This window comes from Clinocottus analis, unplaced genomic scaffold (assembly GCF_023055335.1).
Source record: "Clinocottus analis isolate CAN_PGR_092001 unplaced genomic scaffold, fCliAna1.0.p SCAF_4, whole genome shotgun sequence".
NCBI lineage: Eukaryota > Metazoa > Chordata > Actinopteri > Perciformes > Cottidae > Clinocottus > Clinocottus analis.
Window position 1 is genome coordinate 941975 of NW_027176153.1, and position 72089 is coordinate 1014063.

At 44.5% G+C, this 72089-nt stretch overlaps 2 protein-coding genes across 2 annotated transcripts; both read right to left on the reverse strand.

Annotated features, from left to right (window-relative positions):
- Positions 1-5301: 5301 nt before the first annotated feature.
- On the reverse strand, positions 5302-10170 carry LOC137800488 (putative C-type lectin domain family 20 member A). Its single transcript, XM_068597715.1, has 6 exons — positions 10050-10170; positions 9001-9042; positions 8692-8876; positions 7782-7995; positions 5369-5605; positions 5302-5306 (listed from the first exon to the last, which is right to left on the reverse strand). Exons 1-6 carry the CDS (start codon positions 10168-10170, stop codon positions 5302-5304), a joined length of 804 nt encoding a protein of 267 aa, XP_068453816.1.
- Positions 10171-23701: 13531 nt separating this feature from the next.
- Positions 23702-48502, reverse strand: LOC137799923 (myosin-7B-like). Its single transcript, XM_068596809.1, has 46 exons — positions 48491-48502; positions 46199-46298; positions 46007-46110; positions 45172-45315; positions 44921-45077; positions 44728-44755; positions 44455-44548; positions 43973-44065; positions 43832-43895; positions 43573-43671; positions 42548-42651; positions 42207-42345; positions 40516-40634; positions 40280-40429; positions 39348-39518; positions 39016-39195; positions 38502-38634; positions 38323-38399; positions 38137-38224; positions 36307-36424; positions 36093-36216; positions 34611-34747; positions 34330-34500; positions 33380-33464; positions 32864-33106; positions 32554-32730; positions 31705-31850; positions 31504-31594; positions 31255-31412; positions 30917-31148; positions 30497-30623; positions 30128-30246; positions 29490-29686; positions 28789-28972; positions 28540-28705; positions 27705-27829; positions 27510-27625; positions 27138-27324; positions 26611-26820; positions 26370-26495; positions 25863-25953; positions 25321-25400; positions 24491-24595; positions 24318-24413; positions 23906-24049; positions 23702-23822 (listed from the first exon to the last, which is right to left on the reverse strand). Exons 2-46 carry the CDS (start codon positions 46296-46298, stop codon positions 23811-23813), a joined length of 5811 nt encoding a protein of 1936 aa, XP_068452910.1. The 5' UTR covers positions 48491-48502; the 3' UTR covers positions 23702-23810.
- Between the last annotated feature and the right edge of the window lie 23587 nt (positions 48503-72089).

Here is a 72089-nt window from a genome sequence, read left to right on the forward strand (position 1 = left end):
ACAGCGGCATTCCTATCATGTTTTCCGTCTCCTTTGCTTCCCTGCAGATGTGGTGTCGGACCGGGGCCCCCAGTTCACCTCTAAGTTCTGGAAGGAATTCTGCAGTCTCCTGGGGGCCACGGTCAGTCTGTCTTCTGGATACCATCCCCAATCTAATGGTCAGAAGGAGTGACTAAACCAGGATCTAGAGACTGCCCTTCTTTGTTTTGTGTCCCAGAACCCCACTTCCTGGAGCAGACACCTCATTTGGGTTGAGTATGCGCACAACACTCTTCCCTCCTCATCGATTGGTCTCTCCCCTTTCCAGTGCACCTATGGCTACCAGCCACCCCTGTTTCCTGCTCTGGAGTAGTCAAGAGTACCCTCTGCCCTGGCTGTGGTCCGTCGTTGCCGACGCACCTGGGACCGAGCCCGCCAGACCCTCATCAAGAACTCTGCCCGGTACAAGAGGACGGCGGTCCCAGGCCCCCAACTATCAGGTTGACGAGAAGGTCTGGCTGTCTACACAGGACATCCCCCTTCACGTGAAGTGCCACAAACTAGCTCCTCGGTTTGTGGGTCTCTTCCCAATTTCAAAGGTGATTAACCCTGTGGCCATGAAACTCAAACTCCCGAGACCCATGAGGGTCCACCCCACGTTCCATGTGGCCCGGCTAAAGCCAGCCAAGTAGAGCTCTTTCGTCCCTACCACCAGACCTCCACCACCACCCCAGATCATTGATGGCGGGCCGACTTACGCGTCAAGCGTCTTTTGGCAGTTTGGGTCCGCGGCCGACAGTACCTCGTGAATTGGGAGGGGTACGGCCCCAAGGAGAGGTCTTGGGAGAAAGCCAGCAACATTCTGGGACCAGACCTCATCAGAGACTTCCACCGGAGGTTCCCTGAGGAACCTGGGCCGTCAGGTGCCGGCCTTAGAGGGTGAGGAGGGGAGGGGGGGATTCACTCAACTGTAGCTTCTGTTATCTGAACAAGCACACTGTCCCCTTCAAACTTAAATCTATAGTAGTTTGACACCTATTGATTTTCGGGACACCAACACGTTAAAAGGTGTTTCTATAGAAACACACACAATGTACGTTAAGGTCTTCTTAAAGACAGCTTTACAGAATATGCACCAAACAATGTGCTATTTGCAGCTCTGGCCAGCAGAGGGTGCTCAGCTCTTTTCTTAGGAAGGGCTCAGGCCTTTCTACAGAGCCAACCTATTGTGGCGACCTCTAACCTTCAACTTGTGACCACTTTCTCCCCATCTCCAGTGCAGCTCGTCAGAGTGATTAGAAACAAGTTCAGAAAGCACATCACAGGTTCTTCCCTGCTGCAGCGTCACAGCATCATTGATGCTGTTAGTTCAAACGAACAGACGTGAAAAAAGATGTGAAGCAAAGCCAAAGCCGGACGGGTATGGGGGATGTTTTCATCTTAAACCCATCCATCCATCCATTATCTGAACCACTTATCCTCATTAGGGGTCGGGGGGCGCTGGAGCCAATCCCAGCCGTCAAGGGGCAAATGCAGGGTACACCCCGGACAAGTCTCCAGTCCATCACAGGGCAGATAGACATACAGACAGACAACAATTCACACTCACACCAACTGGCAATTTAGAGTCCAATTCATCTGAGCTGCATGTCTTTGGAATGTGGGAGGAAGCCGGAGAACCCGGAGACAACCTACGCTGACACGGGGAGAACATGCAAACTCCGCACAGAGGGACCTGTCGGACCAGTATCCAAACCTCGCCCTGCCTGGGATCTGAACCACAGACCCTCTTGTTGTGACGCATCAGTGTTAGCCGCTACACCACCGTGCAGCCCCATCTTGAACCCATTTTACTTTATTCATCACTACTTGATTCATCCGTTGTTTGAGCCTCTGAACTGGGATATGACAAGTAATATTGGCGAAAAAAAAGAACACATTACGATGTGTTTCTTGACCGCTTTGCAAATGTGAACTGCCATCGGAGGGTCCCCTCCAGACCGGGGTTCGCCTCTACCACTGGGAGGGCTAATGGCGCAGAGGGTCCCCCAATGCACCTGCGTCCTTCCTGGTCAACCTATGAATCTAAATGTAATTTAAATATGTTTCTGTATCTAAAATTGCGCCATCACACACACACATACACCTAACACATATGTGCATCCAGCCATCTATCTATCCATCCATCCCCCTTTCTCTCTCTCTCTCTCTCTCTCTCTCTCTCTCTCTCTCTCTCTCTGTTGATTGCTGACTTTATTATTGACTATAAACTAGACATTATATGCTTCAATGTGACCTGGCAACAGCCAAATGACTTCTCCCAGCTGAATGAGGCTGTCCCACCAGGTTTTTCTTTCATTAGTTGATAAAATCAAAGTCACTGCTGTCACAATCCCTCCTCGGCAATTTCAACATCCACATTGACAACCCATCTAGTATTTTTGCTAAAGACTTCACATCACTCCTGGCCCGTCTAGGTAAAACCTAAAACCCTCCCTCCAGACATCTCCACTGGACAGTTCACTGCCTTCCTGGACTTCCTCAGCTCTAAAATCAACACCATTCACCAACAACTGGCCTTATCTTGCACCTCCTCACACAATCCACCCTGGATGATCACCACTCGCCAACCTCTCATCAGCTCCCTCTCCGACTTCACCCCAGTATCAGAACACACCATCTCGAAACTCATCCATAAAGCCAAAACCACCACCTGTCAGCTCGATCCTCTTCACACCTCCCTTGTCAAAGCCTGTCTGTCATCAATTTCCCCCATGATCACCAACACACTTACCTCCTCCCTCACCACTGGTACCGTACCCCCCACTCTCAAACTGGTTGCCATCACACCTATCCTGAAAAAACCTGGTGCTGACCCAGCTGTCCTGAACCATTACCGGCCCATCTCCAACCTCCCCTGGCTGGCATTGGACTCACTGGTGCCGCACTCTCCTGGTTCACATCATACCTCACTGACCGCCAACAATCTGTGTAACTAAAGAACCACAAGTCTGGGTGTTTGGGTGTTTCACTGGGAGTGCCACAGGAGTAAGTCTTGGGTCTCCTTCTTTCCACCATTTACCTCCTCCCCCTGGGCACACTCCTCCGTCACCATGGCATACATTTGTATTGCTACGCCGATGACACACAGGTCTACATCTCCTCAAAACCAACTGCTGCCATCCCTCCTACCTCCCTCATCAACTGCCTTGATGACATCCGGAGCTGGATCAGCAGGAACTTCCTAAAGCTAAACGGCAATAAAACTGAGGCCCTGCTCATCGGCTGCAAATTCATCATCATCAAATCCCAACACACCCGAGCTCCACCCATCATCGTCGACGGCTTCCCTGTACCCTTCTCCCCCCCAAGTCAAGAGCCACATGTCATTCTAGAGAGCACTCTTTCATTTGCGCCCCATATTCAAAACATCCCCCGGACTGCATTCTTCCATCCCTGCAACATCTCCAGACTCCGTCCATCACCAACCCAGTCCAACACCGAAATCCTGGTCCACTCATTTGTTAAATCCCACATCGACTACTGCAATGCCCTCCTCACCGGACTCCTCACCAAACTCATCAACAGACTGCAAATCATTCAGAACTCAGCCGCCCGGATCATCACCTGTACCAAATCATCGGACCACATCACTCCTGTACTCATCCAACTTCACTGGCTCCCTGTACAATACCGCATCAACTACCAAAACCTCCTCCTCACCGATACAGCTCTCCACAACCTAGCCCCCACTTACCTTTACGGCCTCCTTCAGGAATACACTCCTTCCCGCAGTCCCTGCTTATCGTCTTCCGGACTGCTAGCTATATATATATATATATATATATATATATATATATATATATATATATATATATATATATATATATATATATATATATATATATATATATATAAATGTTGTTGTCTTGTTGTTGTTGACCCTTTATGTTCAGACATCACTCTGAGCTGAAGTACATGAAGAACTGTGACACAGAAAGCTCATTCAAAGGTTTTATTGAAGCAAAAGAAGCATCATCACAATGAAAACACACATCACCAATAAAACACCTACATTCAGAATTATGATGTAAAAACTACAGAAGAATGTTCCTCATGATCAAAAGTAAAAGCACTCGTTCTGCAGAATGAACTCTTTAGAGAGCTTTAATGTAATAAACATGTTATTGCATCATTATTATTAACATTCTTCTACAAAACAATGCGCCACAATTAATAAGATTAGCACACACTTTATAATAAACATCTTACCCTGCAAAGTAACTACACTCTTAGAAATAAATGTGCTCACTAGAACCCTGGAGGGTCTTTGGTTCGTCCCCAGAGGAGAACCCTCTTTGGTTCCAGGGAGAACCTTTCCTCAAGGTTCCTTTACACAGAGTTCTACCTAGAACTAAGCATCAAGAGTTTTACCCAGAACCACATATGAAGGTTTCTACCTTTAAGGGTGCAAACAAGATCCCACACAGGTTTCCAACAGGAACTAAAGGTCCTCTCTAGAACTCACTACGGGGTCCTCATGAGGTCCATACAGGACTTTGGTTCTTTCTACCACTGATTGAGAGCAAGAGGAGGAAGAAAGGGAGGAAGAGGAGGAGAAAGGAAGCCTGTGAGCAGAGTGGACTGAAGGAACATTACAGCTCATCTCTTCCCTTCTTCCTGCTCTTCTTCTCTTCCTTGTGGAAGACTTTTCCATCCGCCTGCTTCTTCCAGCTCAGCTTGATGTCGTCGTCGTGCCCCTGGTCCTTCAGCTTCTGTTTGAGCTGAGAGACAAACACATTGAGAGAAGAAGTCTTCAGTAAAGCTGTTTCTCTGCATCCTGTCTCACACTGTCCTCATGTGGAAGCTCTGCTGGAGAAGAACTCTGGTTTCCACTAGAGCAGCTCTGTTGTTTCATGTTGTCTGGACACAAGTCTACCTTCAGTCATGACGTGTCCACGTCTGCACAGAGCACCTTTACATTGTTCTTAGTAGTGCACTACCTCACATGTATCACCTGCTGGTTCTGTTGTTACTGAGAGGAAGATGTACCTGCTTCAAGAGGCCCTCCATCACCACAGGGTCATTCAGATCCACAGAGGAGCTGCTTTTCTGCAGCCTCACTTTCACCACTCGCATCGCAACAGGCTCAACGTCTGAAACACAAACAACCTTCATCAGTCACGACATGTCTGCTGATGATCATCAACGTCCTGGAATGTTTATCACTTTGAGTCATGAAAGAGAACACCTGTTAAGTCCTCATGTCAGTCCTGAGTGAATGATAGCTTACCTCTGTAGCAGATGAACGCTGACATGACGTCACACTTCAGGGTCCCCCATCGTCCATCGGCACTAAAATCTGCTGACACACAATCCTCAGAGGCACCATAAGGCCCATTAGACTTCCAGTTCCTAAATGAGGAGTCACTTCCATCAGACCACTTCCATCCGTCTCTGAAGAGGCCGATCCAGGAAGGTTCACTGGTGGGCACCAGCTTCAGTACCTTCAGGTTCTCCTCCAGGTTCCTCACTATGGCCAGGTCTGTGTGGTGTTCTCTGCAGTAGCTCTGGGCATCAGTCCACGACATGGAGGTGTTAATGAAGATAAATGTCTCATTGGGCCCTGAAAGCAGAGCAGAGTGAAGTGCTGAGTAGAGGAACCATAACAGACTACATGATGCAGACCAGTTTATTGTTCTGCATGAATCTCAGCATGAAGGTGGATCAACACGGAGCTGTGTGAACATGAACATGCAGCGTCCATTGAGTCCACATTCATAAAGCCATCAGAGATATTTGACTTCCAGAGTCACGTGCTCTGAGCAGGGTCCGCACCTCGCCGTTGAGCCACTTTGATGGCTTTTGTCTCAGCCACACCGTCAGCACAAAAGTTCATGTAGGAGAGGACGGCCGTCGTGTGTCCCTCCAGATCTGTCTCCTCAACAAATATGTCCCAGTCTGTGACATCGAAACAGTCCTGTAGGGCTGAGGTGGCTTCCTCAGTCCACACCTGGATCGTTTTAGTGGAAGGTTTCTGTCTACAGATCAGGGGTCTGTATGCTGGGGTCAGAGACAGGGACAGATGGTCTGATGGTCCGAGATGTGGGAGTGGAGTGGCTCTATAGGCATCTGGAATGCTGGTATAGACCTGGGCCAGTATGTTTTTCTATCTTGTAGGGACGTTAACATTTTTGAAGAACTTCGGCATGACAGATTTTAAGTTAGCATGGTTGAAGTCTCCTGCTGCAATCACAAGGCTGTCTGCTTGTGCTGACATGTCGTTGTTAATGGCTCTCTGTAGCTGCTTCAAGGCAAGCTTAGCGTTAGCACTTGGTGGTATATAGACAGCCGTTATCATTACAGATGTAAACTCCCTGGGCAAGTAAAAAGGTCTACAGCTCAGCATCAGGTATTCTATCTCCGGGGAACAGTGTGTCTCAATAACCCTGGCGTCAGAACAACAGCTGTGGTTGAGGTAGATTCAAAGTCCTCCACCCCTGCTTTTCCTGGAGTTGATGGTACGGTCCGCTCTTTAAACAACACGGTCTGCTAGCTCGATTTCAGCGTCCGGGGTGTGTGAGTCCACCGAAGTCTCTGTTATTAACATCACACAGTACTCCAGGCAGCGCGATGTAATCCACAGTCTTATCTTAGTCTAGTCCTGCTCCTCTATAGTCTCAGTGTAGTCCTGGTCCTCTATAGTCTCAGTGTAGTTCTGGTCTTCTATAGTCTCAGTCTAGTCCTGATCCTCTATAGTCTCAGTCTAGTCCTGGTCCTCTATAGTCTCAGTGAAGTCCTGGTCCTCTATAGTCTCAGTGTAGTCCTGGTCCTCTATAGTCTCATTGTAGGCCTGGTCCTCTATAGTCTCAGTGTAGTCCTGGTCCTCTATAGTCTCAGTGTAGTCCTGGTCCTATATAGTCTCAATGTTATCCTGGTCTTCTATAGTCTCAGTCTAGTCCTGGTCCTCTATAGTCTCAGTGTAGTCCTGGTCCTCTATAGTCTCATTGTAGTCCTGGTCCTCTATAGTCTCAGTCTAGTCCTGGTCCTCTATAGTCTCAGTCAGTCCTGATCCTCTAGAGCAGCGGTCCCCAAACGTTTTTGAGCTACAGACCAGTTTTGTGTTGGACAATATTTTCTTGGACCGGCCTTCACGGTGTGGGCGATAAATATGATGTAATAAACTGATACAACCGGTATTAAGCTATTATAAAGTGCATAAAGATACAACTCACCATTACGCCAAATTAGTGGGAGTCCTGAGCTTATTTCTCCAACTCGGTGTGATGGGAGAAAACGTCACTCGACGTGTGTTCATGTTCTGTTAACTCTGTAAATTAGATGTCTTACTGCTTAATTTAAACCCGCTTCACAAAGACAGGATGTTGAAAATGGAGGCAAGGTTTTCAGAACTTTTTACTCTGCCTTGTTTTTAATCCATAACACCAAGTTAAAACAGACTTTTAAGTTTCATTTTTGGGGTAACTATCGTGTAACATATGTCAAGAGGTTACATCTGAGGTTAAGCACAGACGGATGTATCCGGTCTTTTTTCAAAATAAAACTTTTTTCTGACCTTAATTATTTATTTATTTATTTTTTTTCATTCTTTCTCTGCAGCCCAGTAGCAAGGGACGACACAACTCGGTACCGGGCTGCGGCCCGGCGGTTGGGGACCACTGCTCTATAGACCTCAGTGTAGTCCTGGTCCTATAATCCACACTACCACTTTAGTCCACAGGGGGCAAAAGAAAAAAAAAATACAACATGAAAGTTTGTCATAGTAACTTTAATATTCTCACCTTTGACATCAAAGCAGACTGGTTTGAAGGGCTCATAACATCTATCGTCGTACCATGCTCCATTAGAATATATATTCACACAGTGTTGTTCTCTGCCGTAGTTGTTTGGTTCTCCAGACCTCCACCATCTGAACTCCATCTCTCCAGGTTTGTAGAAGCTTGAGTTTGTCAGTGACCACTTCCAGCTGTCCATGTGCAGTCCTATCCAGACTCTCTGAAACAATATTTCATTGTGATATAAAGAAACAGACTTTCAGACATTTGTACTTCTCATTTATATTCTTGATCCTGACAATCAGTCTGATTTATTATTTCAAGAAAACAATATTCAGGTGCTAATATGAACATAGAAAAGGTTTTATTTCTGTCATCACTCCTGCTGTTCATAATGGACTAAGAGTCTCACAGTGTGGTGATGGCTAAGCTAATGGCTAGCAGCTTATGGTGCTAAAAGCTAGCAATGCTAACAGTGCTAACAGTGCTAACACAGGCTTTATGACTCCACTATATATTTACATGGATGATGTTTGTTTGGTGGGATTTTTTCACTTACTTGTTCTTATCCAAATGTTTATACTTTGACTTCTATGGTTCAATGTTCTTTGTTGTTGTTGTTGTCATTGTTATGATGCACCTTCCGCCAGCAAAAATTTCTCATTTGTACAGACTTACTTGGCAATTAATCGTTTCTGATTCTGATTTTGATTCTGATGTTTGAATGTAAAATCTGAACCTGTAAAGTAACTCAGTCAAATAAATGTTCCTCTGACATGTAACATCAAAAATCATTGAACTAAAATACTCACGTAAAGTACAAGTACACACTTCTGTCCAGGTCATTTGCATACTTTCCACCACTGTGTGGATGTAAAACTTTCAGACCACCTGTCACTGACGTAATAACACTCACGGAGACGGAGGCGGCCATTTTGCTTGAACTCAGCGTTGCCTTCAGGGTCTCCAGGTCCTGCGGGTCTCGTATGGTGGCCAGGTCCATGTAGTTCTCTCTGCAGTGACGCTGTGCTTCAGTCATGTTCTTCAGCTCATTAACAACATGGTATTGACGTACAGCAGCTGATGAGACGGCACACAGCCCTGATGACACACAGCACGCTGATGACATCACAGCACGCTGATGACATCACCTCGTTATGGATGTTACACACATGCATTATGTGACATATCCCATAACACCACACAGCCCAGAGTCCCTGAACACCACACAGCTCAGAGTCCCTGAACACCACACAGCCCAGAGTCCCTGAACACCACACAGCCCAGAGTCCTTGAACACCACACAGCTCAGCCCAGAGTCCCTGAACACCACACAGCCCAGAGTCCCTGAACACCACACAGCTCAGCCCAGAGTCCCTGAACACCACACAGCTCAGCCCAGAGTCCCTGAACACCACACAGCCCAGAGTCCCTGAACACCACACAGCCCAGAGTCCCTGAACACCACACAGCCCAGAGTCCCTGAACACCACACAGCTCAGAGTCCCTGAACACCACACAGCTCAGAGTCCCTGAACACCACACAGCTCAGCCCAGAGTCCCTGAACACCACACAGCTCAGCCCAGAGTCCCTGAACACCACACAGCTCAGAGTACCTGAACACCACACAGCCCAGAGTCCCTGAACACCACACAGCCCAGAGTCCCTGAACACCACACAGCCCAGAGTACCTGAACACCACACAGCTCAGAGTACCTGAACACCACACAGCTCAGAGTCCCTGAACACCACACAGCTCAGAGTCCCTGAACACCACACAGTTACATCAGATAATAACTATCTTTTTTTCAACTTGAACTTAATTGTCTCTGCAACCACAACGTTCATTAACTTCATTTAAAGTTCTACAGTAGTGTAACCCCTGAGAGGAGACGCCTTCAGTTAAAAAGAAATACAGTGAGTTAGATTTAAGTACGTAACTCGTCAACCTGCTGCAGCGACCGCAACGTTTCACTAAACTCCTGCTAAGTTCCCTTCACAAAGATTTCACTAACAAACTGGTCCAGGTGGCCGTGAGGCTGCTGGGAGTAAAACATATCCATCCCTGTCCTCATGGACACAGACTTCTACCTGGAACCTCATTCATCACATTAATATTAATAACTTAACTCACTAATGCAAATGATCATTTTACATTAAAGTAAACTGATGAAGGAAGAAGGAAAGTTAGAGGAAAGTCACAGGAACAAATTATACACAATATTATTATAATGCTGAAGATGGTAAAGAATAAAAATATATTAAAGTCTTACCTGATACAACGAGGACGCTCAGGAGAAGTTTGTCCATCCTCGTCTCCTCTCTGTCCTCTCGTCCCCTCTCTGTCCTCTCCTCTCGTCTCCTCTCTGTCAGACTGTGACTGTTGAGCATCATCTCATGGAATGTTATAAAGGACTCATTTGCTTGAACACACCTATTTTTAGGCCTTTCCTCTAAACGTCAGACCAAACTAAAGAGTGTGTCTCTGCAGCCACGAGGGCCGTTTGAATAATGTTATAATTAAAGGAACACATGTGAGATGTAGTTCAGATGTGTAAATATCAGTCTACAAGTTTCTGGTGAAGAGAAGATGAAGAGGACACACAGAAAGACATGAAAAGGTTTCAAGTCCATATAAATATAATTAATACATTCATAAGGATTGACTTTCAGGATGATGATGTGTCTGACATGATGCAGACTGCTTCCTCAGAGCTCAGGGAGCATCGGGCCTGTAGTCCCTCAACACAGAGAAGACTGTTCCACACAAACAATACGCAGTAGACCTGACGGCCACTCTGACACCAAAATACTGCAAAAGGAGTGAAATGCAGTTATTTTGGGGAGCGATGCTGCTCGGCGCAGCATGAAGATGGTTACTGCTTTGACGATGGCGCTTGGAGAACAATGGCGAGGGCCCGCGAGCTGAACCAAGAACTATTTGAAGTAGAAATGCCGGATCTTAGATCTTTAGTGGGAGAGGGTCTCCAGTGGAAAGAGTGAGGGCTTAAGAGGCATGAGACGACCTTTCCTCTGAAGCATCACCTGAAGCAACGTCTGATGACGGAGGATCAGCTGATCAAGAAAATATCAATGTTCTACAAATATGATGATGGAAATGTATGCAACACTTTTGTTGTGTGCAAACACAAGAGTTCTTCTGTTTGCTCTCAGTTTATTTGAATGTGTGCTGTTGAATCTCTTTCTGTGGAACACAGACAGTAACTCTTCCTCAGGACTTCATGCTGATTGGTCGGAGGCAAATTTAAACACACAGGAGTGAAATAGAAAATATGGAAATCAAAATATTCATTTGAATATGTTTGTGTGTCTAAAGTTTCACCATCACACACATACAAGTACTTGTCCAAGTCTCTAGTAGGGAAATGAAGGGCGTCCATGTCTCCAACAGGTAGATGAAGGGCGTCCATGTCTCCAGCAGAGAGATGAAGGGCGTCCATGTCTCCAGCAGAGAGATGAAGGGTGTCCATGTCTCCAACAGGTAGATGAAGGGCGTCCATGTCTCCAACAGGTAGATGAAGGGCCTCCATGTCTCCAACAGGTAGATGAAGGGCGTCCATGTCTCCAACAGAGAGATGAAGGGCGTCCATGTCTCCAACAGGTAGATGAAGGGCGTCCATGTCTCCAACAGAGAGATGAAGGGTGTCCATGTCTCCAACAGGTAGATGAAGGGCGTCCATGTCTCCAACAGAGAGATGAAGGGTGTCCATGTCTCCAACAGGTAGATGAAGGGCGTCCATGTCTCCAACAGGTAGATGAAGGGCGTCCATGTCTCCAACAGGTAGATGAAGGGCGGCCATGTCTCCAACAGGTAGATGAAGGGCGGCCATGTCTCCAACAGGTAGATGAAGGGCGGCCATGTCTCCAACAGGTATATGAAGGGCGTCCATGTCTATGCCAAACCTTTTGGCTCAATGACTTTAAAACATGACAGACGGGCCGGGCCAGTATCAGATGGATGGAGAGTGTTTGTGTGAACGAATATAAATTAAAAGTAAAGCCATTAACGTAAATGGAAAGATTTCATTTCAGTGGGAACAGGGTCTCTGAATGAATACACTGGCCCGATTCTGCCGTCCGACACTGCCGTCACCGGGCCACAATCAAACACAGCCAAGGCCGGCATCGGTCCGCCAGAAGAAAGGTGTCGGCCCGAGTCCGGTTGCCGACTCGGCTGAGACTTGGCTGAAGGAATAATTTGTATAATGCCAGATTGGTTCCCAGAACCATCCTGGTCCTGGTCTGGACATCAGTCCGACCCGGCAGGCTCTGGTGTCGGCTGGAGTCTGAACCAGCATCTCAGCTGGTGTTCCAGTCGGTTTCTCTGTAGTCTGCTCCATGGGCTCCGGCTCTGGTACACTTGTAACCGTCTCAACACAGGAGGCTTTCACAGGGCATCCATCAACTTCAACTCTCTCCTATAATAACTATCGGGCAGAAAAGTCATCAGGTGCTTCCAACGCAAGCTCGTCTGGCAGTCTGCAGGAAAGTCTTCATCTGCCAAGTGCCAGCGATGAAATCACCCAACTGGATGCTCCTCGAGGGTCTCATGACGCCTTTCTCCTTCTCTACAGGAGTCAGAATTATTACGTCTGTTTTGTGACAGGACACACCTGTCAATCACATGACGTGAGTCCTGAATATCCTCCTCTGCAGCAGCTGCATGCAGGGTAAGGGTGATCTTTTCTGATGAAATGAATCATTAGTCCCTCCCCTGCAAAGCATGCGCCACACATGGTGACTCTGCAGCCACCTGGGCCTTCTTTGGCCCCGTAAGCTTCTCACAGGCAGGTTTTCTCTTTCTGATCTAACCCTCTGCCATCGTGGGGTTGCTCTCTCTGTCCCACAGACAGGGTTCGGGTCACTGTCCTGGTACTCGGTCCAGGTGAGGTAGTCCGTGGGGTTTTCAGGGTCATGACCTCTCCCTATCGTAACCAATCAATGTTACCTTTCTGGAGTGTCAGCTCTTCTGCTCCCCCACAGGTAGTTCTACATGCAGGTCTGGTTGTTTAGTCTGTCCACACACCTGGTCCCTGAGGACAGCCTGAGGACAGGAAAGGGCTGCAGAGGCTGCTGGGAATGACAAGATATTTGGCCCAGTACATTCCAAATGAAGCCACAATAACTGCTCCACTCCGACAGCTGCTGAGAAAAGAAGCTGCATGGCAATGGGGTCATGAGCACAGTGCTGCACTGAACAGGCTGAAATCCACCCTGACACAAGCCCCTGTGCTCAAGTTTTATGATCAGTCCAAGCCTCTCACCATACAATGTGACGCCTCAAAAGATGGACTGGGTGCTTGTCTTCTTCAAGACGGTAGTCCTCTGTCCTATGCTTCACGTGCACTCACCGAACCTGAGAAAAATTATGCTCAGATTGAAAAGGAGCTGTTGGCGATAGCTTTTGCAACAAAACGCTTTCACCAATATGTTTACGGCAACACAGTGACAGTCCAATCAGATCACAAACCACTGGAAATAATTTTCAGGAAACATCTAAGCAAAGCGCCAGCACGCCTACAGCGCATGTTATTGCAGCTCCAACGCTATGATCTGAATATAGTAGACACTGCTGGCAAGGACATGCATGTCGTGCCTTTCTTGAGGGCAACAATGACGAGGTAAAGGAGGATCTGTTTGAAGAGAGAGTAGTTCACGCAATGGAGCCCACAGCTACAATGGACGCTGACACGCTCAAGACACTGAAGGATGCCACAGCCGCAGATAACGTGTTGCAGCAGGTAGTCGCAATGCACCACAATGGTTGGCCCAAAAAGCGAAGCAGCATTGCCACTAACCTCCACCAGTACTGGCCTATGCGAACTGCCATCAACATTGGGGACAGAATACTGATGACAGGTGATAAGATTGTGATTCCACAGAGTGCAAGGCAGATGATGCTTGACAGACTGCACCTTGCACATCAAGGTATACAGAGGATGAAAGCACAGGCCAGGAAGGTGATGTACTGGCCAGGTATGTCACATGACATTGAGCACATGGTGGAAAGCTGTGCTCCATGTCAACAGCTTCAGCCACAAAATCAAAAAGAGCCTCTTTTCCCACATGAGGTCCCTGAGCTGCCGTGGCTGAAGATTGGGGCAGACATTTTCGAGCTCCTCCGTGAATCGCCACCTTAACGTGGTGGAGGAGTTTGAGTGGCTCAGTGAACCTGGGAGCTATGTTGTCCGGGGCGTCAGCCCCTGGTAGGGTCTCCCAAGGCAAACAGGTTTCGGGGGAGAGCCCAGACTAAGAGCGGTTCAAAAAACCCTTATGGAAAGCAGCACTAACAGCTTAGTCACCTCGCCCGGACAAGGGAAACCGGGGCACCCTCCTGGAGCCAGACCTGGGAGGCGAGCTCGTCGGCGAGCGTCTGGTGGCCGGGCTTTCGCCCATGGGGCCCGGTCGGGCTTAGCCCGAAAAAACAACATGGTGCCGCAGCCACTCCGTGGACCCACCACCCGCGGAGAGGATCATCGGGGTCGGGTGCAATGCAGACCGGGCGGCAGACCAGGCAGAAGACCTGGGCGAGCCGATCGCCGGCAGCATGGACTAGCTCTAGGGACGTGGAACGTCACCTCGCTAGCGGGGAAAGAGCCGGAGCTGGTGCAGGAGGTGGAACGGTACCAGCTAGATATAGTTGGGGTCACCTCCACGCACAGCAAGGGCTCTGGAACCAAGCTCCTGGAGAAGGGTTGGACTTTGTCCTTTTCTGGAGTTGCCCAGGGTGAGAGGCGCCGGGCGGGTGTGGGGATACTCACGAGTCCCCGGCTGAGCGCCGCTATGTTGGAGTTTTTTCCGGTGAACGAGAGGGTCGCCTCCCTGCGCCTTCGGGTTGCGGGGAGTAAGGCTCTGACTGTTGTTTGTGCTTATGCACCGAACAGCAGCTCGGAGTATCCGGCCTTCTTGGAGTCGGTTGGAGGGGTCCTGGAGAGGGCGCCTCCTGCCGACTCTATTGTTCTCCTGGGAGACTTCAACGGTCACGTGGGTAATGACAGTGAAACTTGGCGGGGGGTGATTGGGAGGAACGGCTTGCCCGATCAGAACCCGAACGGTGTTCTGTTGTTGGACTTCTGTGCTAGCCACGGTTTGGCCATCACAAACACCATGTTTGAGCATAAGGTGGTTCATAAGTGTACTTGGTACCAGAACACCTTAGGCCAAAGATCAATGATCGACTTTGTAATCGTATCATCTGACCTGCGGCCGTATGTCTTGGACACTCGGGTAAAGAGAGGAGCAGAGCTGTCAACTGATCACCACCTGGTGGTGAGTTGGATCAGATGGCGAGGGAGGCGGCTGGAAAGACCTGGCAAGCCCAAACGTGTTGTGAGGGTGAACTGGGAACGTCTAGCTGAGGATCCTGTCCGGAAGGTCTTCAACTCCCACCTCCGGAAGAACTTTTCACGCATCCTGAGGGAGGTTGGGGACATGGAATCCGAGTGGACCTTGTTCAAAGCCTCTATTGTGGAAGCTGCTGTCAAGAGTTGTGGTCGGAAGGTCGTCGGTGCCTGTCGCGGCGGTAACCCGAGAACCCGGTGGTGGACACCGGGGGTGAGGGAAGCCGTCAAGTTGAAGAAGGAGGCCTTTCGGGCCTGGTTGGCCCAGGGGACTCCTGAAGCAGCTGATGGGTACCGGCAGGCCAAGAGGGCTGCAGCTGCGGCGGTAGCGGATGCTAAAACTCGGTCATGGGAAGAGTTCGGGGAGGCCATGGAGAAGGACTTTCGGTTGGCCTCAAAGAGGTTCTGGCAAACCATCCGGCGGATCAGAAAGGGAAAGCAGGGCCTACCCCAGGCTGTTCTCAGCGGGGGAGGGGAACTGCTGACTCGGACTGGGGACATCGTCGGACGGTGGAAAGAGCACTTTGAGGAACTCCTAAACCCGGCCAACATGTCCCCTGGGGAGGGGGCAGTGCCTGAAGACCTTGGGGTGGGTGCACCCATATCCCTGGCAGAGGTCACTAAGGTAGTTAAAGAGCTTCTTGGTGGCAAGGCGCCGGGGGTGGATGAAATCCGCCCTGAGATGCTGAAAGCGCTGGACATTGCTGGGCTGTCTTGGCTGACACGCCTTTTCAGTGTCGCATGGGGGTCGGGAACAGTGCCCATGGACTGGCAGACCGGGGTGGTGGTTCCCATTTTCAAGAAGGGGGACCGGAGAGTGTGCTCGAACTATCGTGGTATCACACTACTCAGCCTCCCGGGAAAAGCTTATGCCAGGGTGCTGGAAAGGAGACTCCGACCGCTTGTCGAACCTCGGATTCAAGAGGAGCAGTGCGGATTCCGTCCCGGTCGTGGAACAGTGGACCAGCTCTTTACCCTTGCGGGACTACTGGAGGGGTCTTGGGAGTTTGCCCAACCAGTCTACATGTGCTTTGTGGACTTGGAGAAGGCTTTCGACCGGGTCCCTCGGGGAGTTCTGTGGGGGGTGCTGCAGGAGTACGGGGTGCCGGATCCGTTGGCACGGGCTATTCGGTCTCTATACGCCTGCAGTAGGAGTTGTGTCCGTATCCTCGGTATTAAGTCAGACACGTTCCCGGTGGGTGTTGGCCTCCGCCAGGGCTGCCCTTTATCACCGGTCCTGTTTGTGACCTTCATGGACAGGATTTCTAGGCGCAGCCGGGGGGCGGAGGAAATCCGGTTCGGGGGCCTCGGGATCGCCTCTCTGCTGTTTGCAGATGATGTGGTCCTGTTTGCTTCCTCGGAACGTGACCTCCAGCATTCGCTGGGGCGTTTTGCAGCCGAGTGTGAAGCGGCAGGGATGAGGGTTAGCGCCTCCAAATCCGAGGCCATGGTTCTCTGCCGGAAACCGGTGGATTGCTCCCTTCAGGTGGGGACAACATGCCTGCCCCAAGCGAAGGAGTTCAAGTACCTCGGGGTCTTGTTCACGAGTGAGGGTAAGGTGGAGCGAGAGATCGACAGGCGGATCGGTGCGGCTGCAGCAGTAAAACAGGCGCTGTACCGGTCCGTCTTGGTGAAGAGGGAGCTAAGTCGGAAGGCGAAGCTCTCTATTTACTGGTCGGTCTACGTTCCAACCCTCACCTATGGTCACGAACTCTGGGTCGTGACCGAAAGAACGAGGTCGCGGATACAAGCGGCCGAAATGAGCTTCCTCCGTAGGGTGGCCGGGCTCAGCCTTAGAGATAGGGTAAGGAGCTCGGACATCAGGGGGGAGCTTGGAGTCGAGCCGCTGCTTCTTCGTATCGAAAGGAGTCAGCTGAGGTGGTTCGGGCATCTAATTCGGATGCCTCCTGGACGCCTCCCATTAGAGGTTTTCCAGGCACGTCCAACTGGGAAGAGGCCCCGGGGAAGACCCAGGACACGCTGGAGGGATTATATCTCCCGGCTGGCCTGGGAACGTCTCGGGGTCCCCCAGAACGAGCTGGAAAATGTTGCGGGTGAGAGGGAAGCCTGGGTCGGTCTGCTGGGTGTGCTGCCACCGCAACCCGACCCCGGATAAGCGGCGGAAAATGGATGGATGGATTTTCGAGCTCCATGGACAGTCATACCTTATAATTGTGGATTATCTGTCAAAATATCCAGAAGTGCTTCATCTCCCAGACAAGACTGCCCATACGGTCATACGCAAGATGAAAGCGGTCTTTGCTAGGCATGGAATTCCTAAAGAGCTGGTGAGTGACCATGTTCCTTTTGCAAGTTGTGAAATGAGACAGTTTGCAGCGTCATGGGGTATAAAGCTCATCCACTCCAGTCCAGGATATCCGCAATCAAATGGTCTTGCGGGGAGGATGGTAAAGACAGTAAAGCATGCACTCAAAAAGGCAACACAAACAGGTACAGATCCACACTTAGCTCTCCTGTCACTCAGAAACACACCAGTGACTGGTACAGAGTTTTCACCAGCACAAGTACTGATGGGAAGAGTGTTGCGAAGTACCTTGCCAATCGCTACAGCTGTGCTACAACCCGCCATTCCAGAAGGATTTCATTCAAAGCTTAAACATTTGCAAGCAAGACAGGAACACTATTATAACTCCAACTCAAAACCTCTGCCTGAGTTCACGCCTGGTACTACAGTTCATATGACAACACGGCGTGGATGGGAACCAGCAACAGTCATAAGCAAAAGAGGGGAGTCGCGAGCATATGATGTGCAGACCCCCAGTGGTGTCACTTTCAGGAGAAACCGGCGGCATCTAAGGAGAATCCACCCAAGTCTGCAGAGAGATGGTGAGTCTGAGCTATTTGAACAGCCAGAAGCCTTACAAACGGAGGACTCGGAACCACCTCTCAGCTCACAGCAAGACCAGACTGCACCTGCCTGTGAAGAGAGCAACTCCTATCCGAAGCACCAGAAGTGGGAGACAAATAAAGCATCCGTCAAAGTACAATGACTTTGAGATGAGCTAATGCTGATGACTGTGACCTGCTGATGGGTTAAGTTCAAGTTAATGTTAGTTAACCGAATAAGAGTGGTTAAATCATATGTGTTTTACGCAAATCAGTTTGTGTTTCTCAGGTCATATTGTATGCATAAAAAAGTATGGTTGTTAGTGACCAATGTCATTTGCTGAAATTGTTTTGAGGTCCAGTTAGTCACTCAAAGGGGACTATCTTACTTGGAAAAGGAGGATGTAGTATATTGTAGAAGTGGTCTGTTATTCAGGGATTACGTTTGTACCTGGCAACCTTATGAGTGATGTGTGATCGCGAGATCTGTGTCTTGGCGTTGTGGTTGTTAAACGTTACATGCAAGGTGATCAACACGAATCAGCCTACGAGTACTTTTATTCCTGACAAAAAAGTACAATGTCCTTCAGGCTGCAGCTTTACGTACCTCAGCTGTTCCTTTATTTCTTTACATGTATTCCCTCCTTTTTCTTTCTCTTCCTCTTCCCCCAAAGCGCTCTATAAGGGGTTCAACGCGGTCTTCCTCCGAGCCTTCCCTGCCAACGCGGTAAAACCCTTTTGCTCTCATATTATACTCACATGCAGTACACATATATGAATGTACTTGTATTGATACTCCTGTACTTCCTGGTAGCAAACAGCAGCCTCTGTAACGGCTGATCCCTTTCTTCCTCCTGCAGGCCTGTTTTTTGGGGTTTGAGGTGGCATTGAAGGGACTGAACACGCTCGCACCCAGCTGGTGAAACCACTTCCACACATACCAGTGTTATGACCCGCCTGGACCAGTCTGGACCCAACTGGACCCAACTGGACCAGTCTGGACCCAACTGGACCCAACTGGACCAGTCTGGACCCGTCTGGACCAGTCTGGACCCATCTGGACCCAACTGGACCCGTTATGACCCGTCTGGACCCGTCTGGACCCAACTGGACCAGTCTGGACCCGTCTGGACCCGTCCGGACCAGTTCGGACCAGACTTTTTTCTCCAAAGGAAGGAATAAAGAATATGATGAACAATGAAGCACAAATAAAAGTAGAATCAGTGACTCACTTCATTGATTGATGTCAATGTATTAAATCACAGATTTAATTAAATCACATTTTCTCTTTCCATTCAATAATAATAATAATAATAATAATAATAATAATACATTAGATTTCTATAGCGCTTTTCTTCAAACTGAGAGAGACTTTACAGACGTTTGAAGTCGTCATGAAGGAGCCAGACAACAAACACTCAGGGGACGCATCACACAGTAAAGCCGTCCTGAAGAGGTGGCTCGTGGGTTGTGATTTGAATATGGAAAGTCAGTCTCAGAGGAGTTTGGGAGAGAATTCCAGAGGGAGGGGCGCTACAGAGGAGGATCAATTCAACTCCAGGCAAAGAGGAGGAGCCATTGAATGCCCATCTCATGTATTCATAACAACAGCATCACATATCCAGAAGGAGGAAGAATCATAAACATCACACAACAGCCCAACTATTGCATCATCTACAGAGCAAATCATGACCACTCGTCCTTTTTCCACACTGTTCCTGCCTCTCTCTCCATCTGTCTGCCTCTGCAATGCATTCATAAACCATCATCAGACACATGAACTCATTCAGACCACAGGAACCAGTAAACACCTCACTGGTTTTGGTCTTGTTGATGGTCGGCCGTTCAAACACCCGACCCTGAGACAAAGTTCCTTCTTCTCACCGGTTCAGCGCTCCTTCTCCCGTACGGACGTCTTATTAATCAGAAACTCATGAATCTCTGCAACATACCAAACATCCCATAACCATGAGCGGCCATGCTCTCCCTCACCTGGACTATCCAGCTCCCTCCCACAGCTCCCAGTAGAGGCAACACATCCTCACTGGGGGACCTGACCCCGACCCTCATGGAGAGAGAGAGGGCGTCCTGCCTCGACATACATGACTCAACAGAAACATCACGACTTTGAAGAGTAAACATTTCATATTCCACCAACAAGAAAAAGAAAGACAACAGGAAACATATGAGACAAAAGATCAAAGAACGAGAGAACGTCAACACTAATAATCCCACCGCACAAATGACTTATGGAAATACTCATTTAAATTGAGTCAACACACAAACAAAACCACTCAAACAGACTGTGACAAACATTTTGAATACAGCAATAAACCTGGAAAACAGCGGCCAACCACAGGCTGCCACATGTGCATCTGATGTAAAGTTCTGCTGACATCGTTTTCCTAATGACTTCATCATCATTTCACTAACTAAGAGCAGCTGGTGCGTGTGACCTTCAGGTGCTTTGTTGGACACGGGACAAAGGAAGAGACTCAGGAAAGGCCAGTTTATTTGGAGCCCATTTCAACAACAAGGCGCTTCAAAGTGCTTCACATAAAACCATCAAAAGCATCAAGACATAATGCAGAGAAGACAGGATGTAAAAACAGTCAAGAAAACATTCAAACAGTCAGAAAGCTAAATACAAATTCAATAACAGTTGCAGAGCAGTGAAAGAGATGTGTCACACCGTGGTGAGCCTTGTCTTGGGTTTGTCTTGTCATTTCCTGTTTTATTTTGAAAGCCTACCTCCCTCTCGTTTCAGGTCACTTGCCCTTCCTCATGTCTGATTGTTTCCAGCTGTTCCTCATCACCCTCATGTGCTTAAAGTCTTCTCTTTGTCTCCTGCAGAAGTGTCGTGTCTAAGCACAGCTTTGTGCCGCAGCGGGTTTCCTGTCAGTGTTTTTCCTCACAAGATGCTTCGACTGTTTCCATGACAGTCAGACAATGTGAAGCGGCACCAGTTCAAGGTGTGCAGCTCGTGATCTGCAGGAATAATTTACATACTTAAATATCATAAAAATCTGAACATAACAGACTGACCTTTGATATTTGGTTTGATGATTCAAACTTGACCAGAGCAAAGAAGAAAACATTACTCAGTGGGGTAATATTAATTATGATATTACAAATAATTCTGACTTCTGCTACAAAACAGAGTCCTGCCACATGCAGAAGTTCTCGGATGACACTGCAATTGTGGGCGTATCAGGAATGGCCAGCAGGGGGAGTACATGAGCCTGGTGGAGGACGTTGTGCAACGGTGCAAACACAACCACTTAAACTCAACACCGCTAAGACAAGGACATGGTGGTCATGCACTCTACGGTACCATCACTCAACAGCAGAGTGTGATCAGCTGCAGACTGCGCTGCTGCCATGACAGGCTGAGTACATCATTCATCCCTCATCGATCTGTCAACTGCACAGGCTCCTCCCCCTCAAACATGCACGGCCCCCAACCCACTCACTGTTTAACCTTTACACAATGTGCACTGTCTACTGGCTATGTTAGCACTCTGCACAACAATACATGTCTATCTATCTTTCTATGTCGTAAATATACTGATAACAGTTAAAATAATAAGTATTACAATCATTACTTAAAAAAAGTATTAATAATAATAATTGTGTACTTAAACAAAACCAAACAATAACAAAAGTGATAATAATAATAATAATAATAGTATTAATAATTATCACATGATTGTATAACGTTATTATTACCTTTATTGTGAATAATAAACTCATAAATGGGTGTAAAAAGAATGATGGTAATAATATTTGGCCTTGAACCATGAAACTCATTCACAACTGTAATTTCCCCCTGAAGGTTGTGATGAGCAGCACCTCTGGTTGTATAGAAGTCTATGCTTCATGTGTTAAAGCTGCATTCCCTCTCCTGACCACCAGGGGGCGACTCCTCTGGTTGTATAGAAGTCTATGCTTCATGTGTTAAAGCTGCATTCTCTCTCCTGACCACCAGGGGGCGACTCCTCTGGTTGTATAGAAGTCTATGCTTCATGTGTTAAAGCTGCATTCTCTCTCCTGACCACCAGGGGGCGACTCCTCTGGTTGTATAGAAGTCTATGCTTCATGTGCTAAAGCTGCATTCTCTCTCCTGACCACCAGGGGGTAACTAATCTGGTTGTATAGAAGTCTATGCTTCATGTGTTAAAGCTGCATTCTCTCTCCTGACCACCAGGGGGCGACTCCTCTGGTTGTATAGAAGTCTATGCTTCATGTGTTAAAGCTGCATTCTCTCTCCTGACCACCAGGGGGCGACTCCTCTGGTTGTATAGAAGTCTATGCTTCATGTGCTAAAGCTGCATTCTCTCTCCTGACCACCAGGGGTTAACTAATCTGGTTGTATAGAAGTCTATGCTTCATGTGTTAAAGCTGCATTCTCTCTCCTGACCACATGGGGGCGACTCCTCTGGTTGTATAGAAGTCTATGCTTCATGTGTTAAAGCTGCATTCTCTCTCCTGACCACCAGAGGGCGACTCCTCTGGTTGTATAGAAGTCTATGCTTCATGTGTTAAAGCTGCATTCTCTCTCCTGACCACCAGAGGGCGACTCCTCTGGTTGTATAGAAGTATATGCTTCATGTGTTAAAGCTGCATTCTCTCTCCTGACCACCAGGGGGAGACTCCTCTGGTTGTATAGAAGTCTATGCTTAGAAAAGCAATTTAAAGAAGTCCACAATTTTTATGTCAGGTATTTATTTTTCTTTTGTTTTTACAACACTGAAGATTCAGTAAAACACACATACATAGTCAAACATGCAGTCTGAATACATGTGTCATGTATTACAGTATTGTTTTTTTTTTTTTTGTGATTTTTTAAAGCTGTGAGCCAAATTCCTCTGAAGTGGTGAAGAGTTTCTGACCACTAGGGGGCAGAAACCCTCATCAGCTCAGTCTACTCTCAGTGTGTACAAGAGACACTTTGGTGGGACAGGCTTTCATAATACATTTTAAAAGCAGGTTAAATGAAATGTATATATGTAACAAACGGTATATAAATGTAGTCAAACCACTGATTGACACATATTTATATCCTATTTTATTTTGTACTCAGCTTTATGGCTACAAAATCATGCACATTTCTCTAAAAATGTCAGCAACAATCAGTAAAGCAAAAACACTTTTTTACGTTTGGTGCATACTGGGTCTGCAACGTCACTTACTGACTCCAGGAAATAGTCAGAGCCTCACACTCGACGTATGACTCAAATCTCTCTTACCATCTCCATCAAATCAACTCTTAGTGATATAGAAGTATTACAACCTTAAATCATACAAACTAATCATTCCTCTACGCACAACCTGCTGAGACCATTCAGTACTACAACATGTACCGTTTAGTACTACAACATGTATCGTTTAGTACTAAAACATGTATCGTTTAGTACTACAACATGTATCGTTTAGTACTACACAGATGTATTGTTTAGTACTACAACATGTATCGATTAGTGCTACAAACATGAATCATTTAGTACTGAAACATGTATTGTTTAGTACTAAAACTCGTATTGTTTAGTACATGAAACATGTATTGTTTAGTACTAAAACTCGTATTGTTTAGTACTGAAACATGTATTGTTTAGTACTAAAACTCGTATTGTTTAGTACATGAAACATGTTCCAGTACTACTGTACTGCTCTGCTATGAAGCAGCTCTCGTACATCTTCTCGACACTTCCTGTCCCAGCCAGCTCTCGCTGCTCCACAGTGCAGACGTACAGGAACACACAAACGGACTGAACACAGCAACCAGACAGCAACACAACAGAAACACTCTGGGATGTGTGAGGAGCTTCACTCCATGATCTGCAGGAACACAAACGGCAGATTAGAAACATTAAACTTAATTAAGGGTCCAAATCGAGGGCGGGCGCGTGAGCCGGCCTCACCACGGCGACCTTGCTGGACTGTTCGCGGGTTCGAATCCGCAGCTTGTTGACGTTGGTCTCGGCGACGTCGGCTCTCTCCTCGGCGTCGTCCAGCTCGTGTTGGACTTTCCTGAAACGCACCGTGCTGCAGCTCACCTGCTCCTCCTGGTGGACGCAAAGAGGAACAACGGCTTTAACTTGAGACCTTTCAATGACCTCAGCTGCTTATCGAGTCCGTTCTGTCTCTCTAGCTGCTAAATGCTCCTCCATGTGCAACAGCCTCTGACCGAGTCCCTGAGCGGCGAGTGAGCAGAGGACATGGAAGGTGAAGTTGAAGCAATGAGCTTAAACTCACTATCTGGAGTTGACCTTTCACCTCCAGAGAGACATTTCACACATTGTGATGAAATATATTCCAGCTAGTTTAACTCACAGCGTTCTCTGCCTGTCTCTTGTAGCTCTTGACTTTGGACTGAAGCTTATCGATGAGCTCCTGCATCCTCAGCAGAGTCTTCCGGTCCTCCTCCGACTGCAAAGAAAACCAATGAGGTGAGCAGAACCCGTGGAACCCACAGCGGGCCGTGTGCAGCGAGCAGCAGACCAGACCTGGTACGTCAGCTCCTTCACTCTCTTCTCGTAGCGACGCACTCCTTTCAGAGACTCCTCGCTCCTCTTCTGCTCCAGCGTCAGCTCCGTCTGCAGCTCCCTCACCTGAACGCACAGCACGGGATCAATACTCTCTGATCAACACTCCCTTATTAATACTCTCTCATTAATACTCTCTCTTATTAATACTCTCTCATCAACACTCTCTCTTATCAATACTCTTGTTGATCATACTGTGAGAAAAAAAGATAATGAATCAATACATCCACATTATTTTTAGCAAATATATAGCTGCCAGTAAAAACATGTCTCTCTGCCTCTCTGTTTCTTTGTCTTTCTGTCTCTTTGTCTCTTGTCTCTTTATATCTGTCTTTTATCTCTTTGTCTCATCATTTGTGCCTCTCGTCTTTTTGTCTCTCTGTCTCTTTGTCTCTTTGTCTCTCTGTCTCTTGTCTCTTATCTCTTTGTCTCTCCGTCTCTCCGTCTCTTGTCTCTCGTCTTTTTGTCTCTCTGTCTCTCTGTCTCTTTGTCTCTTGTCTCTTATCTCTTTGTCTCTCCATCTCTTGTCTCTCTTGCCTCTCTGTCTCTCTGTCTCTTTGTCTCTCCATCTCTTGTCTCTCTTGCCTCTCTGTCTCTCTGTCTCTTTGTCTCTCCGTCTCTCCGTCTCTCCGTCTCTTGTCTCTCTTGTCTCTCGTCTTTTTGTCTCTCTGTCTCTTTGTCTCTCTGTCTCTTTGTCTCAGTCCAGCGTGAGACTCACTCGATGGCAGAGAGGAGACAAAGATGCAAAGTGTTTCTCTGAGTGTTTCCAGTAAATTCCCTCCATCACTCACTCTGGTCTCCAGCTTGTGAAGCTGCTTCTTTCCTCCCTTCAGCGCCGCCTGCTCCGTCTCGTCCAGCTTCACCTGCAGCTCTGTGGGAGGAGCCACCACGGCGTTACCCTTCCTCTTGTGTTAGCTTTATGTTAGCATCTCTGATGACACCCTTCCTCTTGTGTTGGCTTTATGTTAGCATCTCTTATGATTACATTCCTCTTGTGTTAGCTTTCTGTTAGCATCTCTGATGACACCCTTCCTCTTGTGTTGGCTTTCTGTTAGCATCTCTGATGACACCCTTCCTCTTGTGTTGGCTTTCTGTTAGCATCTCTTATGATTACCTTCCTCTTGAGTTAGCTTTCTGTTAGCATCTCTTATGATTACCTTCCTCTTGAGTTAGCTTTCTGTTAGCATCTCTTATGATTACCTTCCTCTTGAATTAGCTTTCTGTTAGCATCTCTTTTGATTACCTTCCTCTTGTGTTAGCTTTCTGTTAGCTTTCTGTTAGCATGTGAACCCGGCTTGTCGACCGCCGTCACGCAGTCTGTGTGGTCGTGTACCTTTCACTGTGGACGCCATGTTGTTCTTCATCCTCTCCATCACGCTGCTGCTGTCCTGCTCCTTCTTCAGCTCCTCTGCCATCAGCGCCGCCTGGTGGAGCAAATGTTCACACGGAGCGTCAGGGAAAGAAATGCCACGCCTGTCTACGGTAAGAAGGGTTCAATGATGCACAAAACATGCATTTTTATTTTAATATATCACATGCTGCGAATCCTTTTCCAGAGCGAATTCCTCACACAAAAAACTGTCCAAATTGGAGCGGTCACTGGGAGACTCACTGGGAGACTCACTGGGAGACTCACTGGGAGACTCTGAACATCTTGAAGTTCTTTGACACGATTCAGCACCATCAAATCAACATCAGTACCGAACCTCTGTCTCTCTCTCTCTCTCCCACCATCTCCAGGTGTATTAGCTTCTATAAGAACCTCTCTCTCTCTCTCTCTCTCTCTCTTTCTCTCTCTCTCTCTCTCCCGCCCTCTCTCTTGTCAGGGGTCAGGACTCACATCAGTGATGGCCTTCTTGGCTTTCTCCTCAGCGCTGCGACTCTCCTCCATGAACTCGTCCACCTCCCCCGTCAGCTGAACCACGTCGGCCTCCAGCTTCTTCTTCTGGCTCATCAGGCCCGAGTTCTACAACACAACCAGGACCGATCCATCGGGTCATCGACAATTAGTCTGTCCAGAACGTCTGTTGATTCGTTGATCGATCAATTAGTTGATCGTGGGTGTGTGTGTGTGTGTGTACCTGTGTGGCGAGCATGTTCTGTCTCTCCGTGACCTCCACCAGCTCGTGTTCGGCCATCTTGCGCCCGCGGTCCGTTTGTTCCAGGATCCCACGCAGCTCCTCTTCCTCGGCCAACATCAGTGAGCAGCGTCGGTCCAGTAGGACCAGCTGCTCTTTGAGCTGATTGGTCAACTGGACCCTGTCCTCCAGATCCACCTGCTGCTCTTTAACCTGAGAGAGGGCGGAGCACACAGCGATAGCACACCGCGTTAGAGGAGCAACTACTCCTTCAGCGGGGATCCAGCAGGGACCAGTCCACCGTGGACTAGACTCAGATCCACCAGGGACCAGTCCACCATGGACAGACCCAGATCCAGCAGAGACCAGTCCACCGTGGACTAGACCCAGATCCAGCAGAGACCAGTCCACCGTAGACTAGACCCAGATCCAGGAGGGACCAGTCCACCGTGGACTAGACCCAGATCCAGCAGGGATCAGTCCACCGTGTACAGGCCCGTCTTCCATGCATTCTGATGAGATGGGGCTACCTGTGTCTGCAGGTGTCTGATGGCCCTCTGGCTCTCGGCTGCCTGTCTGGTGGCGTGTCCCAGATGAACCTCCATCTCGTTCAGGTCGGACTCCATCTTCTTCTTCAGACGCACCGCCTCACTGCGACTACGAACCTCCGCCTCCAAACTGGCCTGCATGGTCTCCAGGGAGCGCTGGTGGCCCCGCCTGGTGGACAGCACTGGTATTACTACGTCGATGCATGCTGCATGCTGCATGCGTAGTTTGTAGGTCTCTATGTCTACTGCATATTTTAGACAGTTTTAAATGGTTTTATGTACATGGTTAGTTAGGTTTAAAGTTGTGATTTCTACCACACCGGCTCCTGGTTGACTAGCTAGTATATCTGGTACCTGAGGTTGTCGATCTCTTCATCCTTCTCTGCAATCTTGCGCTCGATCTCGGTCCTTATCTGCTGCAGCTCCATCTGAAACCTCAAGGTCTTACTCTCCTCGTGCTCCAGAGTTCCCTGGTGGGTACAGAGTTGTTTGGTGAACAGGTGAGTCGGTGGACAGCTGGCAGGTGTCTCCAGCAGGTGAGTTAGTTACCTCGGCTTCCTCCAGAGCTGCTCTGATATCACTCTTCTCCACATCCAGGATCTTCTTCATCCTCTCCAGCTCATAGATCGTCTTCCCTCCCTGACCGATCTGGTCCGTGAGGTCCAGTACCTCCTCTGGAGTCAAACACAGTCGCGATATACATTTTTCATTCACAATATGAATTCAGGTCCATAACAGTCACTTATTGCAAAGCATTTGACACTCTGAGAAAATAGGGTTCCTACATATTCCTGCTAAAAGCCTGAGGTTCTAAACAGACGCATATTGCTTCTGAATATCCGTTTTGTCACTTAAGAGTTCTTTAAGGGTTACTTGTGACACTAAGGGTCCCAATAAGAACGTTTTTCAACCACAAACTAAACATTTTGGAAGAAAGACTGTGATTGTGAACCATGATCGTTCTGGGTTGCGCCGTAAGTTCTAGATAAAACTCTGGCTACAGAATGTTTTTTGGAACAGTGTTATTGTGAGCACCTTTAGAAAGATAAAAGGTGTGTAGACCTCCAGAGAGGGAACCATACAAAAGATATCTCTGAAACTTTATAGAGGTTCTGAAAGGTACATTTAACACATGGTTTTAGGTAAAAACCCTTTCCACGGGGTTATGTGAAGAACCCTCAGCGAGACGGTGGCAGGTTCTTAGCTCTGGTTTTGAGTCCTGAAAGATGAAAAGTGTCACGGCGTTCCTTGGTTACTACTGTGGGTATAAACATGCTTGACTTTGCCTTCATTCATCAGGGTATCTTCCACATCCTGTGGCTCGGAGCCCAACAAACAGAAAGAGACATGCGGTGCAGAAGACGGACGACGGGGTACAAGGTACCTTGCAGGTTCTTGTTTTCTCGCTTCACCGTCTCCAGGTGGTCCAGAGCTTCTTCATAGCAGTTCTTCAGTTTGAAGAGCTCGGTGCTCAGACTGCGGGACTCTCTCTGCGACGCCTCCAGGTCCGTCTGGCTCTCCTCGAACTTCAGCTTCCAGTCGCTCAACAACTGGATCAAACAAACAGAAATCACGTTTATTTTACATTAAATGGTTGTTGAATGAGTGGAGAGTGGCGGCTGGTGGCGCCGACCTTGTCGAAGTTGCGTTGCCTCTTCTCCAGAGCCAGAGCGGCGGCGTTAGTCCGTTCCAGTTCAACCAGCAGCTCTTCGATCTCCGTCTGCAGACACAGTTTGGTTTTCTCCAGCGAGGAGCACTTGGCCTGAGACGTCTCCATGGTTTCCTCCACCGTCTGCAGTTTGACCACCAACTTTTTCCTGCAAACAAACAGAACGAAACAAATACTGAGCTGCACAAGTGGAAAGAGAAGGATTCTTGTGGTCCTGGTCGAGTCAGGGTCCAACCCGTAATGCAGCCGATGAAGACAACGTCATGACCTGATGGATGTGCTCAGTGAATTGAATGGTGAAAGTTTGGAACGCCTGGTGTTGGTGCTGGAGGACTGGTCAGGAGGTCAGCAAGATCATAAGGGTGCATCCTCTGGGGATCATGCATATTCATAGCAACATTTGTGTGAATCCAGTCCTTCCAAAGCCGTAATAGTCACCAGATGGGAAGCAAAGTCTGGAGTCTTGTGCACTCTTGTTTATTTGACAAAGAAAAAGCTGCTGTCTTTCATAACCTTCTTTATGCATATGCACCTGTCTCAAGATACATGCTTTCCAATATGGTGAGATGTGTGCAGTTCTTAGATCAACTAAATGTTTAGAGGATGTCTGCGGGTGAGATGCGTGGATACGACATGCGTCAGTACCCTCATCAGAGTGTCCTTACTTGGCGTCCTCCAGCTCCTCTATCCTCAGCACGGCGTCCGTCTCGTACTTGGCTCTCCACTGGAACACCTGGCTGTTGGCTTTGGAGAGCTCCCTCTGCAGCTCGGCCTTGGACTCCTGCTCCTCCTCCAGCTGCTCCCGGAGAAGGCTGCTGTCGTGGTGCGACGCCTGAACCGCGTGAGCCAGCGCCACGCGAGCCTGAAGCCCACACGAGAACATTGGCTTCAGGACGACCGTACGGCTGGGCGTTTGAATGATGGGTCAGAGAGATGAAGGTTCAAAGCGATGAAGGTTTAGAGTTATGAAGGTTCAGAGCGATGAAGGTTCAAAGTGATGAAGGTTCAGAGCGATGAAGGTTCAGAGCGATGAAGGTTCAAAGTGATGAAGGTTCAGAGCGATGAAGGTTCAGAGCGATGAAGGTTCAAAGTGATGAAGGTTCAGAGCGATGAAGGTTCAGAGCGATGAAGGTTCAGAGCGATGAAGGTTCAGAGCGATGAAGGTTCAAAGCGATGAAGGTTCAGAGCGATGAAGGTTCAGAGCGATGAAGGTTCAGAGTGATGAAGGTTCAGAGCGATGAAGGTTCAGAGCGATGAAGGTTCAGAGTTATGAAGGTTCAGAGTTATGAAGGTTTATATTCACCTTGCTCTCCTCCTCCAGCTGCCTCTTCAGGTCGTCAGAGTTCTGGCAAACTCCGGCTTTGGAGCGCTGGAGTTGACCTATCATAGCGTCCCGCTCCTCCAGACGGCGGCTGTACTCGGCTGCAAGAACGACACAGAGAGGGAGGAGTTTAACGTGGGTTAGTCCCGCCTCCTTCATTACACATGCACTGAGAATGACATGCAAGACACTTACAGTGAAAACAAATGTATCCAGGGGATGATCAAGAAATCCTCCTGTTTATTATTATTATGATGATCATATCTGGATGTGTGTGTGTGTGTGTGTGTGTGTGTGTGTGTGTGTGTGTGTGTGTGTGTGTGTGTGTGTGTGTGTGTGTGTGTGTTGTACCGGTTTCTGTGAGCGCTCGTGCTTTCTGAGCAGAAGCCTCTGTCAGCTGTCTCTGCAGCTCCTCCGCCCTGCTCCTGGTTTCATTCAGCTGGTCCTCATAAACCCTGCACATCTTCTCCACCGCTCCCTACAAACACACACACACACACACACACACACACACACACACACACACACACACACACACACACACACACACACACACAAGCAGCCATATCAATCTAACTGGAGAAAGCTGCATTACAAACTAGAGGTTTTGGGGTTTGAAAGACAAAGGAGTCACCCCTGGTGGTCAGGAGAGGGAATGCAGCTCTTACACATGAAGCATAGACTTCTATACAACCAGAGGAGTCGCCCCCTGGTGGTCAGGAGAGGGAACAACATGGCGATACAATGTTTCCTGCTCTCCGGTGTACGTACTTTGTTCTTGCACAGCTGCTCTACGTTAGCCGCCAGGTCGTCGGCCTCCAGCCGGAACTCGACCTTCTCTTTCTCCAGCTTCTGTTTGGTTCGCTGCAGAGCGTCGATCTGCTCGCTGAGCTCCGTCACCATGTCCGAGTGTTTTTTCCTCAGAGTGACGGCCGTCGCCTCGTGGTGAAGCCCCGCCTCCTCCAGCTCCCGCCGCATCTTCAGGAAATCCGCCTCCCTCTTCCTGTTTGACGTCAAGTTAGTCACAGTTTGTACGCCGCTCTCTTCAAGTAAACACACCTTCAGATCAACCAAAGTTAGAACAGGTTGAACAGCCGGACATCGCTGACCTGTTGAGAGCGATCTGAGCAGCCGAGGCTCCTCCGGCCTCCTCCAGCTTCTCCCCCAGGTCCTCCAGCTCTTTAGTGATGTCGTTCCTCTGACGCTCTGCTTTGGAGCGCCACGCCCGCTCCGCGTCCAGCACCTCCTCCAGCTCCTCGATGCGAGTCTGAGGGAAGCGATGACAGCGCACACGGTGACGAAGAGGCAGACCAGGAAGCTGCAGTCACAAAGTTCTACTCTGGATCGGCCGGACCAACCTGGAGCTCTTTGATCTTCTTCTGGAGAGCAGCGAGCACGCTGTGCTCGTCCTCCAGCTTGGACTGAAGCTGACCCGACTCAAAGTCTTTTCTGTGGAGAGAGACGGAAAGTTCTTGACGATCCTAAATATTCATTCAGTTTCACACGTTAAACCGGAATCATGTTTTCAGTTGAGCTGCATCCTTCTTGTGTTTTCTTACTTCTTCAGCCTCTCCTCTAGCTCGTCCTTCTGGTTCTCCAGGTCCTTCACGGAGTCCAAGGACAGCTTCAGATCCCCCTCCAGCTTGCGTTTGATTCGCTCCACATCCAAACGCAGCTTCTTCTCCAGCTCCAAGGAGTTTTCTATCTGTAGAGAAGAGAGAGGGCGGGGACTTTGAGCCCATGGACCAGAACCCTCAGAGAGGGTCCCGGCGTCTTTCAGTGTTGGGGTCTTTCAAGAGTTTCAGACTCCAGAGATCCACTGGGTGGCAGTGGGGAGGCTCCTGAGCTTACCATTGGTTGTATGTCTTTTAAGTGGTTCTTCTGTCACTAAATAGGCTCTAAGTTCTTCTTAGATGGTCATTGGGCCACTTAGAAAATCCCTTTAGGTTGTTTGTGTTGGCCTTAAAGAGATTTTAGGGATTCTCATGCAACTAAACAACTATCAGGATTGTGGAGGAACATTTTTGGAAGCATGATTTACTTCCTTCATTAAAACACTAAATGGAGGAATTTCCTGTGGAAGATGTTGTCAAACTGAGATAACCTATGAGTTGGATCACTGAATTACAAGCTCATCACTTTTTTTTTTCTTTTATGAATTACGTTTCCCAAAAGTTGAATGCCAAAGTACAAAGACGGACAGACATGTAAGTGGATCCAGTTTGTCCTGTGCAGTGAGGAAACAAACACGTTGCTTATCCTAATATTCATACATGTTGACACTTCACAGAGATTGTTCTATATTTGTAAGGAGCTTATATTCAAAACTGGAAGGTTCAGAGTTATGAAGGTTCAGAGTTATAAAGGTTCGCAGTGATTTTTCAATAAAAAAAGAGGTATGTTCTTACATCGTCCACCTGCTGCTCCAGCCGCACTTTGCCCTTGACCAGCATGTTGACCTTGTCCTCCTGTGCCTGAAGGTCAGTGAGGGCCTGCTGGTGAGCGTCCTGCAGGGCAGCTTTCTCTCTGGTCAGAGAAGCAATGGACTCATCCAGGACACTCATCTCGTGGGACAGGTTCTTCACCTGGACGGCAGGACAAAGGACACTCCACTCATGAGTCAAGAGAACCAAGAGAACCAAGAGAACAAAGAGAACCAAGAGAACCAAGAGAACCAAGAGAACAAGAGAGAGAACCCAGCAGTGGCGCCAGACACACCTTGTTCTCCACTCCGTGTCTCTCTTTCTCCACTTTGGCCAGAGTTATCTCCAGGTCGTCCACGTCTCTCTTCAGGGAGAGCACCTCCTCCTCCAGCTGACGCTTCTTGGAGGTCATGGAGGCCGTCACCTCCTCCTCGTCCTCCAGTCGCTCCTGCGTCTCCTTCAGCTTGGACTCCATGGAGATTTTGGACTGAATGAGCTGGTTGCAGCGCTCCTCAGCGTCCGTCAGGTTGTCCTGCTCCTGGAGGATCCAAGTGGAACAAAGAGACACCTCAGAGACAACTTAGAAGCTCTTTTTTCCTCTTCTTCCAAAATTGAGGATTTTGTTTTTTCAAAACTAAAATTGTGCTGTTCCCTCATCCACAGTTCACTTTTAATTCATTTAAATTGCGACGCGAGACCGGACGTGTTTTTCTGCATTGTTTCGGCCTCTCAGAGGTCCTGCAACCTCATTGGTCCTCAGACTCTTCAGGTTCAAGATGCGGACTCTTTCCCTGAAGCTGCGGTGACTCACGGCTTGAAGCTGCAGCGCCAAGTCCTTCTTCTCCTGAACCAAGACCACCTGCCGCTCCTCGGCCTCCCCACGCTTCGCCTCTGACCTGACGGAGAAGAACACGGCAACGTATACATTATATATATATATATATATATATATATATATATATATATATATATATATATATAAAAACCTTCCTCTTGTGTTCGGGTCGGCACCGACATGTAAGTTTTAAATGAACAGAACCACATAAATGTGTTTATTACATCTTTTTGTCAGGAACTCTATTCCGCTAAATAAAACATACGAAATGTTTCACTAAATGATAAGTGATGACCTTTGTGTTGTTAGTTATAAACATGTGTTTGATTGGGTTTTGTTTGTTTACCTTGTAAATCTACATGTTGAGTTACGACTTGTTCTGCTTTTCATCTTGTGTTTGTACTAAAGTTTTATTTCTGAAAATACTATTTATCCATTTTTTTCTTGAAGTTAATATACATGAGTTCAAACTGGCCCGTAACACCATAAATGTTACTATAGTTAATAATATCAAAATGAAAACATGAATCAAACCCATGTATTGGAGAGATGTGTTGTAAAAGCCCTCAGTAACACTCAGGTAACACATTTATTTATTTATTTATAGGATTCTCTTGAGGTTCATTTTAACATGTTTTAATAGAAATGGAGGCGTAACCTGACAAAGAAAAGGTCCAAAAATATAAAAACATACAACAATATATTCATGAATAAGGAAGCCTGACAAGGTCACCAAGAGATGGTAACAGAAAGCTAACACAAGAGATGCTAACAGAAAGCTAACACAAGAGATGCTAACAGAAAGCTAACACAAGAGATGCTAACAGAAAGCTAACACAAGAGGAAGGATAAAATAAAAGCAGAGCAGCGGGCGTTTAATGTGGATTCACGTCTCTGTGAATAATGATGTAAATGTGTAAACAGACCTGTCAAAGGCCTCTTTCAACTTCTTGAACTCTTCTTTGAGAGCGGCCAGTTCCTTCTCCACCTGGGCGCTGCGGAGCAGTGGGCGGAGCTTATAGAACAGCATCATCCAGGGCCACGTCCTCACAGAGAAGAAGGCCTTGATGTTGACCTGGACCACCAGCGCAGCGTCCCTGAGAGGAAGAATCACAGACAAAGCTCAAACAGGTGTCCTGATCCACACGCGGCGTCGGCAGCACTGTGGCCGCTCTCGATCGTTCAAGTGGCCGTCGTAAACATCAACCTTTCCAGCGCCATCTTTTCCCGTTGCACCCTCATCAGCTTCCCTCGGGCCATGGCCTGAACGACGGTGAAGATCTCAGACAGACGGCTGTCCCTCATGTCCTCCAACAGACCCAACAGCCCCGCCTTGAAAAACACCTGAGAGGTGAGAGGAGACCAGAGAGCCCAGCGTTGCTACACCTTCTGACCAATGGGTTTACAGGACTTTAAACCAAATGTTCATGACTTTAAACCAAATGTTCATGACTTTAAATCAAATGTACATGACTTTAAACCAAATGTTCATGACTTTAAACCAAATGTTCATGACTTTAAACCAAATGTAGATGACTTTAAACCAAATGTTCATGACTTTAAACCAAATGCACATGACTTTAAACCAAATGTAGATGACTTTAAACCAAATGTTCATGACTTTAAACCAAATGTACATGACTTTAAACCAAATGTTCATGACTTTAAACCAAATGTTCATGACTTTAAACCAAATGTTCATGACTTTAAACCAAATGTAGATGACTTTAAACCAAATGTTCATGACTTTAAACCAAATGTACATGACTTTAAACCAAATGTTCATGACTTTAAACCAAATGTTCATGACTTTAAACCAAATGTTCATGACTTTAAACCAAATGTTCATGACTTTAAACCAAATGTAGATGACTTTAAACCAAATGTTCATGAGTTTAAACCAAATGTAGATGACTTTAAACCAAATGTTCATGACTTTAAACCAAATGTAGATGACTCTAAACCAAATGTTCATGATTTTAAACCAAATGCACATGACTTTAAACCAAATGTTCATGACTTTAAACCAAATGTTTATGACTTTAAACCAAATGTTCATGACTTTAAACCAAATGTAGATGACTTTAAACCAAATGTTCATGACTTTAAACCAAATGTTCATGACTTTAAACCAAATGTTCATGACTTTAAATCAAATGTACATGACTTTAAACCAAATGTTCATGAGTTTAAACCAAATGTTCATGACTTTAAACCAAATGTTCATGACTTTAAACCAAATGTTCATGACTTTAAACCAAATGTAGATGACTTTAAACCAAATGTTCATGACTTTAAACCAAATGTAGATGACTTTAAACCAAATGTTCATGATTTTAAACCAAATGCACATGACTTTAAACCAAATGTTCATGACTTTAAACCAAATGTTCATGACTTTAAACCAAATGTTCATGATTTTAAACCAAATGCACATGACTTTAAACCAAATGTTCATGACTTTAAACCAAATGTACATGACTTCAAATCAAATGTACATGACTTTAAACCAAATGTTCATGACTTTAAACCAAATGTTCATGACTTTAAACCAAATGTCCATGAGCAAACATTGTGTGAAATCTGTGTGTAATTAAAGCAGGATTTAAAGCATACGTTACAATCTGCAGCTTATGACACCCGGTGTCTTGAGACCCTGCCGGTGGGGTTCACCGTATCCGTGCCGTACCTTGCTGTGTCCAAACTTGTACTGGCTGTGGTCGATTTCCAGAGAGCTGAGCAGCTTCTCCACGGCCTTCCTGCTGTCCATGTACGAGTCCTCTGGGATTGCGGAGGGATTCAAGATGCGATAACTGAGAAAGAGAAGCGCACACGGAGGGGTGAGCGATGACGCCGGATCGGTAGCGCCGGTGAAATATGAGCTGGCGTGGCTCCAGACGGACCGTTGTTTGAACTCGGCGTACAGGATGCGGTTGGGAAAGCCCTTCCTGCAAATCCTGATCCCCTCCAGGACTCCGTTACACCTCAACTGGTGGATGACCAGGAAGGCGTCCATCACACCTGCAGGACGGACACAGGAAGCACACCTGAGCCTTCGTGTCCTTTTTACTTTACTCAAAGTAAAGACTTAACTTTATGGTTATTTATTTGGTGCAAGTTAGTTATTATTAGCAAATCAACTCAATGTTGTTCAGCTTGTGGCTATCCACGGAGATTGCGAGTTGTTTTTTTGGGTGTCAGTGTTTTGGTGTAACGCTCAATGATCATTGTCTGGTTTCTTTGCATATTTTCTCAGTTTCATGGGATTTTAAAGCGAAAAACGTTTTTAATCAAACAGTTAGTTACATGCATTTAATGGTTTGGGTTAAAATAAGTATATTTCTTTCATAGTAGCTGATTGTATGCTAACATATTAACTTCTCCCTTGAGGAGGAGAAGCCCGTCTGGATGCTTTAGTGAGGTCTGTTCAACCCCTAATGAGTTCTAATACTTGTGTCATTTTATATGAATTCATATAATAACAATTCAGAATTTTCTTGGCAATAAAAAGTGTGAAAGGAAATGAGAACACTGTTTTGATCATAGCTATGAACATCTAGCATGATCTGAGCATGATTTGGGCACGATTCTCCAAAAATATCTCCTCAAGCGGCCGCCGAGTTTTTCCAGATGCTTTAAGGCCTAAACAGCAACCTACAGGGTGACTGTGGCTGCGTGGTTAGCACGCCCGTCTGTAAATCAGAGGACCGGTGGTTCGAGCCCTGGCTCTGCTAGTCCATGTTGATGTCTCCTTGAGCAAGACTCTTAACCCTTTGTTGCTGTGTATACACTGCAAAAATTTTAATCTAAGTAAGATGAAATATCTTAAATCAAGGCATTATACGCTTGTTTTTTGATTGACAAGATATTTCTTCTTATCAGGTAGTTTTTATTTGAGAGCATTTCACTTGTGTCAAGAAGTCAAATTTTTCTGTTCTGTTGGCAGATAATTTGTCTTATTTCAAGTAATATTTACTTCATTTTATTACTTTTTTTTCTTGTTTTTGGAAGCTGAATTTTTGCAGTGTAGAGCAAAGATGTAAGTTGCTTTGGATAAAATATCAAATGTAATGTACAAAGTTGTAAGACTCCTCTTTGATTATAACCTAATGAATCAGAATCTCAAAAAAAAATCATAATTTGGCATGTTAGCAAGGATTTTCAGTCAAAGAAACGGTGTCATTCGGTTAAAAGATTGAAAAGTTAAACCTGTATACCAAAACATGGTTGTATTGGGCATGCTGGGTAACCATTGGGGCATGCTGGGTAACCATCTGTTCAGATGCTTCCACTTAAGGCATGTGACGCGTTCTATGAAACCTTCCCCAATCACGGTCTTACCAGGTAAAAGCTTTGTGTTTTTTTGACCCTTTCCTACCTGGACTCCCAGTCATGCCCACGACTGCCACTAGAGGTCGCCACTTAACCACAAGTCTAAATATTGGTTGCAATGATCTTCTTGCTCAAACAACTTATGGGCAGCTTTTGTTCTTCGTGATGATAGTTCTTTAGGGTTTTTGACCGCCGGTCAGACAAAAGGAGGTTTCAAGACCAATAAACAGCATTTTATTGAACAACAAAACTAATCGCTAGTTGCATCCCACTGACAACTTTTATACCAATTCCAACAGTTTCTTACGAATGCAGGTTAGTATGCTAATAACATTGTTAGCATTTAGCTCCCTGACGTGTGATGCTAGCGAGGCTGCAGCTGTTAGCTGTTGCCAGGTTACCTGGACTCTTGGTGTGATTGGGGATGATGCAGCGGACAAAGTGAGGCTGAGTGCTGCGGAGGTTAGCCATCAGCTTCTTCAGATTCTCCTGGATTCAATCAAACGAACAGACAGTGAGAATCGTCAGGAGTCTTTCACGCCTGTCGGAGTCAAAGAGGAGAACTCACTGCCAACCTGCCAACTCACTTTGTGTAACTGAGAAACCGTCTGAAAGGAAGCCGCTTTCCTCTTCCTGTGTTTCCCTTCGGTCTTCGGGTCCATCGCTGAAACAACAGCACAAACGATAGTTGTTCACGACACAATGTTTCTTTGAGGTGTGTGGCTCGGCTCCTGTGTGGAGGCTAAAGAGCGTTTTGTCTAGGGACCTGTGTCAGAGCAGATGTAGTCCTCAAACAGTCCAGCCATCAGTTTGTGGGAGGACTTCTGGAACAGAGCCACCACCGTCTCATTCAGAGGATCTCTGTTCTTGTCCAGCCATCCTGTGATGTTGTACGGCACCTGCAAAGAAGACAGAAAACAGCAGTGACTGTGGATTGATTTAAAAACCAATAACTCAACAAAGCAACTTCAATTTCAATCCTATTCCCACAGCGTCCTTTGAGTCGAGCGTCTTTGAAAATAAAATAAAGGTGTGGAGTTCCCCAAGGCTCCGTCCTCAGGCCTCTTCTCTTCAGGATCGCCTTCATTACTCTCTATACTTTCTTCTTGCGATTTAGATAACAGCTGTCTATTCATATCATCTATGATCGTCGAAGTTTCTACTGGTTAAAAGAAGATAAATCGAAAATAATTGTATTTGTTGGCAACAACTTCCTGTGAAGACCCGTCAGACCACAACAGCGTTAGTGAAGCAGCAGCAGGGTGAATGTGAGCACTCACCACTCCGGCGTAGTGGACTAACTCAAAGTGCGTCTCGTGTTTGCGCTTCTTGTCCAGCCGCGGCCGCAGGAAGTTGGGCGACTTTCCAAAATGGTTGTCGTAGAGTTTGGTCTTGAAGCTGTTGTCGGTGGCCTTGGGGAACATGCACTCCTCTTCCATGATGGACAGAATACCCAGCGGCTGGAAAATATTCACATTGATCTCTGATTACGTCCTGCAGAATCCTTCACGTCATCATATTTCAACACGTCTACCTGTAATAATACATGTCAAAGGCAATTACCCTTCACAAAGGATATGAGTAACACAAGCACTAACGCACAAACACGTACCCTCTCTATGAGGTCTATGCAGGCCTGTAGGTCCAGACCGAAGTCTATGAAGGTCCACTCTATCCCCTCGGACTTGTACTCCTCCTGCTCCAGGATGAACATCTGGTGGTTGAAAAACTGCTGCAGCTTCTCGTTGGTGAAGTTGATGCACAGCTGCTCAAAGTTGTTAAACTGTATGAAGATATAAACAACAGAAGTGTAGTTGTTCATCACAGAAGCACAGGTTGTATCCCGGGTTTCTGTCTGAGAAGATTTTTCATGAACTCATAAAGAAATAGAACCATTTCTTCATTCAAACAACACTGCTCTCATTAGTGTTGAGCGTCAGATAGGATTCACGAATGTACCCACAGTAGCCCCGCCCCCTGGTGGTCAGGAGAGAGAATGCAGCTTCAACACATGAAGCATAGACTTCTATACAACCAGAGGAGTCGCCCCCTGGTGGTCAGGAGAGAGAATGCAGCTTTAACACATGAAGCATAGACTTCTATACAACCAGAGGAATCGCCCCCTGGTGGTCAGGAGCGAGAATGCAGCTTTAACACATGAAGCATAGACTTCTATACAACCAGAGGAGTCGCCCCCTGGTGGTCAGGAGAGAGAATGCAGCTTTAATGCATGAAGCATAGACTTCTATACAACCAGAGGAGTCGCCCCCTGGTGGTCAGGAGAGAGAATGCAGCTTTAACACATGAAGCATAGACTTCCAGAACGTGGAAAGAAACCAAATCTTTAACATATTGGTGTCGTAAATTTAATTGATAAGGGGTAAAGCCCATAAAGTTATTGAACAACGATATTTCTTCAAAGGGAAAAGGTCAACATGTCTGGAGACTGACTCTAACTACCATCCATGGATTGTGTATCTGGTGCACACTGACATGTTTATTTCACATCTTAACACAAAGACTGAGTCTTTGCTCCTCTTTTACCTCAAAGACCTCGAAGCCGGCGATGTCGAGCACTCCGATGAAGTACTGGCGAGGCAGAGCGGTGTACAAGGACGAGTTGATGCGACTCACCAACCACTTGAACATGCGGTCATACGTGGCTTTGGCCAGAGCGGCCGCCGCGAACACGACCTGCACACACGCATCAAACAGCCGGTCGGGTTTGACAGCACTTTCTTTTCTTCATTGATTGATCGAGTGATTGACTGAACGGTTACCTGTTCTACAGTCTGTCCTTTGATGATGAACTCGTTCCCGACCTTGACGCGGGGGTTCAGCAGGCCCTTCAGCAGGTCGGCTGAGCTGATGCCCATCAGATAGGCGGCTTTATCCACACCTCAACACACACAACACAGACATCTTATCTCGTCGGCCATTTATACCATTGATGCCCATCAATACCAACTAATACCCATCAATATCAATTAATACCCATCAATGCCAATTAATGCACATCAATACAATTAATACCTATCAATACCTAATAATACAAATTAATACAGATCAATACCAATTAATATCCATTGATATCAATTAATACCCTTCAATACCAATTAATATCCATCAATACCAATCAATTAATACCTATCAATACCTAATAATACCAATGAATACAGATCAATACCAATTAATATACATTGATACCAAATAATACCCATCAATACCAATTAATGCCCATCAACACCAATTAATACCGATCAATACCTAATAATACCAACTAATACTGATCAATACCAATTAATACCCATTGATACCCATTAATACCCTTCAATACTAATTAATACCTATCAATAAATACTAATATTAATTAATACCGATCAATACCAATCAATGCTCATCAATAGCATTAATACAGATTAATAGCCATTATTACTTATTAATACCCATTCATTTCCTTCAATACCATCAATAACCGTTAATGCCATTAATACCTCTGAGATGTTGTCGAGTAAAAAGTACAATATGTACCTCTAAGATGTTCAACAAGTTAAAATAATTTGTGTTTGTAACAGCAGTACAAGTACACACTACCAGTACTCACAGCTGTACCTGATGACCTCATAATGTGACGTTTCCTGTATTTCTGCTGACGTGACGTTGAGCTGCTCGTCAGTGCAATTCATTGTTCTCATTGTTCATTGTTCTGAATCTCATTGTGTTGCTTCTCTCCTGAAAGTCCACGTGTGACGAGAACCAGGTTGTGTTGTTGTGAACCAGGTTGTGTTGTTGTGAACCAGGTTGTGTTGTTGTGAACCAGGTTGTGTTGTTGTGAACGAGTTTGTGTCGTTGTGAACGAGGTTGTGTCGTTGTGAACGAGGTTGTGTCGTTGTGTTGTTGTGCCGTTGTGAACGAGTTTGTGTCGTTGTGAACGAGGTTGTGTCGTTGTGTTGTTGTGTCTTTGTAAACTAAGTGGTGTTGTTGTGAACGAGGTTGTGTCGTTGTGTTGTTGTGTCGTTGTGAACGAGTTTGTGTCGTTGTGAACGAGGTTGTGTCATTGTAAACGAGGTTCTGTCGTTGTGTTGTTGTGTCTTTGTAAACAAGGTGGTGTTGTTGTGAACGAGGTTGTGTCGTTGTGTTGTTGTGAACGAGGTTGTGTCGTTGTGTTGTTGTGTTGTTATGAACGAGTTTGTGTCGTTGTGGACGAGTTTGTGTCGTTGTAAACGAGGTTGTGTCGTTGTGTTGTGTCTTTGTAAACAAGGTGGTGTTGTTGTGAACGAGGTTGTGTCGTTGTGTTGTTGTGTTGTTGTGTCGTTGTGAACGAGTTTGTGTCGTTGTGAATGAGGTTGTGTCATTGTAAACGAGGTTGTGTCGTTGTGTTGTTGTGTCTTTGTAAACAAGGTGGTGTTGTTGTGAACGAGGTTGTGTTGTTGTGACGTTGTAAACGAGGTTGTGTGGTTGTGCGTCTCACTCTCGGTGCCGTCGGCGTCGGCCTGCTCCTCCCGCGGTCGCTTCTTGAAGCGCATGTTGCCGAAGTGCATGATGGCTCCAACCGTCTTATAGCAGCCGTACTTCTCCTCTGGAGTGAAGCCCAGCGTGTCCATGGCGTTCTACACACACACAAACACACACACACACACACAGACACATGGAAACACGCAAATAAAGGGCACAGACACACACAAACAAAAATTACACAAACATACATACACATTATAGTTGACATGCCATGAGTCTGTGTGTGTATGTGTGTACGTGTGTCTGTGTGTGTCTGTGTGTGTGTGTGTGTGTGTGTGTGTGTGAGCGTCCTACATCCGTGAGCCTCAGCTCCTCTCCATCGTCCAGGCCCAGCACGGTGGTCGCCCCCTGGGAGCAGAAGTGGTAGTCGTGTGCGTTGGTGGACACCAGCAGCATGTCTGCAGCAGGAGAGTCCAGCTCACAGCTCACAGCAGTGTCAGCGAGCTAGTCATGCTATTCACTTGCTCATATTTCTAGAAATGATATCTGTTATTAGAGGAAGTCTCTTTGTTTCATTCCTTAAATCAGAAAATACTGTAAACAGACACACAATACTCTATTTTATTCCCGTTTAATCGGGCTCTGAAAGCATCACGAACAAACACTCAGGATAAGAGTATGATGAAAGAGTCAAGTTTTAGTGCATGTAAGAGCTGCTGAGATGAAAAGTAGTGGGTGTGGTCACCTTGTAGTTCTGGCTTGTAATTGGACAGGATCTAGGAGTGGGTGTGGTCACCTTGTAGTTCTGGCTTGTAATTGGACAGGATCTAGTGGTGGGTGTGGTCACCTTGTAGTTCTGGCTTGTAATTGGACAGGATCTAGTGGTGGGTGTGGTCACCTTGTAGTTCTGGCTTGTAATTGGACAGGATCTAGTGGTGGGTGTGGTCACCTTGTAGTTCTGGCTTGTAATTGGACAGGATCTAGTGGTGGGTGTGGTCACCTTGTAGTTCTGGCTTGTAATTGGACAGGATCTAGGAGTGGGTGTGGTCACCTTGTAGTTCTGGCTTGTAATTGGACAGGATCTAGGAGTGGGTGTGGTCACCTTGTAGTTCTGGCTTGTAATTGGACAGGATCTAGGAGTGGGTGTGGTCACCTTGTAGTTCTGGCTCGTAATTGGACAGGATCTGGCTTGTAATTGGACAGGATCTAGTAGTGGGTGTGGTTACCTTTTAGTTCTGGCTTGTAATTGGACAGGATCTCGTAGTGGGTGTGGTTAGCTTGTAGTTCTGGCTTGTAATTGGACAGGATCTAGTAGTGGGTGTGGTTACCTTGTAGTTCTGGCTTGTAATTGGACAGGATCTAGTAGTGGGTGTGGTTACCTTGTAGTTCTGGCTTGTAATTGGACAGGATCTGGTAATAGATGTGGTAGCTTCTCTCGTCCGGCTGCTGGAACACAACTCTTGACTTCTCTAGAAGATCTGATGAAATCCACACATGAATACTTACTCTGCTGCACTGTAGTACAATTAATACAATTTAAAGATTGGAATTAGGAAAAACTTCCTTGCGTTTCGTAATTTCTAAAAATATAAAAACGTACAAATGCTGAACTGTTTCAGTGTAAAAAGAAAAGCTCACAGATGTTGATGTCAACAGACGCCAGCCTTCCTGTCGGCCCAAAATGTATCCTGATGAACTTTCCCTGAGAAACAGAAAACAGTCTTTGAAACACAACTCGTTCTCCTCGGTTCACCATGGTCATCCGTATGTCAAACTCACAAAGCGGGAGGAGTTGTCGTTGCGGACAGTTTTGGCGTTGCCGAACGCCTCCATGGCCGGATTAGCTTCAATAATCTGGTTCTCTAGAGAGACCTGAGAACACAGAGAGAGACAGAGGTTAGAAACTGCAGACAGGTGAGTGATGGGCATGTATACATCTCTGGTGTTGACCTGTCAATCACCTTGTAGCCCCGCCCTAAAGCATCAGTTTGACTCTAACAGACCATAATTTATCAAGCGATTGAAACACAAACTCATGTTTACAATTTTTACTGAGGGAATACATCAAGAGATACATCAAGAGAAAAGTAGAGTCACTTATATAGACTTCTATACAACCAGAGTAGTCTCCCCCTGGTGGTCAGGAGAGAGAATGCAGCTTTAACAAATGAAGCATGGACTTCTATACAACCAGAGGAGTTGCTCATTTATAAACTACAGCAACAGGAGGCTGGTGAAGATATGATGTTGAGAGGACTCACCCCTTTTTTCACGTTCTCCCCCAGAGCAGCGATGATGGCAAAGTACTGAATCACCCTCTTGGTGTTGACAGTTTTCCCGGCTCCCGATTCGCCGCTGACAGGACGACACAAGTTACAGTTCAACAAACAAAGATCACTCCAGACATCACACAAGTAAACATTGCATGGTATTTATAGCGTCTACGGCATAATTATAACATTCCTACGTTACGTCTGGAGGCAGAATGCAGCATTGAAGCCTGTGATGTAAAAGCAGGCGAGGGTCTGACTCACGTGATCAAAATTGACTGGTTGTCCCGATCTGTTGAGGAAATGAAGCCACATCAGCAACTTCAGAGAGTAGATTTAAAGGGCTAATGTGTTCAGCTTTGCCTTCTGGCAGTTTACCGCCATCACAGTCTGCAGAGATAAAGTGCAAGTCTTTTGATATTTGCTGGACTTTTGTCTGTTTTGTCGGCCGACTCACTCTGCAGCATGTCCACGTAGGCGTTGTCGGAGATGGCGTAGATGTGAGGCGGCGTTTCCAGACGCCGCCGCCCTTTGTACGCCGCAACCACCTGGGCGGAGTAGACCGGCAGCCATTTGTACGGGTTGACCGCCACGCAGAAGAGGCCGGAGTAGGTCTGAAAGCAGCACGTCAGAGGATCATCTGTCAGTCTCCTTGTGAAGAAAAAGCTAACGTTCTCCGTGTTTAGGTGCAGGAGAACGAGCGCTCACGTAGACCATCCACATGCCGTATCTCCTCCTCAGGTTGAAGAGCACGGAGGCCTCGTTCAGGTGCGTCAGCATGGCGACGTCCTCGATCATGTCGAACCTGGACGGGTTCATTGGCTGCAGCTCGTTTTCTTTCACGATCAGAAACTGAAAGACGAACATGAAACGGGTTCCAGCAGCGCAGAGAGGTTTAGAAATGTCCCGTCTACTACGCGTCTCATACGTTCCTGTTCATCTAACGTGCGTAAACATCCAGGTAAGCTATGTCGCTAAAAGAAACATTTCAACGTTTCAGGTTCTTTATATTTTATCAGAGCTGAAACATAAATCATAAATATGAATATGAACAATGAATCATAAATACTCTCTGTACATTGTTAATGTGGTGAAAGACTATTCGAGGTGAAACGTCTGGTTCTTAATGAAATATCTACATCGTGTATAGAGGCTCATTTCCAGCAGCTATCAGTGTTCTGATGGTACATTGTGTTTATCATCAACTTAGAAGACTAATGGAGGATAGAAAACCCTTGAAAACCCTTGAAAGCCCTTGTGCAGTGATGTCACTCAGCTGAAAACAGCTCTGCTGGAGAGAGAAGCCATAAAACTGTTCTTCCTTTGAGCTGGTTGAGGATCTGGAGCTTCACATTAAAGTTCATTAAACTCTCAAAATGTCCAGAAAGAGAGAACTTTCATGTGAAACTCTCAGGTCTGTTCTTGTTCTTAGAAGTGAAGGATGTTCATAAGGGAACTTGAGGAGAACCTGAACATGTGTCTGTGTGACCCCAAACTTGTGAACCTTAGTGTTTATATTTATCTGGATGAAATCTAAACGCACCCGTCCGTCTTTGGTCTCCACGGTGGTCTTGTCTCCGTTCAGCTCTTTGACCTCCACTTCGATGTACGCTTCCCTGTCATCGGGCATCCAGACGCGCTTTGTTCCTGCGAGAAGATGCAGGTCTTTATTAAAGTACACCTACGTATACACAGAATACATATACATTCATGTACGAGCATGTAGTACATGTACCATCGTAGGCCTGGGCGATCGCAGCCAGCTGCTCCAAGTTGTTGAGACGAAGGAAGCGAGCAGCTTCTCCAAACTCCGCCAGGTCCAGGAACCGAGACATCTGAACAAGAGAACTAGCATTTCACCTGAAGCCTCTTTTTACAGCACGTTGCACACACAAAGGTCACTCAAAGGTCACGAACGCATGCACAGAAAATAAGACATCAGGAAATACGAGAAGAGTAGAAACAACATTCTTCAAGATGTTGAAGAATGTTCTTTTTAAACTATCTGCAGAACTACACCGTTCACTGCAGGCAGAATTTCTGATGGGTCTTTGAACACATCCTGAGGAGGAAACTTTAGTCAGAAAAAGAAACCAAAACAAAGCTTATTAAACTTCTGACGTTTCATTAAAGAACGTGGTTTCTGGTTGCAGATTTCTTGAATTTACCTTTTTGGATGGAAACCATTTTTGACCTGATAAATTTAAAGCTCCTTTTTCTCATTTCATTCTAAAAATGAGAAACAGTAAAAACTGTGCCATCCCCTCGTCCACATGGTCCATTTAATGCATTTGCATCGAGATCCTTTTCTGATCTCCACATTGCAAAACAAGAACAGAGCTTATATTTATTTTTTGTGGACTTTCTGACATCATGCGATCTCATTGGTCTTCAGACTACTCTGAGAGCGCATCAGAGGGCACTTGCATAAGTAGAGGGTCATTATTTCATCTGTCATGGTGCAATCAAGAAAAAGCTCACAGTCATTTTTCAATTTCATAAAAACATATTTTTTGGACTGAATGCGCTTCCTAACAGCTCAATGCTTGTGTTTATTGTGATTCCTTACATGTGAAAACATACAATAAATGCTTCTGATTGTCTTCAAATCCCATATTGTCGGGCCATTTCACTTCCTGTCTGAGTCTCATTGGTTCCTGCTGAAGACGTCGATCCTTACAAACATGAAGCTAAAGCTTCATCAGTGAGTCTCTGTGGTTTGTATCAGACAAACAGGAAACAGAGACTTTGCCACGGTGGATGAATCCACAGTTTAAATGGAGCTCTTATCCGGACACTTGTGTTATCCCAAAACCAAACTCTGATGTCAACGTTTTGGCATGGCAGCCATGCTGGCCGCGTATCTGGCCTCCAACTCATTCCACTGGACCTTCCAGCTGCCGCATCAGCTCAAGAGGATCCGCTCACAAAGCTCAGGGCGCTCGGTTCTGTTCACCAGCACGCCCAGCGGCAAATCATCTCTTTAAATATTACTGCCTTCCACGCGCCTTTCCAGAGGAAAGATCATCATCATCCTCCTCACCATCATCACCATCATCACCTTCGGGTTCATTCACAAACCACCGGATCATAAAACGTTCCGTCAGAAGGAAAAAGATGCTGCGACCGTTTTTAAAGCAGAGAACAAGCATGGTCCAAGTGTAAGATAAGATAAGGCAAGGTAAGAAAAGATCAGATATAGTAAGAAGGTAAGGTATGATAAGATAAGATTACATAAAATGATAAATGAACATAAGAAAAGATGAGATAAGGTAAGGTAATAAGATAAGGTAGGGTGAGATAAAAATAAGATTACATAGAATAAGATACAAATATAGGATTAGGTAAGTTAAGGTAAGAAGATAAGGTGATTTAAGAAAAGAAGATAAGGTAAATTGAGAGAAGAAGATAAGATAAGGTAAGATAAGGTAAAAAGATAAGATAAGGTAAGAGGTAAGATAAGACGATAAGGTAAGACTATTAAGGAAGGTAATTCCAGGTAATGTAAGGTAATACACCATAAGATACGCTATGATAAGATAAGGTAAGATATGATACGGTAAGATATGATAAGGTAAGATAAGATAAGGTCCATTATCTGGTGTTAAATGTTGGATCAGCTGTTCTCCACCCAGTCGACCAATCACAGCGCTGCGTGGACGTGGGGAAAAGGGAGGGTCAACCAATCAGACAAGTTCCTCTGTTGGAAAAAACTTTCTTGCTGGAATATCAAATATAATAAAAATAAACCAAAAGAATCAAAGCTCTGAAACTAGATCCTGTCGCCTCTACGAGTGTTCAAATGAGTAAAATGACCAAAAAGCAGAAGTCATGCAATCGGTGAGAGAGACTGAAGAGGACCCTGCTGGATCCCGTCAGAACCAGAACCATCGTTGGTTTGCAGCATTTGTGTCTTCCTGACTGCACAGTGTTATCCAGACGTTCACCATAGCAACAACAGCAGAGGCTCATGGGAAGCGTAGTCTTCTGAGCCAGACTGGGTAAACATGAGACTGGGCCTACTCACCGTGCCGGGTCGTTCAGGTTCTGGTCCGAAGCTCTTTCCTCAGCTGGAGCCAGTTCAGGTCTGTGGGCGAACGGCGTGCCGGAATAACAGAATGAGTTGGCCCGGCGAGCGTCACATGACTTTATAACCTCCCCCCCTCCGCCCCGCCCCGAGAAGGCCCGGCTGGACCCAGCAGGACGGTCCTAAAAGGCATGCTGAGGCCAGCGTGGAATACCAGCAGTAAAGCCCTCCTCATCCGCCTGAAGCTATCTATGGACAGAGAGTCTTTGATTCATAACCTCCATTTAAATCAGATGTATTACAGTTTATTACACTTTCTTACAGTTTGTTACAATGTATTACAGTTTGTTACAGTTTGTTACAGTTTGTTACAGTTTATTACAGTTTGTTACAGTTTATTACAGTTTATTACAATTCATTAATTGTTACAGTTTGTTACAGTTTGTTACAGTTTGTTACAGTTTATTACAGTTCGTTACAGTTTGTTACAGTTTATTACAATTCATTAATTGTTACAGTTTGTTACAGTTTGTTATAGTTTGTTACAGTTTATTACAGTTTGTTACAGTTTATTACAGTTCATTAATTGTTACAGTTCATTACAGTTTGTTACAGTTTGTTTACAGTTTATTACAGTTTGTTACAGTTTATTACAGTTTGTTACAGTTTATTACAGTTCATTAATTGTTAAAGTTCATTACAGTTTGTTACAGTTTATTTCAGTTTGTTACAGTTTATTACAGTTTATTACAGTTCATTAATTGTTACAGTTCATTACAGTTTGTTACAGTTTATTTCAGTTTGTTACAGTTCATTACAGTTTGTTACAGTTTATTACAGTTCATTAATTGTTACAGTTTGTTACAGTTTGTTACAGTTTATTACACTTTGTTACAGTTTGTTACAATTTATTACAGTTTGTTACAGTTTGTTACAGTTTATTTCAGTTTGTTACAGTTTATTTCAGTTTGTTACAGTTTGTTACAGTTTATTACAGTTCATTAATTGTTACAGTTTATTACAGTTTGTTACAGTTTATTTCAGTTTGTTACAGTTTATTTCAGTTTGATACAGTTTAATTCAGTTTGTTACAGTTTGTTACTGTTTATTACAGTTCATTAATTGTTACAGTTCATTATAGTTTGTTACAGTTTATTACAGTTTGTTACAGTTTATTAATTGTTACAGTTTGTTAAAGTTTATTTCAGTTTGTTAGTTTATTTCAGTTTGTTACAGTTTATTTCAGTTTATTACAGTTCATTAATTGTTACAGTTTGTTACAGTTTTTTACAGTTTATTACACTTTGTTACAGTTTGTTACAATTTATTACAGTTTGTTACAGTTTGTTACAGTTTATTACAGTTTGTTACAGTTTATTACAGTTCGTTACAGATTGTTACTGTTTATTACAGTTCATTAATTGTTACAGTTTGTTAGTTTGTTACAGTTTATTACAGTTTGTTACAGTTTATTACATTTTGTTACAGTTTGTTACAGTTTATTACAGTTTGTTACAGTTTATTACAGTTCATTAATTGTTACAGTTCATTACAGTTTGTTACAGTTTGTTTACAGTTTATTACAGTTTGTTACAGTTTATTACAGTTCATTAATTGTTAAAGTTCATTACAGTTTGTTACAGTTTATTTCAGTTTGTTACAGTTTGTTACAGTTTATTACAGTTCATTAATTGTTACAGTTCATTACAGTTTGTTACAGTTTATTTCAGTTTGTTACAGTTCATTACAGTTTGTTACAGTTTATTACAATTCATTAATTGTTACAGTTTGTTACAGTTTGTTACAGTTTATTACACTTTGTTACAGTTTGTTACAATTTATTACAGTTTGTTACAGTTTGTTACAGTTTATTACAGTTTGTTACAGTGTATTACAGTTTATTACAGTTCATTAATTGTTACAGTTCATTACAGTTTGTTACAGTTTATTAATTGTTACAGTTTGTTAAAGTTTATTTCAGTTTGTTACAGTTTATTTCAGTTTGTTACAGTTTATTTCAGTTTGTTACAGTTCATTACAGTTTGTTACAGTTTATTACAGTTCATTAATTGTTACAGTTTGTTACAGTTTGTTATAGTTTATTACACTTTGTTACAGTTTGTTACAATTTATTACAGTTTGTTACAGTTTGTTACAGTTTATTACAGTTTGTTACAGTTTATTACAGTTCGTTACAGTTTGTTACAGTTTATTACAGTTCATTAATTGTTACAGTTTGTTACAGTTTGTTACAGTTTATTACAGTTTGTTACAGTTTATTACAGTTTGTTACAGTTTATTACATTTTGTTATAGTTTGTTACAGTTTATTACAGTTTGTTACAGTTTATTACAGTTCATTAATTGTTACAGTTCATTACAGTTTGTTACAGTTTGTTACAGTTTGTTTACAGTTTATTACAGTTTGTTACAGTTTACTACAGTTTGTTACAGTTTATTACAGTTCATTAATTGTTAAAGTTCATTACAGTTTGTTACAGTTTACTACAGTTTGTTACAGTTTATTACAGTTCATTAATTGTTAAAGTTCATTACAGTTTGTTACAGTTTACTACAGTTTGTTACAGTTTATTACAGTTCATTAATTGTTAAAGTTCATTACAGTTTGTTACAGTTTATTTCAGTTTGTTACAGTTCATTAATTGTTACAGTTCATTACAGTTTGTTACAGTTTATTACAGTTCGTTACAGTTTATTACAGTTCATTAATTGTTAAAGTTCATAACAGTTTGTTACAGTTTATTTCAGTTTGTTACAGTTCATTAATTGTTACAGTTCATTACAGTTTGTTACAGTTTATTACAGTTCATTAATTGTTACAGTTTGTTACAGTTTATTACAGTTCGTTACAGTTTATTACAGTTCATTAATTGTTAAAGTTCATTACAGTTTGTTACAGTTTATTTCAGTTTGTTACAGTTCATTAATTGTTACAGTTCATTACAGTTTGTTACAGTTTATTACAGTTCATTAATTGTTACAGTTTGTTACAGTTTGTTACAGTTTATTACAGTTCGTTACAGTTTATTACAGTTTGTTACAGTTCATTAATTGTTACAGTTTGTTACAGTTTGTTACAGTTTATTACAGTTCGTTACAGTTTATTACAGTTCATTAATTGTTACAGTTTGTTACAGTTTATTACAGTTTGTTACAGTTTATTTAGTTAGGATTAAGTAGAGTTAAGTAGGGTTAGTTCGGGTTATATCTAGTTAGTTATGGTTAGGTAGAGTCCAGTGGGGTTAGTTAGGTTAGATATGGTTAGTTAGGGTTAGATCTAGTTACTTAAAGTTAGGTAGAGTTAGTTATTACTCATGCTGGATTTCCTTTTGTGAGCGCTGATAGGTTTCTCGAGTTGTTTTCACCTGAATGAGGTCCAATGTCGCCAAAAGACTCAGAACCTAAACATAGGCTCCACCTTAATCTCCCTTCATCCCTCCCTCTGTAAACCCTCATCAGGGAATGACAGTTATGAATGAGGCAATAACACACACACACACACACACACACACACACACACACACACACACACACGTGTTGTAATACATCAGTTAAAAACAGAGATTTTCATTTAATTATACAGATATTCAGTTCTGATGAGGAAGCAGCACAGACACCCGTTTCAGTCCAGCTGTGAGGTTATCTCAGCACAGAGGTTATCTCCCTCTGTAAACCCTCATCAGGGAATGACAGTTATGAATGAGGCAATGACACACACACACACACACACACACACACGTGTTGTAATACATCAGTTAAAAACAGAGATTTTCATTTAATTATACAGATATTCAGTTCTGATGAGGAACCTCAAGAAGTTCTGATGAGGAACCTCAAGAAGTTCCCTCCTCTGTGACATCATCACCACACATTTGCTCTCATTCACAGATATTCATTTCTATGAAAAAAACTTTTATTACACTGCAGAACATGCATCATCCATCCATCTATATGTCTATACATTCATATATATATATATATATATATATATATATATATATATATATATATATATATATATATATATATATATATATATATATAGGTTTTTCAAAAGAAAAAAGGATTCAGAAATTGGATTGGATCACATAATCCAATCTTGTTGTTGATCCGGATCAGACCTTAAGTTTGTTTTTTCCTAAACCTTTTGGTGGGATTGAGATAATTTCGATCCTAAAAATCAGGATTAAACTGATCCCAGCAGGAGGGTGGACTCATGGTGGATACCAGTCATAAAACTAGGGAACTAGAAGTGGTTAGTTAAATAATACAACATTTATATCATACATTTTACAGTATTTATATTTATTCATCAATTTCACTTGAATTTATTCTTAATCTCAGCCATGTAATGGAGGGAGAAGTTCAGTCACAAGTTGAGGCCAGAAGGCCTTGTTCCCCCAGAGAAAGTCTCAAAGCACCAAAGAAAGATGACGCCTATAAGGTACTTCTGCAAAAAGAGACTGAAGGGCACAAGTACATAAAGTATTTATGTATTTGTTGGAGGTCTCAGGTGATGCCTGTTCCCAGGAAATGGACAACGCAGAGGGATGTTTCTAGTGTTTGTTTGTTGTTCTGTTCAGTCCTATTTTCTGTTCAAATGAAGCATATTGGAGTGACCCACACTATTCTACCTGTTGTTCTTTACATGGCTACATTGTGATAGTCCCATTGAGACCACATGTAATCCAGATTTGGTAATCGTGAACAGTTTGAATCCAGATCAAAGTAATCCAATCCCACATTGCTCTGAAAAACCAGCATGAAAATAAAATGGATTACGCGATCCTGGATAGCAGAAAAAGAGATTTGCAAATCTGGATCAGTTTGATTCAGATTAAAACTTCTGAAAAACTGGCCCCTGGAAACGGGGCCCCGCCCCCAGCACCTAATGTGACAAACCCCGGCGTGGCGTGCAGATCGACGCCCGGCCGTGTGAGATGCCGCCGCCGGGTCACTTTGGGTTATGCATCTCCTCGTGGCAGATTTTGCCTGCGGGGCTTTAGGACCGTCCTCACACGGCCAATCACACGCGAGCAGATTCCTGGAAGATGAGACCGCCGCCGTGGGGCGAGACCCGAAGGCAGGATGAGCTGCTGTGCGTTGGTTTGGTGTCCGATAAGCCGCCAGATAAAAGGTTCTAATAATAATCAGCGTGGCCGCTGCTGCTTTTTTATTTATAACATGCAGCCAGCAGAGGAGACGCTTGTGATAATACAAATAAATCATGTGGAGCACTTTATCACACACACACACACACACACACACACACACACACACACACACACACACACACACACACACACACACACACACACAGTGTTGATGCCATGATAATGCTGCTTAATCCATGCACACATGAGCCAGACTGCACCCTCACACACCTGTCATACCAACGCACACACACACACATACAAACACACACACACACACACACACACACACACACACACACACACACACACACACAGAACAATAGACTATAAACTTGTTTTAGTTAAACAGAGAGACGCCAAGAAAACGTTGAGCTCGTCCGCTCAATCCCTCTGTTGTCACTCAGAATGACTAATGCTACTAAAACACACACACACACACATACACGCACACAAAATACAACACACACTCACATACAGCATCAGTTAGTTAATTTAAATATTTTCCTCTCTTCATGTTTTGATAAAAATCCCTCAGACAAATGATGCAAACATGAACACTTCCTCCTTGTGTTCTTTTCTTGTTACAAGTCGTCTTGTGTGTCTTTAATGTGTGTCTGTGATGTGTGTCTGTAATGTGTGTCTGTAATATGTGTGTCTGTGTTGTGTGTCTGTGATGTGTGTGTCTCGTCTCAACATGTTAAATGACACCTTTGAGTTTGTGATTCAGTGAAGCGACACGAGCAGCTGGAGCTGCATTCCACCGAGGCTCCAGGGCAAAGCTGGAGAATGCTGCTGGAGGACACACACATACACACACACACACACACACACACACACACACACACACACACACACACACACACACACACACACACACACACACAATAAATGCCGGTTAGATTTGTGTCTGACTTGCTCTGACGTACAAAATGGGTGTGTCTTTGGGTCCACGTCACGTCGCCACCGTTCAGTGAAAACGTGAACAAAGCACAAGCCGTACTTTCACAGGTCTTTAGATCATCCCTGATCAGAATTGAAGTCGATCGAATAAAAACTGTAGGAGGAGATACATTTTGAAGAAAGGCAAAAACTGACAAAAATCCGCCAAAAATGGAAAATTGCCCGAAATACTGTAGCACCCCCTAATGTTTTAATTTTAATCGCACGACTGATGTATTGCATGTTAAGGGATGCAATGTGCACATACACAAAAGTTTTGGAGTCGTTATTACATATACTTTTAATGTTATGAGTATTTAAAAATAGGACGCGCCCCTAAGAGGTTTATTACTCTGATTTTCCTCAACGCAATGAGATATTCAAAATCTTTCAACGCAGTCCTAAAGATACAGCTCCATTCATGATTTACAGAGAGTTTGGTATCATCGGACAAAGCGTTCTAGGATAAAAGTGAAAAAAACAAGTTTTTTCACAAAATTCAAAATGGCGAAACATTTTAACAGGCAGACTTTATGGGTCTGAGAGAACAGGTGGAGCTGGACATGTGTGAATTTTCTTAAGTCAATCGGACAATCTGGGTGACGGGCGTTGCCAGTCCAACTTCTAAGGGGCTCTAGAGAGCCATTTTTACGCAAATTTGACGCCTATTTCATACGTATATTTTTTTACCAGTCCTGTCAAGCGTTTAAAATTTGGTGAGTTTTGGAGTATGACAAGTCCCCCATAACGGCGCCCAATGTTCCCCTAACAGTTCCAATAACAATGTGTGCTGCCACTCGGTTCCCAGAGGCCACCGCGCTTCCCTGCCATCCAGAAGCCAGGGGGCGCTGGAAAGACTTCACCAGACCATGAAGTCAATGTTACGCAAACACTGTCATGAATCACAGAGGGGTTGGGATGACAGTGTCCCACCAGTCATGTTTGCTACTAGCAAAGCTCAACAGGAGGCTCTAGGTTCAGTCCTGCTGAAGTGCTTGTTGGACACAAAGTTAGGGGTCCTGTTAAAGTTCTTGAAACCATTGTGTTGTCTTTCCAGAGGTAGGTAGCCAGGCCTAGTTCTGTTTTGTTGATGTCCATTTGTTTGGCACAACCACACCTGTCCCAACCTCTCCCACTTCATGAAAAAGAGTTTGTAGAAAATACATTTTGTCAAACGTTACTCTTACTTTTTACTCTTTACATGTTCTTTGATTGCCATGTGTTCGTCCCTACTCATCCCCTCGACGAGACAAAAGGGAACAGACACCCTCCACCCTTCTCCTTCCTTCTCCCCTTAATCCCTTCCTCCTTCAACACCTTTCCACTTCCTGAAGGTCACGACACAACCAGCCTGGTCTTTGTTAGTGAAATGATATTAAAGCCTGATAAGCAAATGATTGTTCCAGAACTTTACATGAGCTGCACCTCTATCACTGACAGAGAGGAGAGGAGAGGAGACGAGAGGAGACGAGGATGGCCAGACTTCTCCTGAGCATCATCGTTGTGTCAGGCAAGACTTTAATATCTTTTTATTCTTTTCCCCTCTTCAACATTATATTAATATTGTTTAATATGTTTCCTTTGACATTCCACTAACTTCCCCTTCTTTCTTGATCTTTTTTACTGTAAGACAGCGGTTCTCAAACTGGTTTAGTCACGCCTCACTTTGGAGGAAGAAACATGTTTATGCCCCAACAAAATTGTACCAAAATGGTCCATGCTGAATTTTTATTGAAATTAGTTTTTGTGACTCCATCTGTGAATTTTCAAATAATGAAGTAGATAAAATATGCAATCACTTTGCTAGAACACTGCAATGAACCTGTTTTACACTGAATATCTTTTCAACATCATAACGTTCAAGAGAGCAGATGTGTGAGCGTCACGATGTTTCAGTTTTAGTGGGGTTCGTGTATTTTGCGGCCAATGGATTTTTGTTTTGAAATGACAAACCCAAAATCAAGAAACGAGTTGTTTCCTGATTTTGGTTTCCTCATTTCAAAACTAAAATTCGTTGACTAAAATACACAGACCTAGTGGCTGCAGTGAGCTGCTTTCCTCTTCTTTTTAAAACGCAACACAGACGGCTTTTGGCAAAACGCCAAGAATCGCTGAGTCCTGCATGTGCAAACATAACCTGTCGAGGGCGTAACTACATTTCCATGAAAGCACAGACATTTCCTCATGTATTTAATAATGTATTTCCTCATGTTTTAATTCATGTATTTATTAATGGCGTTATAAGTCTGTGTCCTTTTTTAATATGTAGAGTTCTCAATGAAGGTATTTGAATAGATATATTCTGCCTCACCTGTAATACGGCCCAGTTTGAGAACCACTGCGTTGATGTAAATGATGATGTGCATTAAGTTATTAACATGTCATCAGCGTGCTGTGTGTCATCAGGGCTGTGTGCCGTCTCATCAGCTGCTGTACGTCAATACCATGTTGTTAATGAGCTGAAGAACATGACTGAAGCACAGCAACACTGCAGAGAGAACTACATGGACCTGGCCACCATACGAGACCTGCAGGACCTGGAGACCCTGAATGCAACGCTGAGTTCAAGCAAAATGGCCGCCTCCGTCTCCGTGAGTGTTATTACGTCAGTGACCGGTGGTCTGAAAGTTTGACATCCACACAGTGGTGGAAAGTATGCAAATGACCCGGACAGAAGTGTGTACTTGGACTGTTAGCACCATTAGCTGTTAACATCGTTAGTTGTTAGCATCGTTAGCTTCTAGCAACATTAACTGTTAGCACCATTAGCTGTTAGCATCGTTATCTGTTGGCATTTTTATAGGTTAGCATTGTTAGCTTCTAGCATCGTTAGCTGCTAGCATCATTAACTGTGAGCACCATTAGCTGCTAGCATCATTATAAGTTAGCACCCTTAGCTGCTAGCCATTAGCTTAGCCATCACCACGCTGTGAGACTCTTAGTCCATTATGAACAGCAGGAGTGATGACAGAAATAAAACCTTTTCTATGTTCATATTAGCACCTGAATATTGTTTACTTGAAATAATAAATCAGACTGATCGTCAGGATCAAGAATATAAATGAGAAGTACAAATGTCTGAAAGTCTGTTTCTTTATATCACAATGAAATATTGTTTCAGAGAGTCTGGATAGGACTGTACGTGGACAGCTTTAGGTGGTCACTGACAAACTCAAGCTTCTACAAACCTGGAGAGATGGAGTTCAGAGTATGGTCTGCTGGTCAACCAAACAACTATGAAGGAGAAGAACTCTGTGGGGTGATGTATAAAAACGGAAGATGGTTGGACTACGGATGTTCTGAGACCTTCAAACCAGTCTGCTTTGATGTCAAAGGTGAGAATATTAAAGTTACTATGACAAAGTTTCATATAGTGTTGATAAGGAGCCTCCTGTTGACTGAAGAAGAGGAGGAGCAAGAGGAGGAAGAAGAGAAAGAGGAGGAGGAGGAAGAAGAGGAAGAGGAAGAAGAAAAGGAGTGGGAGGAACAGGACTAGACTGAGACTTTAGAGGACCAGGACTAGACTGAGACTATAGAGGACCAGGACTAGACTGAGACTATAGAGGACCAGGACTAGGACTAGACTGAGACTATAAAGGACCAAAACTCGACTGAGACTATAGAGGACCAGGACTAGGACTAGACTGAGACTATAAAGGACCAAAACTCGACTGAGACTATAGAGGACCAGGACTAGACTGAGACTGGTCCAGGACCAGTTAAAGGTCCTCAGGGTTACTTGAACTCGTCTTCAGCTCCATGAAAGTCATTTAAAGCAGATTAATGAGCTCATTCAGCCGGTTTGTATCAAGTCTGTTGGAGGTCAAATATCTCTGATGGCTTTATGAATGTGGACTCAATGGACGCTGCATGTTCATGTTCACACAGCTCCGTGTTGATCCACCTTCATGCTGAGATTCATGCAGAACAATAAACTGGTCTGCATCATGTAGTCTGTTATGGTTCCTCTACTCAGCACTTCACTCTGCTCTGCTTTCAGGGCCCAGTGAGACATTTATCTTGATTAACACCAAAATGAACTGGACTGAAGCCCAGAGCTACTGCAGAGAACACCACACAGACCTGGCCATAGTGAGGAACCTGGAGGACAACCTGAAGGTAGAGAAGCTGGTGACGACGATAGAATTTTTTTGGATCGGCCTCTTCAGAGACGGTTGGAAGTGGTCTGATGGAAGTGACTCCTCATTTAGGAACTGGAAGTCTAATGAGCCTTATGGTATCTCTGAGGATTGTGTGTCAGCAGATTTTAGTGCCGGTGGACGATGGGAGACCCTGAAGTGTGACGTCATGTCAGCGTTCATCTGCTACAGAGGTAAGCTATCATTCACTCAGGACTGACATGAGGACTTAACAGGATATAAATATAAAGTTATGGATGACCATACTTTTCTCTTTCATGACTCAAAGTGATAAACATTCCAGGACGTTGATGATCATCAGCAGACATGTCGTGACTGATGAAGGTTGTTTGTGTTTCAGACGTTGAGCCTGTTGCGATGCGAGTGGTGAAAGTGAGGCTGCAGAAAAGCAGCTCCTCTGTGGATCTGAATGACCCTGTGGTGATGGAGGACCTCTTGAAGCAGGTACATCTTCCTCTCAGTAACAACAGAACCAGCAGGTGATACATGTGAGGTAGTGCACTACTAAGAACAATGTAAAGGTGCTCTGTGCAGACGTGGACACGTCATGACTGAAGGTAGACTTGTGTCCAGACAACATGAAACAACAGAGCTGCTCTAGTGGAAACCAGAGTTCTTCTCCAGCAGAGCTTCCACATGAGGACAGTGTGAGACAGGATGCAGAGAAACAGCTTTACTGAAGACTTCTTCTCTCAATGTGTTTGTCTCTCAGCTCAAACAGAAGCTGAAGGACCAGGGGCACGACGACGACATCAAGCTGAGCTGGAAGAAGCAGGCGGATGGAAAAGTCTTCCACAAGGAAGAGAAGAAGAGCAGGAAGAAGGGAAGAGATGAGCTGTAATGTTCCTTCAGTCCACTCTGCTCACAGGCTTCCTTTCTCCTCCTCTTCCTCCCTTTCTTCCTCCTCTTGCTCTCAATCAGTGGTAGAAAGAACCAAAGTCCTGTATGGACCTCATGAGGACCCCGTAGTGAGTTCTAGAGAGGACCTTCAGTTCCTGTTGGAAACCTGTGTGGGATCTTGTTTGCACCCTTAAAGGTAGAAACCTTCATATGTGGTTCTGGGTAAAACTCTTGATGCTTAGTTCTAGGTAGAACTCTGTGTAAAGGAACCTTGAGGAAAGGTTCTCCCTGGAACCAAAGAGGGTTCTCCTCTGGGGACGAACCAAAGACCCTCCAGGGTTCTAGTGAGCACATTTATTTCTAAGAGTGTAGTTACTTTGCAGAGTAAGATGTTTATTATAAAGTGTGTGCTAATCTTATTAATTGTGGCGCATTGTTTTGTAGAAGAATGTTAATAATAATGATGCAATAACATGTTTATTACATTAAAGCTCTCTAAAGAGTTCATTCTGCAGAACGAGTGCTTTTACTTTTGATGATGAGGAACATTCTTCTGTAGTTTTTACGTCATAATTCTGAATGTAGGTGTTTTATTGGTGATGTGTGTTTTCATTGTGATGATGCTTCTTTTGCTTCAATAAAACCTTTGAATGAGCTTTCTGTGTCACAGTTCTTCATGTACTTCAGCTCAGAGTGATGACTGATAGACCTGGGTAAAGTGAGACTTTGGCATGCCCTGACAGTTGTCGTCCACCTACTGCCATCTGTTGTCCCCAGTGCCCCTGGTACTCTGAGAGGGGGATTTCACTAACTTTGACACAGAGAAGGTGAAAATATGCGTGCGCGAGAGTATATTGAAGGTAGTTACACTCCACGTTGTCCCTGTAAGTAGTATAAGGTGGGTAGTTTATGTGTGCGTGTGAAAATGCGCACGTGAGTGAAAATGTGAGTGCAAGTATGTGCGGCGCGCTCTTAAATCGGAAATACGTCATTTGGGGCGTGTTTAGGGGCGCGCCTGTGGCTAAACGGCAAATACGCCATTCAATGGTGTGTTTGGAGGCCGAAAGTCCACAAAAGTCGGAGAGAAAAAGTACTTGAATGGAAAAAAAAAGGTAAAAGCACATTTGTTTCGTAACCTCTAATTCAAAAATAGTGAGTATTTGGTTCAATACTGGTACTGATTTCTGTTAAATTTGTAAAAAATGTGAAATATTTCTGGTTCTCCATAGTTTTTTCGAGCGTAATCTGCATAACTTTCAGTTTGATCTTCATTTTTTAAACATTTCTGGTCTGAAACAAATTGTTGCTTTTTTTGTTTTGCGCGACTATATTGACCACGTATGCACTTTGTGCTTAACATTTGAAATAAGATCAAAGGACGAACCAAAGTAAACCTGAGACGCGAACACGTCTTCTGTCTTTTAACCAGTGATGGTGGTCAGTTTGTCTATCGCTCAGATCCAGACATTAAAAAGAAAAAGTGAACAAGAACATGTGTTTTATAGTGAGAAACATGTGTTTTAGAATCAGAATCAGAAAAACGTTTTATTGCCACGTAAGTTATTGCAAACGAGGAATTTGTCTTGGCGGAGGGTGCATCATAAAACCAGGGGCATCGCTTGCATCCGGGGAAACAGTCCAGGTTGTTGTTCTGGAGGAGGAGGACGAGGAGGAGAAGGAGCAGGAGGAGGAGGAGGAGGAGGAGGAGGAGGAGCAGGAGCAGGAGGAGCAGGAGGAGGAGGAGGAGAAAAAGGGTAGTTTAGACCCCTCTGCTTCCTCGCTGCTGAGCTCTCCTATTGGCCGGTTGGAGCATTACCTTGATCGTGTTGACCACGTAGCTCTCCTATTGGCCGGTTGGAGCATTACCTTGATCGTGTTGACCACGTAGCTCTCCTATTGGCCGGTTGGAGCATTACCTTGATCGTGTTGACCACGTAGCTCTCCTATTGGCCGGTTGGAGCATTACCTTGATCGTGTTGACCACATAGCTCTCCTATTGGCCGGTTGGAGCATTACCTTGATCGTGTTGACCACGTAGCTCTCCTATTGGCCGGTTGGAGCCCTGCCGGCCTTATTCCGCAATTTGACATTCAAAGTAAATTACAATTGAAAAAAAAATTCAAAAACAACCAAAGTTCAAAAGCCCAAAAAAATACTCAGAGGCCGATTTAAAATCAGGAAAGGACCTGATAACTGACAGGGGACTTCAATTAACAACTATGGGGGGTTTAAAACCATTTGGATGTTTGGATGCAGTTTCAATGTTGGCCACCAGATGGCACTTGGAGCCATTGTATGTCACCAATGTACTCCAAATTCCAGTTATAAATTTGAAATGTCAATCATGTGTACCAAATGTAAAGACTTGGGGCCTGATTCTGGGGGAACTCAGATGGACTAAGACCCCCATGAAAACCAGGACCCACATCCAGGATCAGCACCCAGACTTGGGGCCTCATTCTGGGGGGACTCAGATGGACTGAGACCGCCAGGAGAACCAGGACCCACATACAGAACCAATACCCAGACTTAGCGGGTACTTTATTAATTTTTTTGTCATACTAGCAGCATCCCAATGCAATAAGCTAAGCTAAACACACATATAAAATAAAATAAATAATAACAGGAACCGGGGTAACAGATATATACTTAGGTAAGAAATAAGTATAAATATATATATACATGCCAGCAAGCGAAATGAATACATACATATATTTACACATATACATACACACATACGTACACATATACATACACAAATACATACATATCTACATATATATATATATATATATATATATATATATATATATATATATATATATATATATACATATATACATACATATACATACACACATATATATATATACATATACATACATATATATATATATATGTATGTATATATATACATATATATCTACATATATATATATATATACATATACATATATACATATATACATACATATACATACACACATATATATATACATATATATATATACACACATATACATTTATATATATACACACGTACACACATACATACACATACACAGACGTATACACACATGCATACATACATACATGTACACATACATATATACATACACATATACACACATGCATACATATACACATACACACATACACATGTGCTAAACATACACAACAAGCAAACACAGCAGTGTATTCGGGGGATAAATTAAATGCAAACTGAAATTAAATTAAATGCAGTGTATTCAGGGGGTTGGTTTAAATTAAATGTAAACTGAGTGCAATGTGCAAAATGCAAAATATATGTATGCAACATACATAACGTATATACATCAGTATTATCTATATATGTGTACAGTGTACAGTGAGAATTAGTCCACGGATCTGGACTCGAGGGATTTATTGTATAGTCTTATGGCCGAGCGTAGGAATGCCTTCCTGTAGCGGTCCTTGTGGCAGCGGAGCGTGATCAGTCTTTTTGAAAAAGTGCTCCGCTGACCCTGCAGGAGCTGGTGGAGAGGGTGGTCCGAGTTGTCTAACATGGACAATAGTTTCTTTAGTGTCCTCCTCTCCACCACCTGTTCCAAATGCTCCTGCTTGCAGCCGATGATGGAGTCGGCTTTCTTAACCAGCTTGTTAAGTCTGTTGGTGTCACCGGCTCCAATGCTGCTCCCCCAGCAGACGATGGAGAAGTACAAGACGCTGGCCACAACCGACTGATAGAACAACTCCAGCATCTTGCTGCACACGTTGAAGGATCGAAGCTTCCTCAGGAAAAAGAGTCGACTCATCCCCTTCTTGTAGACAGCGTTGATGTTGGCCTTCCAGTTCAGTCGGCTGTCGATGGAGACACCCAGGTACTTGTACTCCTCCACCACGTCCACGTCCTCTCCCAGGACGCTCAGAGGTCTCGGAGCTGTTGTCTTCCTCCTGAAGTCCACCAGCATCTCTCTGGTCTTGCTCACGTTCAGAAGCAGGTGATTCTCACCGCCCACTCCACAAAGTCACTCACCACTGCTCTGTACTCCTCCTCCCGTCCATCCTTAATACACCCGACCACTGCAGAGTCCTCAGAGTACTTCTGCAGATGGCATGACCCTGTGTTGTACTGGAAGTCATTGGTGTACAGGGTGAACAGGAAGGGAGACAGAACAGTTCCCTGTGGGGCTCCAACATCACTGACCACCGTTTCAGACAGCACACAGCCCATTCTGACAAACTGTGGTCTGTCTGTGAGGTAGTCAGTGATCCAGGAGATGGTGGACTGGTCTACCCCCACCCCCCGCAGCTTCTCACTCAGTAGCAATGGTTGAATGGTGTTAAATGTACTGGTGGTGAATGGTGTTGAATATAAACCCCCATGAGAACCAGGACCCACATCCAGAAACAGTACCCAGACTTGGGGACTCAGATGGACTGAGACCACCATGAGAACCAGGATCAACATCCAGGACGAGTACCCAGACTTGGGGCCTCATTCTGGGGGGACTCAGGTGGAATGAGACACCAGCAGAACCAGGACCCACATCCAGAACCAGTACCCAGACTTAGTGGGTCTTGGCTCGGTCCCCAACCATTGGTGGTAGCAGGCTGTTTCAGTATAAACCCCCCTGAGAACTAGGACCCACATCCAGAACCAGTACCCAGACTTTGGGCCTCTTTCTCGGGGACTCAGATGGACTGAGACCCGCCTGAGAAACAGGACCCACATCCAGGACCACTACCCAGACTTGGGGGCCTCATTCTGGGGGAGACTCAGATGGACTGAGACCGCCCTGAGAACCAGGACTCACATACTGACTTTGGGAGTGCAAAGTACCTGAACTTTGGGGAACCCCCGAACCCGGCCCACACTCCGAACCCGTGCACCCACACTTAAGCACCCAATCCAAACCAGAAATAAGACTCTTCTATCAGTTTGATATAGATTAAAGCTTTTGAAAAACTGGCCCCTGGAAACGGGGCCCCGCCCCCAGCACCTAATGTGACAAACCCCGGCGTGGCGTGCAGATCGGCGCCCGGCCGTGTGAGATGCCGCCGCCGGGTCACTTTGGGTTATGCATCTCCTCGTGGCAGATTTTGCCTGCGGGGCTTTAGGACCGTCCTCACACGGCCAATCACACGCGAGCAGATTCCTGGAAGATGAGACCGCCGCCGTGGGGCGAGACCCGAAGGCAGGATGAGCTGCTGTGCGTTGGTTTGGTGTCCGATAAGCCGCCAGATAAAAGGTTCTAATAATAATCAGCGTGGCCGCTGCTGCTTTTTTATTTATAACATGCAGCCAGCAGAGGAGACGCTTGTGATAATACAAATAAATCATGTGGAGCACTTTATCACACACGCACACACACACACACACACACACACACACACACATACACACACACACACACACACACACACACACACACATACATACACACACACACACACATACATACACACACATACACACACACACACACACACACATATACACACACATACGCACACGCACGCACACACACACACACACACACACACATACATACACACTTACACGCACATACACATACATACACACACACGCATACACACACACATACACTTACACACACACACACATACGCACGCACACACACAACCACACACACACAACACACACACACACCCACACCCGCACACACACACATACACGTACACAAAAAAAAACAACACTTTTATTCATCCCCTTGGGGAAATTCTTCTCTGCATTTGACCACACACATACACACACACACACATACACGCACATACACATACACACACACGCATACACACACACACACACACATACACACACATACACTTACACACACACACACACACACACATACACAATACACACATACACACACAACCACAACTACACACAACCACACACAACCACACACACACTGATACACACACACACACACAAACACACACATACACACATTTATGTGTATTTGGGTTTTTACAAAGGATGATGGGCATTATTTGAAACAACCCTTCTTCCTTGCATCCTTCCTTCTTTGCTTCCTTCCTCGACCCCTGGTCTTTGTTAGTGAAATGATGTTGTGTGAAGTCCGATAAGCAAATGATTGTTGCAGAACTTTGCATGAGCTCCACTTGTGGAGTGACTCTGACATCCTGGTAAACGTTCCTCTAACTTTTGAGTTTTGACTTCTTCTTTGGTTGTGGTGTGTTCGTCCCTCGTTGGCCCCTCAACTAGACCAGGGGTGGAGTTGAGGGGCCTCTAGAGTGGTACAGCTCATGTGACCACGATATGAATACCAGACCCTGGTGTCCTTCATCTCTAACGAAGCCACGACTCCTTGCCTTTAAAAAAATTAAAATAGGATCAAAAAGTCTCAGCAAGATTCACCAAAAATGACTCCTCAATTGCTCCCCAAGTTTTTTAAGTGTATAGTTTGGACCTAAAACATCTAAATCTGCATAATAATCACAATAAACACAAGCATTGACAAGTCAGGAAGCATGTTCAGTCCAAAAACCATGTTTTTCAGTTGAGAAAATGAAAAATTAGTTATCTGGACCCCTCTGAGGACCAGGACCCGCATCCAGACCTGCACCCTGACTTGAGGGGCCCTGCCTGGCTTGATCTCATCTTACTCGCTGGTCGGCCCCCACCTTTTTTCAGTTGCTAGTTCTGGAGTAAATCCCCCCTCCCTCGGGAAGAAAAATCTTTACCTGTTTTCAAAGAAGAAAAAACATATTAAGGCTCTGAGATGAAACTTAAAAAGAAATCTGACAAAAATGTTTAAAATCAGACTATGTCCAGCAAATCTATGAATGAATTAAAAGTACTTTATTAATCTCCAAGGAGATTTTTTTTGTAATATTAGCAGCATCCCACACTTACAGACATCCAATGAAATAAACTAAGCTAAACACACTAATAAAATAAAAATAAATGAATAATAACAGGAACAGGGATAACAGATATATACAAAAATAAGAAATATATATATATATATATATATATATATATATATATATATATATATATATATAGATATAGATATAGATATAGCAATATATATATATGTCCATCCATCCATTTTCCGCCGCTTATCCGGGGTCGGGTCGTGGTGGCAGCACCCAGCAGACCGACCCAGGCCTCCCTCTCACCCGCAACATGTTGTCCCCACCTGGAGGGAGCAATCCACCGGTTTCCGGCAGAGAACCATGGCCTATAAATATATAAGTATATAATATATAACTATATATATATATATATATATATATATATATATATATATATATATATATATATATATATATATATATATAACTATATATATATATATGTATATATATATATATATACATATATATATATATATAGTTATATATATATATAACTATATATATATATATATATATATATATATATATATATATATATATATATATATATATATATATATATAGTTATATATATATATAATGAATATACATGAGTGTTATTTATATATGTGTACAGTGAAAATTAGTCCCCGGATCTGGACTCGAGGGATTTATTGTAGTCTTAATCTAGAGTACCAGGTCGTCAGATCTAGAGTACGTGTGCTGCCACTCGGTTCCCAGAGGCCACCGCGCTTCCCTGCCATCCAGAAGCCAGGGGGCGCTGGAAAGACTTCACCAGACCATGAAGTCAATGTTACGCAAACACTGTCATGAATCACAGAGGGGTTGGGATGACAGTGTCCCACCAGTCATGTTTGCTACTAGCAAAGCTCAACAGGAGGCTCTAGGTTCAGTCCTGCTGAAGTGCTTGTTGGACACAAAGTTAGGGGTCCTGTTAAAGTTCTTGAAACCATTGTGTTGTCTTTCCAGAGGTAGGTAGCCAGGCCTAGTTCTGTTTTGTTGATGTCCATTTGTTTGGCACAACCACACCTGTCCCAACCTCTCCCACTTCATGAAAAAGAGTTTGTAGAAAATACATTTTGTCAAACGTTACTCTTACTTTTTACTCTTTACATGTTCTTTGATTGCCATGTGTTCGTCCCTACTCATCCCCTCGACGAGACAAAAGGGAACAGACACCCTCCACCCTTCTCCTTCCTTCTCCCCTTAATCCCTTCCTCCTTCAACACCTTTCCACTTCCTGAAGGTCACGACACAACCAGCCTGGTCTTTGTTAGTGAAATGATATTAAAGCCTGATAAGCAAATGATTGTTCCAGAACTTTACATGAGGAGAGGAGACGAGAGGAGAGGAGAGGAGAGGAGAGGAAAGGACCGGAGACGAGACGAGAGGAGACGAGGATGGACAAACTTCTCCTGAGCATCATCGTTGTGTCAGGCAAGACTCTAACATCTTTTTATTCTTTTCCCATCATGGACATTATATTAATATTGTTTAATATGTTTCCTTTGACATTCCACTAACTTCCCCTTCTTTCTTGATCTTTTTTACTGTAAGACAGCGGTTCTCAAACTGGTTTAGTCACGCCTCACTTTGGAGGAGGAAACATGTTTATGCCCCAACAAAATTGTACCAAAATGGTCCATGCTGAATTTTTATTGAAATTAGTTTTTGTGACTCCATCTGTGATTTTTCAAATAATGAAGTAGATAAAATATGCAATCACTTTGCCAGAACACTGCAATGAACCTGTTTTACACTGAATATCTTTTCAACATCATAACGTTCAAGAGAGCAGATGTGTGAGCGTCACGATGTTTCAGTTTTAGTGGGGTTCGTGTATTTTGCGGCCAATGGATTTTTGTTTTGAAATGACAAACCCAAAATCGGGAAACGAGCTGTTCCCTGATTTTGTTTTTCTCATTTCAAAACTAAAATCCGTTGACTAAAATACACAGACCTAGTGGCTGCAGTGAGCTGCTTTCCTCTTCTTTTTAAAACACAACACAGACGGCTTTTGGCAAAACGTCAAGAATCGCTGAGTCCTGCATGTGCAAACATAACCTGTCGAGGGCGTAACTACATTTCCATGAAAGCACAGACATTTCCTCATGTATTTAATAATGTATTTCCTCATGTATTTATTAACCCTCCTGTTATGTTCAGGGTCAAATTGACCCGGGAACATCAGAGTTGTACCTAAAAGATGAAAATAACAGGAGCGTTAATGGCATTATAAGTCTGTGTCCTTTTTTAATATGTAGAGTTCTCAATGAAGGTATTTGAATAGATATATTCTGCCTCACCTGTAATACGGCCCAGTTTGAGAACCACTGCGTTGATGTAAATGATGATGTGCATTAAGTTATTAACATGTCATCAGCGTGCTGTGTGTCATCAGGGCTGTGTGCCATCTCATCAGCTGCTGTACGTCAATACCATGTTGTTAATGAGCTGAAGAACATGACTGAAGCACAGCAACACTGCAGAGAGAACTACATGGACCTGGCCACCATACGAGACCTGCAGGACCTGGAGACCCTGAATGCAACGCTGAGTTCAAGCAAAATGGCCGCCTCCGTCTCCGTGAGTGTTATTACGTCAGTGACAGGTGGTCTGAAAGTTTGACATCCACACAGTGGTGGAAAGTATGCAAATGACCTGGACAGAAGTGTGTACTTGGACTGTTAGCACCATTAGCTGTTAACATCGTTAGTTGTTAGCATCGTTAGCTTCTAGCAACATTAACTGTTAGCACCATTAGCTGTTAGCATCGTTATCTGTTGGCATTTTTATAGGTTAGCATTTTTAGCTTCTAGCTCTGTTAGCACCATTAGCTGCTAGCATCATTATAAGTTAGCACCCTTAGCTGCTAGCCATTAGCGTAGCCATCACCACGCTGTGAGACTCTTAGTCCATTGTGAACAGCAGGAGTGATGACAGAAATAAAACCTTTTCTATGTTCATATTAGCACCTGAATATTGTTTACTTGAAATAATAAATCAGACTGATCGTCAGGATCAAGAATATAAATGAGAAGTACTAATGTCTGAAAGTCTGTTTCTTTATATCACAATGAAATATTGTTTCAGAGAGTCTGGATAGGACTGTACATGGACAGCTGGAAGTGGTCACTGACAAACTCAAGCTTCTACAAACCTGGAGAGACGGAGTTCAGACGATGGTCTGCTGGTCAACCAAACAACTATGAAGGAGAAGAATTCTGTGCGGTGATGTATAAAGACGGAACATGGTTGGACTACGGATGTTCTGAGACCTTCAGACCAATCTGCTTTGATGTCAAAGGTGAGAATATTAAAGTTACTATGACAAAGTTTCATATAGTGTTTATAAGGAGCCTCCTGTTGACTGAAGAAGAGGAGGAGCAAGAGGAGGAAGAAGAGAAAGAGGAGGAGGAGGAAGAAGAGGAAGAGGAAGAAGAAAAGGAGTGGGAGGAACAGGACTAGACTGAGACTTTAGAGGACCAGGACTACACTGAGACCATAGAGGATCAGGACGAGACTGAGACTATAGAGGACCAGGACTAGACTGAGACTATAAAGGACCAAAACTCGACTGAGACTATAGAGGACCAGGACTAGACTGAGACTGGTCCAGGACCAGTTAAAGGTCCTCAGGGTTACTTGAACTCGTCTTCAGCTCCATGAAAGTCATTTAAAGCAGATTAATGAGCTCATTCAGCCGGTTTGTATCAAGTCTGTTGGAGGTCAAATATCTCTGATGGCTTTATGAATGTGGACTCAATGGACGCTGCATGTTCATGTTCACACAGCTCCGTGTTGATCCACCTTCATGCTGAGATTCATGCAGAACACTAAACTGGTCTGCATCATGTAGTCTGTTATGGTTCCTCTACTCAGCACTTCACTCTGCTCTGCTTTCAGGGCCCAATGTGACATTTATCTTCATTAACACCAAAATGAACTGGACTGAAGCCCAGAGCTACTGCAGAGAACACCACACAGACCTGGCCATAGTGAGGAACCTGGAGGAGAACCTGAAGGTAGAGAAGCTGGTGACGACGATAGAATTTTTTTGGATCGGCCTCTTCAGAGACGGTTGGAAGTGGTCTGATGGAAGTGACTCCTCATTTAGGAACTGGAAGTCTAATGAGCCTTATGGTTTCTCTGAGGATTGTGTGTCAGCAGATTTTAGTGCCGATGGACGATGGGAGACCCTGAAGTGTGACGTCATGTCAGCGTTCATCTGCTACAGAGGTAAGCTATCATTCACTCAGGACTGACATGAGGACTTAACAGGATATAAATATAAAGTTATGGATGACCATACTTTTCTCTTTCATGACTCAAAGTGATAAACATTCCAGGACGTTGATGATCATCAGCAGACATGTCGTGACTGATGAAGGTTGTTTGTGTTTCAGACGTTGAGCCTGTTGCGATGCGAGTGGTGAAAGTGAGGCTGCAGAAAAGCAGCTCCTCTGTGGATCTGAATGACCCTGTGGTGATGGAGGGCCTCTTGAAGCAGGTACATCTTCCTCTCAGTAACAACAGAACCAGCAGGTGATACATGTGAGGTAGTGCACTACTAAGAACAATGTAAAGGTGCTCTGTGCAGACGTGGACACGTCATGACTGAAGGTAGACTTGTGTCCAGACAACATGAAACAACAGAGCTGCTCTAGTGGAAACCAGAGTTCTTCTCCAGCAGAGCTTCCACATGAGGACAGTGTGAGACAGGATGCAGAGAAACAGCTTTACTGAAGACTTCTTCTCTCAATGTGTTTGTCTCTCAGCTCAAACAGAAGCTGAAGGACCAGGGGCACGACGACGACATCAAGCTGAGCTGGAAGAAGCAGGCGGATGGAAAAGTCTTCCACAAGGAAGAGAAGAAGAGCAGGAAGAAGGGAAGAGATGAGCTGTAATGTTCCTTCAGTCCACTCTGCTCACAGGCTTCCTTTCTCCTCCTCTTCCTCCCTTTCTTCCTCCTCTTGCTCTCAATCAGTGGTAGAAAGAACCAAAGTCCTGTATGGACCTCATGAGGACCCCGTAGTGAGTTCTAGAGAGGACATTTAGTTCCTGTTGGAAACCTGTGTGGGATTTTGTTTGCACCCTTAAAGGTAGAAACCTTCATATGTGGTTCTGGGTAAAACTCTTGATGCTTAGTTCTAGGTAGAACTCTGTGTAAAGGAACCTTGAGGAAAGGTTCTCCCTGGAACCAAAGAGGGTTCTCCTCTGGGGACGAACCAAAGACCCTCCAGGGTTCTAGTGAGCACATTTATTTCTAAGAGTGTAGTTACTTTGCAGAGTAAGATGTTTATTATAAAGTGTGTGCTAATCTTATTAATTGTGGCGCATTGTTTTGTAGAAGAATGTTAATAATAATAATGATGCAATAACATGTTTATTACATTAAAGCTCTCTAAAGAGTTCATTCTGCAGAACGAGTGCTTTTACTTTTGATCATGAGGAACATTCTTCTGTAGTTTTTACGTCATAATTCTGAATGTAGGTGTTTTATTGGTGATGTGTGTTTTCATTGTGATGATGCTTCTTTTGCTTCAATAAAACCTTTGAATGAGCTTTCTGTGTCACAGTTCTTCATGTA

Coding starts and splice junctions, on each gene's coding strand:
- LOC137799923 (XM_068596809.1), bottom strand. CDS start 46,298: ATGTCTCGGTTCCTGGACCTGGCGGAGTTTGGAGAAGCTGCTCGCTTC. Junction 44,756..44,920: donor CTACGTGGACATGCTGCAGA/GTGAGTCGGCCG, acceptor TTTCCTCAACAG/ATCGGGACAACCAGTCAATT. Junction 38,225..38,322: donor CGGTTTCTCAGTTACACAAA/GTGAGTTGGCAG, acceptor GATTGAATCCAG/GAGAATCTGAAGAAGCTGAT.
- LOC137800488 (XM_068597715.1), bottom strand. CDS start 10,170: ATGATGCTCAACAGTCACAGTCTGACAGAGAGGAGACGAGAGGAGAGG. Junction 9,043..10,049: donor GAGCGTCCTCGTTGTATCAG/GTAAGACTTTAA, acceptor TGTGGTGTTCAG/GGACTCTGGGCTGTGTGGTG. Junction 7,996..8,691: donor AAATGGCCGCCTCCGTCTCC/GTGAGTGTTATT, acceptor ATATTGTTTCAG/AGAGTCTGGATAGGACTGCA.